The 60,948-nt window shown below is 40.2% G+C and overlaps 1 protein-coding gene across 2 annotated transcripts; it reads left to right on the top strand.

Moving 5' to 3' along the window:
* The first annotated feature begins 2,865 nt into the window (after positions 1 to 2,865).
* Positions 2,866 to 26,554, top strand: IDS (iduronate 2-sulfatase). Of its 2 annotated transcripts, XM_072626636.1 has the most exons (9): positions 2,869 to 3,112; positions 3,547 to 3,683; positions 5,433 to 5,610; positions 9,126 to 9,214; positions 12,336 to 12,536; positions 13,795 to 13,965; positions 19,606 to 19,732; positions 21,336 to 21,509; positions 24,673 to 26,554. In XM_072626636.1, the coding sequence occupies exons 1-9, from the start codon at positions 2,962 to 2,964 to the stop codon at positions 25,125 to 25,127; spliced, it is 1,683 nt and encodes a 560-aa protein (XP_072482737.1). In that variant the 5' UTR covers positions 2,869 to 2,961; the 3' UTR covers positions 25,128 to 26,554. The 2 variants fall into 2 exon arrangements, with proteins under 2 accessions (XP_072482738.1, XP_072482737.1); XM_072626637.1 differs by lacking the exon at positions 13,795 to 13,965 and having other exon boundaries at positions 2,866 to 3,112.
* The last annotated feature ends 34,394 nt before the right edge of the window (positions 26,555 to 60,948 follow it).

Below are 60,948 nucleotides of genomic sequence, written 5' to 3'. Positions count from 1 at the left end.
GTGCTGGGGATACACAGATGAGAAATGATAGTCCCTGCCCTCACAGTGCTTACAATCCAACAGAGGTGAAACAACATGTATATAGATGTATTCATTTATGCAATAAATAGTTATGAAGGGCTTCCTTTGTTCCCAGCACTGATAGGTGCTGAGGTTATAGAGACAAAAAAATTAAAAATAGTCCCTTCCCTTAAGGATCTTACAGTTGGGGAAACTGCACATAGATAAGTATAACAGGCAGAATGTTGTAAGAGAAAAGAGAGATCCAGATTAAGTGGCTTATGAAAATGTGAGGAGCCAGAAATTCTTTTCAGCTGGGTGAGATCAGGATATGCTGTTGAGGGCATGGTCTCTATTTTCTTTAACCTCTGTGTCTCCTCCAGGGCCAAGTTGGCATAAAGGAAGCAATGAAGGAATTGGACCTATAATTTCTTTGGTATAGGAAACTCCCAGGTGATGAAATTCCTTTTACCAAAGCAGGTTAAGCATCCTCTCTGCCACTTAAAGTCTTAGAGAGTTTCCTGGAGCACTGAGAAGTTAAGTGACCTGTCCAGGGTGACTGAGCTAGCATGTGTTAGAGGTGGGCCTTAAACACAGGTCCTCCTGGTTTTGAGTCCAGCTATCTCCCCACTAAATTCATTAAATCAAATTAATAAATGTATTTATTAAATTTAAATTATTTGTATTGAATTCAGTTTGCTTTTAGAATTTCAAGTCAGCCATTAACTTTTAAACTGAGGTGAGTAAATAACATTAATTGCAACTTCCACATGTCCAGCTGACCAGATGGCAAAGTTCTGTTTCAAAAGGAATTGGTAAGAAAAGCTCTAACTGGAGCTATAGGCTAGTAAGGCTATCAGACACATGTACAGAAAAAGGCCAGAATGATATAAAGTGTAGAATGAAAGCCCCTTCCCAGAAGGGAACGACAATACCTTCCTTTTTCACCTGAAACCAGCCCCCCACAGGCCTAACCAATAGGCTCTTCCTCCTTCTCTCACTCCCAGTCCCCTCCCCAAGGTCCTTCCAAGAGGTCTGACCTATATCCTTTAGGCAATTGCCTAAACCACTAGTTTTCTATTTTAAAAAATTCATGTGCCTAAACATATAGCTTCCTAAGTAAAGATAGCATGGTGCTGTGGAAATAGCCAGATTTGGAGGCAGGAACCTTGGGATTTTATCTCTGCTCTGCTATTCAGTACCATATGTGACCTTATGTGAGTCACTTCATGACTAAGCCTGATCTGTGAAATGAGGTGCTGAACAGGATGAGTCTCCAAGGTTCCTTCCAACTCTAAATCCTGTTCTGTCCTGTGACCTCATTCTTTCTCCAATGGAAACATGTTACTAAGTCTCCTGTGGATGGTCCTTCCAAGAATGTTTGAGTTAAGCATCTTTCAAATGGTAATAGTGCAACTTGGCAGGCCTTACCCAACAACTCATACAGATTCTTCTTGGAAATCAGAGACATGGATTTGTTATGCAGAACTGCTTAAAACATAGATGGATTTTTTAGGGGAAATTTTAGCTAAAAGATAAATATGCAAATCATTGTTTATCAATGAGGGGAAAATGGCTCACTCAGAACTGTTTTTCCTGAGGAGTTCATTTTCTTTGATAACTCAAAGTTCACTCTGAAGGGTGAGTTCCCTATCACTTTACTGTAGGTGAAATGTCAGGAATTCTATAGATCAGTGGTTCTCAAAGTGTGGTTCCTGAGGCCCTTTTAGGAAACTGGAGAATTCAAAACTATTTTCATAGGAATACTACATTTCAGTTTCTAATAGACACAAAAGCTCTTTGTGGGGTGTGGAGTCTTTAATAATTGTTAAATAAAGGGGGTATATGATTGTGATGGAATACTACTGTGTGGCAAGAAATGAGGAGCAAGTTGATTTTGGAAAAACATGGAAGGACTTGCATAATGAAGAGTGAAATAAACAAAACCAAGGGAACCTTGCACGAAGTAACAGCAATGTTGTTTGAAAAATAACTGTGAACAACTAAGCTATTCTGAGTATTATAAATATTCAAATCAACTACAAAAGACCTATCAAGGAAGATGCTATCCACCTCCAGAGAAAGAACTGATAAACACAAGTATGTATAGTATAGTTTTTTACTTCTCCTTCTCTTTCTCTGTCAAATGGTGGCCTTTCCTAGTGCAGGGTGGGTAGGAAGGGAGACAGTTTGGAACTACAAATGTAACCAAAAAATATTTAATTTAATTTTAAAAGTGTGTAAAGGGGTCCTGAGAACAAAAAGTTTGAGAACCTCTGCAGAGAGAAGGATTGAGGAATGCCAGCAGAGGAGATGTTCTCTGATGTCCCTTTTAGCTCTGAGAATCTCCCAGTCTGACGACTGAAGGAAACCACAAAGCCCAAACTAAATCTGCCCTGTAACCATTTTGCTGTGATAACAACAACTGGTATGTGTCCTGTGCGTTAGTTTATTTATTTTGCTCGCGTTTCCCACAGCCAAGCTGCATTTATTTCTCAGTGTGTCAGATGCCTGGGGTGTGTGCAGCCTACAGTGGATCATGGAAGTGTTCCTTTGCTCTTTCTCACGGATTGGCCAGCCCGCCTGCCTACTTCTGGCTCTTGGGTCCTGGTGCCCAAGTTCTGCCTGCCCTGACTCCTGGTTTGTTTGGGGGCAGAATCGGAGGCCTCCTTTTCTTCCTCCAGCCTCTTCTACAACGCTACAAACCCCTTCCGTTCCGCATATTGTAGATCAGTAAAGACACACCCAACAGGATCCTGAACTGCTCCAGGGGCGATACATTTCCCTAAGGCCATGGGGGCACAGGGCGCAGGCGCAGCTCGGGTGGGCGGAGCCAAGCAAGGTGACTATAAAAGGGGCGTGCTCGGCACCGCCTCTAGAGTATACCCTCGAGATTGGGAAAAAGTTCCTTTTTGGGGGTAACGCGGGGAGACCCAGACCGGGACGAAAGGCAAGAGAAAGATGACGAGGCCAACCCCGGGCCTGTTGTGGCTGAGGCTCGCGGTTTCGCTTGCCTTCGCGCCCCTCCTGCTGACCGCTCCTCCGCCAGAAGGCCCAGGGTACGCGGCCCCCGAGGAGCCCGTGGATTCGGTCGGGGTCGGTTCGCTGAAAGGTGCTGCGGCCGAGCCCGGGCCCAAGGGGCGGGGGGCGAGGTGGGGGGGTGGGGCGCAGCCGTGCCGAGGCCTTTGGCCTGTCACCGAGGAAACAGGGCCTCGAGGCTCCGCCCCTGCCCGGGCTGGGCTGTCCCTCTCCCCTCCCCCCTCCTTTCTCCCCCTTTCCCTTCGCCTCTTCTTCCCGGATCAGGGGAAGGGCTGCCTCCCTGCTCGCCGCATCTCTGGGCTCAGCTCCTCCACCTTCATTCCCCCTTTCCCTTCTGCCTCTCTAGTCTAGCTCCCTCCTCTCCTTGGGATTAAGAATTTATTAAAGAGTTCCAGAGATTCAAGACTTTTGTTGTTGGGCCATTCAATCTGACCTCCAGGGAATAAAACTTGTTACAAGTTAGGGCTAAGGAAATAATGGATGTCATCCTTTCTTCCCTCCACTTAGATGGCCTGAATGTTCTGTTGATCATCGTGGATGACCTACGGCCTGCCCTAGGCTGCTATGGAGAGGCTCTTGTGAAATCTCCAAACATTGATCAGCTCGCCTCTCATAGCGTGGTGTTCCAAAACGCCTTTGCCCAAGTATGTTAATAGAACTGTCAGTCATTCGTGCACTTCTGTACATTGGCCACCCTGCAGACTTGTGGTCATTTCAGTCTTCTAGCTCAAACTATAAGGTGGTGCTGAAATCAAAATGTAAAAGGGACGGGTTCAGTTGGGTTTGAAGGAATTTCTAAAGAATATTAATTCTGGCTTCTGAAGGTAGTCAGATCTTTATGAACTTTTTCCAGAAACTGAAACTGGGACCATTTACATAGGGGAATATCTGCTGTAGTAGAAATTTCTGTATGTGTATATATATATATTATATATACATATATATTATATATATATGTGTGTGTGTGTATTACAACATGAGAATGTCATTATGGTATTATTCCAGTTATCTCCTAAATGAAAGTACAGTTTTGCAATGAGAATGGGGTCTGGTGGAAAGAGCCCTGAATTCATTGTCAGAGGATCTAGATTAAAATCTCCACTCTGCTGCTTAATATTTGAGACCTGAGACAAATGACTTAATCTCTCTGGGACTCAGTTTCTACATCGGTTAAAGGACGGGGATTAGACAAAATGAATTTTGTGGTCTCTCCTTGCTTTAAATCCATGACCCCAAGTAAATCTACTGAATCACTTGTTTTTGGTTTAGATGAGTTGTTAGATAGGTGGAGAGACCTTAAGGTGAAGATAAGGGTCAACCCTTCTGTAACTTAGTTTTGCAGTATTACCTGTATATTTACACACCTGATCTATGTTATAAATGATTCTTCAGTACAGGTCTGAGGACATCTGTCTGTCTGGCAGCTAGATGGTGCAGTAGATAGAGCACTGGTTCTAGAGTCAGGAAAATTCTTGAGTTCAAATCTAGCCTTGGAGACTTACTAGCCAGGTGACCCTGGACAAGTCATTTAAGGGCTGACTGCCTCAGTTTCTTCAACTGTAAAACGGGGACAATAGTACCTACCTCCCAGGGTTGTTGTAAGCATCAAATAAGATAACATTTGTAAACAGTGCTTACCACAGTTCTTGGTACATAGTAGGTGCTTATTAAATGTTTATCTCCTTCCTTCTTTCTATTCTATTACACTACAATATCTCTCAAATAATTTTGCCCATTCCTAAACATTTGAACTACTCTCTGACTTCATTTGAATACTTGTTGTAGTAATCCTAATGACCTTTCATTTCTGAACTAAACTAAGGTTCTCTAGTTTAAGAAGCGTTGCTCTAAAGGCTGAGCAAGAAGGCAGGGCTACTCACAGAGAAGCAGTAACTGGCACATAGTAGGAGCTTCATAAATGTTTCTTGAATGAATAATGAATGAATGTTGCTGGATACTCTGTAAGTCAACTGACTTACTCCTGAGTCTTTGGGGAGCTTAGCTAGTTTCACCTAACAGGCAGTATCCTACAATGCTATCAAATCACAGAACCAGTTTTTGATTGACTGTAGCAGAGTCATTTCTTTCTGACATAATTTAATGCCATTGAGAAGTAACCAAGCCACTTAAGATGTCACACATATAAATGTGTGACATCTGTTCGTGTGCTGCCCTTAGACTATCAAGTGATGATAAATAGTATTTTGGCTTGAGTTACTAAATTCTGAACATTTGTATAGTTAGACCAGACACTTTTATTTCAGGTAAGGGATCTGTAAGCCCTAAATGCTATTTATTTCACCTTAGCAAACTGCATAACAAAGCTTCACTTGTGGTCCAGGAAATTATTTACTCCTTCATCACTCTTGTGTCATTTTGTTTCCTCTTCACAGCAAGCTGTTTGTGCCCCGAGTAGGGTGTCTTTCTTAACTGGTCGGAGACCCGACACTACCAGAGTGTATGACTTCAATTCCTACTGGAGAGTACATTCAGGAAATTATTCTACCATCCCTCAGTATTTCAAGGAGAATGGCTACATGACTTTGTCAGTTGGAAAAGTGTTTCACCCTGGTACTGTATGTTTTCAATGCCCATAAAGTCAAGGCTTTTCTTTGAACTCATCTGGTTTCATAAGGACTGGTTATGATTTCTTTGTAGTCACTTTTTAATATAAATCATACAGGTAAGTCAGGCAACCTGGGTTCTACTCCTAACTTGGCCACTCATTAGCAATATGACATCATTCCACCTCTATTGGACTCAGTTTCCTCATATGTAAATGAGAAGTTTTAGACTGGAGTTTTCAAAGCTGATTGGAATGTAATATTTGGGGACTTGAATTGATGAAACCCATAAATTCTGGTCTGGGGATAGAGACTATTCTCAGTATAAATAGGGTAAGGGTATCTGGGAAATTTTGAAGCAAAACAGAGATCTGAGCTTCATATCTAAAAAGTGCCCCTACATAAAAAATTTGAGATATATGTATTTGGATAGTTCACAAGTAAGAGGAAAAAAATATTGATAGTGTTAAAATTCTCCAGGAATTCCTAATCATACTGTGTGGAATGGCAGGGTTTTGCAAAATGCAGTTTCTGAAAGATTACTAAAGATCCTTCCAGTTCTGCTGTTGGCTAGTTTTATGAAATGTCAAAGTCTGTGGAGGCCTTAGTTTTATTTAATTTTAGTTTTGGTCTCTTGGCATTAAAGAAGCACTGTATTTGTGAAGGGGCCAATGCTATACACTTGATAGTATCCTGGTTCTAAATTTTATGTAATTGAATCATTAATGGAATTGCTTTTGACTTTGGTGGAATGTGGGGCAGCAGGGTGGCAAAATGGATAGAATGCCAGGCCTGGAATCAGGCAGATTCATCTTCCTGAGTTCAAATCTGGCCTCAGACACTTCCCAGCTGTGTGATCCTGGCCAAGTCACTGCACCCTGTTTCCTTCAGTTTCCTCATATATATAATGAGCTGGAGAAGGAAATGGCAAACCACTCTGTATCTTTGCCAAGAAAATCTCAAATGGGGTGGTCATGAAGAATTGGACACAACTGAATTGACTGAGCAGCAACTGGTGTAATGTGGATTTTGAGGTTCTGAGAGGGGTACTTTATTAAATATAAGGAGGTCTTGGGATCTTAGAAAAGGGATCTCAGACACAGTATAATGTTGTCTTATCTGTTTTTGAAAAAGAATACACTCTGTGAGCAGCATCCTTGACAAGTGGGCCTCAGCCTTGACTTGATTCCCTCTATTCTAGTTACTGAACCTGAGCCCATTCTATTTTTATGACAGTAAAGGGGCTCTGTCTCTTCCCTTTGGAGTTTGTTTAAGAAGAGAATCTGATATAGATGCGTAGAGTTGGACATGATGCTGGTATCACTAATGAGTCAGAATACTTTTTCCACAAAACAGGAAATTGAAGCTTTGGAACTGCTTAGCCACCAAGTAGAAAATCTGGAGCATAGCAGACTCTTTAAAAACTGTTTTAACCATAACATTGATTATCAGTATAGCTAATTAAACTTATGCTTACATTAATTAATTTCAGTACATAAAATGTAAGTTTTTTTAGTCATTTCCTCTCAGACTTCACTGGAATTCTTTGGTCCATTAACTTTTCCTCTTCCATTGGTCATAGTGTATACGCTATTCTTGCTTTATTTGCATTATTTTTGGGGTTGTTTGTGATCAAAATGTATTTATATTCCTCATGCTTATTGTACCTAATTATATTTCAGGAATCCATAACATCAATAAGCCATAATTTAACTATTCCCCTATTTTTAAAATATTTTAGTTCCTCCCAAGTTTTTGTTGCTATTGAATATTGTCTTTGAATAGGTAGCTTTCTTTGTTTTTGATAACTTTCAGGATATGTTTCCAATGACGGAGGCAAAAAGTATGATTGTTTTTGTAATGTTACTGTGTACTGCCAGTTTTATTTTTTGTTTGTGAATATTTCCTTCCCCAATGCTACTCTCTTTGAAGTGCTCTTTTTTCTGCACCCATCTGGTTTCCTTTTGAACTTAATGTATTTCTGTACAAAACTTGGGTGTGTTGTGTTTTATTCAAGCTTTGTTTACCTGGTTCCGGTGAGTCCCATTTCCCTCACCTCTCTGGATGGAAACTCTTCTTTTGGCACATTCCAATTGTGAAAAATAGTCAATTCCTCCCTCTTCCTCATTTCCTCATTAGTGTATTTCTTTTCTCCTTTTTTTTTGTTCTGTCTTCAAACCAGTCCTACATTTGTCTTTATTTATTTTGTGAACCTTGAAGGGAATGGGAATCTGACAGGACTATTGACCTTTCTACCATTATTAGAATGTAAGTGCTTGCCCCTCATTTAATACCTTTCTGTTGTTCAAATGTATTTACTTTTGTAGGTTTCTCTTATCTCTTGTGTTTGAATTTTATAGATTTTACCCAGCTCTATTGGTTTTTTTTTTCCTTTGGGGATGCTTGAAAGTTTTCCCTTGCTTTCAAGATCCATTTTTTTCTCTCTTTTGGATTATTCATAGTTTGACAGGAAACAGTTATTTTCGATAGTAAGTTGTTTTCTTTTGCCTTTTGGTATATTGTATTCCAAGATTTTCTTTTTTTAAATGTAGTTGTTATGTAATCATGCAATTCTAACTGAAGTTCCTTGGCCCTTGAACTGTTTGCTCTGTCATTTCTGGATGTTTCAATCCTATATTTCTTTAAGAAAGTGACAAGTGGGATTCTTTCCATTTTTACTTTGTCCTCTGGTTCTAATAAATTTGAGCAGTTTTTATGATTTCTTGAAAAGATATGCAAGTTTTCTGTTTGGTTATGGTTTGAAGGACATTGGAGGATGTTTAAATGATCTCTCCTTGACCTGTTTCCCAAGTCAGTTTTTTAAAAAATAATAGATACCTCATGTTATTTTAATTTTTCAGTCTTTTAACTTGGTTCTAATATTTTTTGTCATCTTATTGAATCCTTGAGTTTGCACTATTCTGCATTGTGATTTGCATTTTTTCATAGCTCTTTAGGGGCATCTACTATGACCCTCATGTTTTCAGATGCCCTCTTATTTCTTCTTTGGCGCACTCTGGCTGTTTCCTTTAAATGTGGCTCGTGGTTTACTTACTCCAGGAAGCTCTGACTAACCTCAGTCTGCACTGATAATTCCTTTCCATCAAGTTTTTCATTTGTGCAGAGCCTATTCTGTATTTTTACTAGTTTATTGGCAGGACATTTATCTTGTCTCTGCACCTAGATTGTAAATTATGTGTGGTTAGGGACTTTTTTGATTTCTTCTCTTTTTAAAATACCACATAGTATTTTCATAGGGCTGAGCATCTAATAGATGGTTAACAAAAGTTTGGTTGATTTGGATGTAGGTATGAGGAAGTGAATCTCTACATAGAATTTAGAACTGGAAAGAGACATTAGGGATCATATAGTCCAATCTCTACCCTGCTCCATTGTCATTCTTAAGGATGAGGAAATAGACCCAGAGAGAAGGAAGGGCTTGTCCATTTGTATACAAAGTCTTACTTGTTCTGGACCTTGGTAAAATTCTGTTTAACATTTTTTTTTAAATTTTTATTCAAGGAATTTCTTCTAATCACAGTGATGATTTTCCATACAGCTGGTCAATTCCACCTTTTCATCCCTCCTCCGAACAGTATGAAAATAGCAAGGTAAAGATATCAACAAATCAACATCTTGAAGAGTACCAGCTTTCCTTCTTGTCTAGAAACTGAGTGCTTGGGCTAAGTCCAATGTATATTTTATTTTATACATCTTTTAAAGTTTATGATACATATACTTGCACACACTATACACACATGTATGTACACATATATGTATGTATAAATCTGTATATAGGCAGCCTTGCTTTAAAAGCAAAAACGTAGTACCTCTCTAGCCTCTTTATTTTTTAGCGTTTCCTAAAGTGCAGGTTCAACCCTGTCGTACACTTCCTCCCCCTCCCAAAAAAGCAGACTCTGGTAGTTCCTTATCGCCTCCAGGATCAAATATAAAATCTTTTTGGGGTTCAAAGCACTTTATAACCTAGCCCCTCCTAGCATTCCCTTCCCCCCACCTCCTTGCTATTTCTTGAATAAGACATTCCATTTTTTGGGCATTTTCACTGACTACCTTTCATGCCTGGAATGCTGTCCCTCCTCATCTCCACCTCTTGGCTTTCCTGGCTTCCTTTGAATCCCATCTAAAAATCCCACCTCCTACAGGAAACCTTTCTCAATCCCTCTTAATTCTAATATCTTTCTTTTATTAATTATTTCCTATTCTATAGATAGCTTATTTACACCTTGTCTCCCCCGTTAGATTTTGAGCCCTTCGAGGGCAAGGGCTGTCTTTTGCCTTTTTTGTCTATCCCCAGCACTTAGGCCAATGTCTAGTACATAGTAAGTACTTAATAAGTGCTTGTTGATTGACTGGCCATCAGATGACACCCAAAGGTAGCTGCATTCTAAAGGATGCTAGGCATGCTGTACAATCCCGGTGTGACAGTCCAGTCTACAGTAAAGTCCTGTGACTGGAACTGTGGGGGTTATAGAAATGGATTAGCTATAGTCCTTATCTCAAGGTACTTACAACCTAAAAGGGAAGATGATGTTTTTTACAGATCACTAGATTTATTTATAATCAACAGTTTATAATTATGTTGTGAGAGGTAAGTAGAGAGGTCCTTATGTTAACATATTAAAGTGTTGTTACATAGATATGTTAACATATCTTAACATATTAAAAGTCCTATTGCCAGATAGGTTACACACATTTAGATAGTTGGATGGGGAAAAAAGCTGATATTTGTGAAGAAATAGAGCCCTTCAATGGGTCTTTCTCCCCTTAGTTAATGTGAGGGAGTTCATCCTTAAGGCCACTTGTGGCTCTAGTGTATTGGGAGAAAAATAAGGCATTGAAGTTAATATTTTTAGTTTAGAGGAACAACAAATCTATACTAAGGCCCAACCCTGAAGGATCATAATTAGAAAGTAAATTAGAAAATCAAATGGAGTTCCCTTTTCCCCTCCCCACTTCCCTCCTCCCTCCCTTCCCCCTTTCCTCTTTCCCTTTCCCTTGAAGTATGACATAATAATGCCATCCCACTTCCCTTTTTGGAGGGTTTCATTAGTATCTCACTGCTCTCTAGGCCTTACCTAAAGACACTGGGTCTGAAGACAAGAAAACAAAGAGTTTTGTAGAAGCAGTGGCCTCATCAGTGTGACTGACATAGGGTGTGTACACACTGAACATTATTGTTGATGCAGCCAGATTGTGAAACTGATTTCTTGGACTCAGGAGAAAAGTTGTCTATGTCAATCAACAAGCCTCATTCAGCTTTTACTGTCTGCCAGGCACTGTGCTCAGCACTGGTGACACACAGAAAAGGCAAAAACATTGTTCCTTCCCTCAGACAGCTTCCACTGGGGGCAGACTACATGCAAATAATGATGTACTACAAGATATATACAGTGCAAATGGGAGATCATCTCAACAGGAAGGAACTAGAGGGGAGGGGGGAGGGAAGTTTCTGACAGAAAGAGAGACTGGAGATAAATCTTGAAGGAAGCCCGGAAAATCAGCAGGCAGAGGTAAGGAGAGAGAATATTCCAGGCATAGAGGACAACCAGAGGAAAGACCTGGAATCAGCAGATGGAGCGTGAGGAGCATCAGATAGACCAGTTTCACTGGACCATAGAGTTCATGGATTTGAGGGGCAGGTTGTGAAGGGAGGGCTTTAAATGTCCAATAAAGCATTTGCTATTTGATCCTGGAGACGATAGGGAACCACTGCAGCGTACTGAGTATGGAGGCGTATGGTATAGTCACACCTGTGCTTTAAGAAAATCAGTATGGCAGCTGAGTGGAAGATAGATGGAGTGAGGAGAGATGAGAGCTGGCATTGGAAAACAAGCTTATGCCTTGTGGCTGATTTAGCCTACGGTGGGGGTTGGGAGGGGGGGCGGACGTGAGGCAGCAGTACTTGATAAGACAGTCTAGTAAATGAAAACAGTAGGTTTTCCCTTATCCTTTCTATTTGGTTGAAAATCCAGAAGTCCCATGAATGGGGAACGTGACCGATCCTAGAAACTCTGTCCTTGTTGCTTCTTCTGTCGTAATTCTTGAGTCACCATTTTTGCCATCTGCACAGATTGTCCAGTTGCATTTTGCTTGGGCTTTTTTTCATTTTAGACCAGAACATCTGCAAGAAGATGAGCAATGCAAGGTTTATAAATTAGAACCTTGTTCAAGGGCCTTTGATTTTGTTAGTGAGGGTGTTCCCTTTGCTGATAGAATGCTACTTCTGACTCAGTAGAGTGCCTTAAGGAGTTGCTATGACTGATACATTCCTCACCTGGTAGCCAAACTAGTTATGGGCCTCTCCCTGCTTAGCTAGGGGGATCATTAGCAGATACAGAGCTCATCCCAAGAGTCAGACTTGAAGCTTTTTTAGCTTGCTATGGGACCAACTGGGTTTTATATTGATGGCCTACCTGTGGAGAGAGCCCAGAGAAACCTCTACAATTTGGACTGCCTGGAAGTGAAAGAAATAACTCCTGATTGAAATTTGGTTTCTCATTTGCTTAGCAAATCCCACCATTTGAACACAGTGATTTGCTGGTAGATGTTCTTTAAGAGTACTAATAATAATAGGTGACATTTATAAAGTGCTTTTAGGTTTGTAAAGTCCTAGATGTACATTATCTCATGTGATTCTGTAAACCTTAAGTGATTTTGTTTAACCTGTCACTTCATATTTAAAAAAAAATCTCAAATATTTTGTTCTGACAGACCTGTAAAGGTCAGGATGAAGAACTTCATGCCAATTTGATTTGCCCTGTGAATGTTGCTGATGTGCCCGAAGGAACCTTGCCTGATAAACAGAGCACTGAAGAAGCCATACGATTGCTGGAAAAGATGAAAAAAATGAATGGTCTTTTCTTTCTGGCTGTTGGCTATCATAAACCTCACATCCCATTCAGATACCCCAAGGTAAAGAAGTAGATGAGAATTGGCCCTCAACTCATAAGTATTGGGGCTTTTGTCTTTTTCTTCCAAAATATACTTCTCTCAATGAATTTCTCGGATTACTTTTTCTAAAACATTTGGTTACGTTCAGTTAGAAGGCAAGTAACAGAGGACAGGATTAGGCTGGATTGGAACGTGATTCGGGGGAGAAGAGAATAACTGATTTGCTGGGGTCACAATTAATTTTAGATATAGAGAAGTAAGAGGAACACATTGTCTGTGGGAAACACTGATTTCTTCCGTGGCAAGTCTGTTTGATATTTACTAACTTGTTAAATATTGGAAGAGATGGCTGAGAGGGCAAGTCCAAAAAATAGGTTGCAAAGTCAAAAAAACCTCTCAAAATCAGTTCATTTTCTTTTCTTCCCCTGAAGGATTTTATTTTCTTTCTTTGTGCTTAGTGAAAAAATGTTGGGTTTTGACAGTGAGAGAGCCTTGGAGAAGGGTGCCAGAAGCAAAGGCAAGACACAGGAGATAAATGATAGGCCTTGGGAAGCAATTCTAAGGAAACTAGACTATTCTCAACAATTGAAGTATTTCTCTGACCTTGTCAGCCCAGATAACTTGAGCTAAAGGAAGTATTGGAACCTTGGACAAACATCATAGCATATGTGTGTGTGTGTGTATGTATGTATATATATTTTTAATAATAGCATATTGTGCCAGAGTGTATTCATTCTAAAACATGACATTTCTCCTATCCCCATTCTTTCCAGGTGACTGAATACTCTGTCATTTTTAACTTTCTGGAGAGCATTTCTTATTTGGAGAATCGTGATCAGAAAGCATGGTCTTAAAGTTCTCTAAAATTATCTTGTTTTCATTGGTCCAGGAGGTTTTGCCTCCATAGCAAGAAGTTTTCTTGACTATATTATTATTCCTTCCCTAATGCTTGTCACCTTCCCTTTTTAGCTTTCTTTTTTTGCACAATGAGATGTGGGACATTGCTTATATGGGGTTTGTTTTTTTCTGAAGGTCCCTGACTTTGGGAGGCCCTTTCTGCTTTTCCCAGTCTGGGAAGGATATAGAAAATGGTCACTGTTTAATTTGGCCAGTGGTATTTGAAAGAATGCATGATGAAGGTACTACTGGCCTGGTTTGGGGGTTAAAGGCCTAGTCTGAGGAACAGACTCTCTGATTAAAGGGTTAGGCATGGGGTTGTCAGAAAAGAAAAAAGCATAGAGAAAGCCTGACAACCCTGTGTGGCTGTCTTTCCCCCAAGGAATTTCAGAAGCTGTATCCCTTGGAAAATATTACTCTGGCTCCTGATCCTCAGATCCCTGCTGGACTACCTCCTGTGGCATATAACCCCTGGATGGATATCAGGGAGAGGGAAGATGTCCAGGCCTTAAACATCAGTGTTCCCTATGGCCCAATTCCTACAGAGTTTCAGGTATCAAATACTTGAAAATGGGTTTTGTTGTTTTTGTATTATTTTTTATTGCATAGTCTTTTCCTCCCTACTCATTTCTGCCATGCAGCCCTTCATTGTGACAAAGAAAAATGTGTAAGCAAGACCAGTCACAGTGATGGTGACTGACAACAAGTGATAACGATAAGATTAATAGCTATTAGCATTTCTACAGTGCTGTAAGGTTTGCAAAGCACTTTACAATTATTATCTCATTTTATTCTCAGAACGACCCTGGGAGGTAGGTCCTATTTTGATCTCCATTTTATAGAGAAGGAAACTGAGGCAGACGGGAGTCAAGTGACTTGTCACACAGCTAGGATGTATCTGAGGCTGGATTTGAACTCATGTTACCCTGACTCCAGACCTGGCATTCTATCCTCTGTGGTGCCACTTAGCTATAGTATAGCATATACTCAAATTGCTCTCACCTCCCTCTCATTGAAAGGAGGCAGGTATATGTTTTATTATCAGTTGTTCAGGCCCCAAATTGGTCATTAGTTACTCCAAGTTTGACAGCCGTTCAGTGTTGCTTTTTATTTTAAACATTAAGAGTATCTTCCTTCAGTTCTGTTTGTGTCACTGTTCATACAGGTCTTCCAGTGTTTCTCCAAGTTCCTCATATTCTTTCTTTCTTATAGCACAATGATTTTCTATTATAGTCATGTATCAAGAAACATTCATACCAATAGAGTGCCTCATGCAATTCTTGTGGAAAAGTTGAGGACATGTGGATGCGATAATATAATTCGATAGCTTCAGAAGTCATTGGATGGCTCACTGTTTCTTTGGTAGGAGCTCTCCAGAGGAATGCCTCCAGGGATCTGTCCTGTTAAGCGTTTTCATTGGTTATTCAGATCACGGTGTAATGGCATGATTATATAGTGTGTAGGCAACACAATGTGGGGAAGGACAGCTAACATGCTGGTTAAGTCAGGAGCCAGAAAGATGTAGACACCTTTGAGTGCTGGGTTGAATCTAATGAGATGGTATTTAATAGAGATCACTGTTAAGTCTTACTCTTGGTTTAAAAAAATGAGCTGCACAAATGCAAAGTATGGGAGAGACAATTTGTCTAAAAAAGATCTGGACATTTCCATGCACAGAAAGCTCAGTATGAGTCAGTAGTGTGATGGGGCAGCCCCCAAAGTTGGTGTGATTCTGAACTTCATTGAGAGAAGTATAGCTGTTATATTCTGCCTTGGTCACTCCATCTCTGGAGTGGCATTATGGTCATCTGGTGGCCACAGCTGAGGAATGGAAACACATTGGTGAGTTAGCCAGTCAGGAGGCATCTATTATTCATTTTATTATTTTTCAAACCTTAGGAAAGCCATATATAAATGCTAGCGTACCATAGTATCATAGCATAACTTAGTATCAGGCAATGTGCTAAGTGCTAGGGATACAAAGAAGTGTAATTAACATGGTCCCTGCCCTCAAGACCTTACATGCTAATGGAGGAGACAATAATAGTTAGCAGTAATAATAGCTAGCATTTTTATATAGCAATTCAGATTTTGAAAAGCACTTTAAAAATATCTCATTTTATCTTCCTAACAACCCTGGGAGGTGGATGCTACTATCTCCATTTTTACAGATGAGGAAACTGGGGCAGACAGATTAAATGACTTGCTCAGGGTCACACAGCTAATAAGTAAAGCTAGATTTGAACTCAGATCTTCCTGACTCTAGACTCACCTCTGTATCCACTGTGCCAGCTGATTGGGATATGGATGGGAAAGCCTCCCATAGATGGTGGAATTTGAACTGTTCTAAAGGAATCTGGGACACAGAGGTGAGGAGGGGTAGCATTTCAGGTATGGGGGACAGCCAGTAAAAAGGCCTGCAGTTGGAAGAGATGGAGTACTGCATACAAAGAACATCAAATAGACCTGTATAGCATGGTTGTTGAGTACATGGAAAGGCAGAAAGTTTAAGAAGACTGGAAAGATAGGAAGAGATCAGGTTGTCAAAAAGAGACTAGATTTGATCCTGGAGGTAATAGGGAGCTATTGGAGATTATGGGTGGAGGCGTGCATGGGTGCCTTTGGATAATCATTTTAGCATCTAAAGGGAGGATGGATTGGAAGAGGGAGACAGACACTTTTGTCAGGGATACCAGTTAGAGGGTTATTGCAATACTCTGTGAGGCATGAGGTGATGAGAACCCTTACTGGGAGGGTGGCAGTGTGAGTGGCATATTGCGAAGGTAGGAACCGTGAGACTGGGCAACAGATTGGACGTGTGGAGGAGTCAAGGATGACATTGAGATTTCAAGCTGGGTAACTGGGAGGACGATGGTGCCCTTGACACTAATGGGGATATTTGGAAGAGGGGAGGGTTTGGGGAAAAGATAAAGATTTCTGTTTTGGACATGTCAAGTTTGAGGCCCCTGTGGGACCTATAGTTTCAGATGTCTAAGAGGCAGATGGAGATGTGTGACTGGAGCAGAAAGATGAAGGCTGGATATAGAGATCTAGGAATCATCTGCATACAGATGATAACCAAACTCATGGGAGCTGATGTGATCACCCATCAAGACAGACTAGAGGGTCCAAGTCAGAGCCTTTGGGGCTTTGTGGCCCATTTTTATAGTGGGTGTGTCCTAGATGAAGGAGAGCAAAGGAGACCAAGAAGGAACAGGCCTGCAGGAAGAGAACATGGAGAGAGCAGTGTCACAAGTCAAGGAAGGAGAGAGTAGTCAGCAGGAGGTGATCAGTGCTGTCAAAGGCTACTTTGTGGTCCGGAAAGCAGCCATTAAGAGATCATTAGTAATTCTGGAGAGAACAGTTGCATTTGAATGGTAATAATATCAGAAACCAGATTGAAGACAGTTTGGAAGAGGTTCAGAGAGGCACCAGCAGTAAATGACTTTCTTAGGGGGGTTTAGCCAAGAAGAGAAGAAAAGTTCTATATACATATGGGCTCCACTCTGTCCCTTCATGACTCATCTCTACCCATCAGGCTGTGGTGCTTGTCCATCACCACCAGAAGGATGGTCTCCTTTGCTTCCTGAAAATTTCACCCTCTGCCTAGTTGATTCTGGAAAAAAATGTTGAGAATAACAGAAACACAGGCCATGCAGCATGTTATAAAGCTCTTCCTCTGCCCCATTCTTAATCCAATATTCTCCTCATAGTTGGGTTGCTATCAGAATGGGGAAAAGAATCTGGAGGACAAAAACTATGGAACAGCTTGGAGTTGGACCTTCTTGGCCCCTAGGACTAACTCTGCCCAGGGATTAAAGGTCAGGGTTGGATGTGTTTACACTGGCCTAGGCAGCTTTTGGTTTTGTGAAAGGGAGCTTTGGAGTTCCGGCCCCCATCTCCGCGCCCGCCCCCCTCGCCCGGGGGTGTGGAGTCTCCTTACACTTTCTCACTGAGCTTGGCAAAGGAGAATGGGAGACTGAAGCCTGCTTTGATGTTATTCTCATATGTTCACTTAGGTTCGAGTTCCCTATTAACTATTTTTGTTCAGTCCTTTGCAGTATAGACATCATTCTCCTTGGCAGAGAAAACAAGCATCATGAGGCTAGTGTATCCCTTCTCTTGTCCGTGATCATGGTCTCATCCCCCTGGAGTAGTGGGTCCTGCCCTGCTTGTGATCATGTTCCCTTTTTTTCTCTCAGAAATAGCATGAAGGCCCTCTGAATTGTCCTTAGCACTCCTTCTCAACATTACCTCATTTATTATAGTATTCCTGGGGCTTCTGGGGATGACCTTCATCTGTGTTTCTAGGTCCCACACCAGATAATAAACCTTAGAGGTGAAGAGGCCCTCCGACCATCACTTCATAAAGAAGGAAGCTAGCCTCGAGAAAGGAAGTGCTGTGGCTCAGCTGACGTAGCCAGTTAGTGGCAGAACCATAGCTAGAACCAATTCCCCTAACTGTCCCAGAATTGTTTCTCACTTCACCAAAAGTTTTATTCATTTGGCTAGCTTTTGGGAACTGAAAAAATACTCAGGGTTGCTAGACAACAGCAGAAAGAGACAAGTCTACTTGAGCAAAATGGCTTTAAAGAATTAAAGGTAAATAGGAATCTTGTTTAGACACCCTGATTTAGCCACGGCTACAGGGTAAACCACCAACATAAATGTGCTATGAGCCTTCTTTGGTCCATTTGCACTGAGCAGAGGCCAACGAAGGCAGTCCTTGTTCTCAGTGGTGGAAGTGGGAGAGGGCAGCAAGGTATGGGCACATAGATGAGCATATACAAGATACATACAGTATAGTTAGTGGGGTTGGGGAGGGCACTAACAGTTGAGAAGGGGATAAGGAGGTTGGTGCTTGAGCTGAGTTGTGAAAAAACCAAAGCCAAAACCAAAGAAGGAATTCTGGGAGGCAGAAGTGAGGAAGGAGAGCGTTTGGGGCACGGCTGAGGATGTCCAAAGGCAGGCAGATGAGAGATGGTGAGTCGTGTGTGATGAATAAGAAGAAATCCAGTTTGGCTAAACTGTATCATGTGTGAAGGGGAGTAATGCAATAAATCATGATGTGTTGGGGCTAGCAAGAGTGAGGAGTCCAGCTGTTCTCAACATAAATGCTGAGCTTGTGAAACTTCTAGGTGACTAGAAGGATATCAGTTCCCTCCACAGAAATGAGGAAGTTTATTTGAGGAGGGAAGAAGGTTCTGAGATTTCTTTTGCGCATGTGAATTTGAGATGTCTATAGAAAAACCACCTTGAAAGGTCCAAAAGGCAGTTGGAACTCAGGAGATAACCTGGGATTGGATGTATAGACATGGAAGTTATCTGCATTGAGATAATAATTATATCTATGTGAGCTGATGAGGTCACCAAGTGAGAAAGTATAAAGAGAGAGAAGAGGGCCCAGGATGGAGTCTTCAGGAACTCCCACAGTTGAGGGGCAGGGATATAGCAGAAAGGACAATAAGAAGGAGTGGGCAGACAGGTAGAAGGAGAACCAGGAGAGTGTGCAGAAGGGGATAGTGGTCAACAATTGTGTCTAATGTTTCAGAGAATTAAAGAAGGATGAGGGCTGAGAAAAAGCGATCAGGTTTGATCATTGAATCATGACTGGAAACTTTGGAGAGAGCATTGTTCAATTGAGTTATGAAGTTAGAAGCGGATTGCAAAAGGCTTACAAGAGATTGATGAGAGAAGTACCAGTAAGGAGTGTAGATGGTTTTTTTCATAAGAGTTGGTTTGAGAAAGGACAGAGAGAGATAGGGAACTGCAGCATGAAGGTATGGTAGCATAGTCATGGTTTTTCCAGGATGAGACAGATTTTGGCATGTTTGGAGGCAGCTTGTAAAGAAGCAGAAAATACAGAGAGATTAGAGAGAATGGGGAGGAGGCAGTCATCAAAGTAAAAGTCTGCTAGAAAAGACAGGATAGGATGGGCGGAAAAGCCACCTCTCTGTGAGAGACTACAGAGAGGGAGTTGGGAGTGCAGGCTGACAGCAGAGGCAAGTGAGATGAAGGGGGAGCTTAGGGTGAATGGCTCGTATTTTCTCAGTAAATTCAAGGTAAAAAGATAATGGGGGCCAAGGAAGCTTCTACCATGTTATAGCGGAGAAAAATAAAGAGCCCAAATTGGAGGGAGGGATATAACTGAAGTTTGAATTGAGGGATTTTCGCTTCTTTTTAAAATTTGCAGCGGAAAATCCGTCAGAGTTATTTTGCATCTGTTTCTTATTTGGATTCACAAGTTGGTCACCTGTTAAATGCTTTGGATGAACTTCAGCTCTCTAACAACACAATTATTGCCTTTGTGTCTGATCATGGTAAGCATTTTGAAGTGTTCTGGGAAGTGATTCGAACTTCGAGAATTGTTCTTGAAATGTTTCCTGGTGTTGGAAACCTCACCTGTTCTCTTGGGTGAGTCGGCTCCTCCTTCAGGTTTGTGCCTTGTGCAGCAGAGCACTCCCCCCACTTTGCCAGCCTGTAATCACATCTCCTTTTAAGCCAACTTCTGCCCTTAAAGGGAATTGTTCACAGCTTTTTTTCTTTTTTCTCACTGAGTTGCTATTGATGAGAAATAGCCCTTCCCTAAAGCACTGGCCTATAGTCTTTCTAAGCCAGAGAATAGAGGAGGAATCAGACTTACAGTATCCCTTTGAAATTGCCCCCAAAGCAAAATGGGCCCATTCCAAGTGGTGAGAACCCCACAGTGCTCCTGCATGCCCCACTGTGGGGAGCTACCGTTCCCTCTCATGGTACTACCTGGCTCTTTAGCAATTCCAGGATCAAGCTTCAGATTTCAGTGAAACAATAATAGTCTGATCCATTATTGTACTTGTCTGTTAAATTTGTGCCACCTGAGGAAGATTAGCTTTTGTCCCTGAGGCTATTAAAAGACCAGGTGGAGTTGATAAGTTAGTAAAGAGTAGCGAAGGCACTCATTTGCTTAGTGTAGGACTCTGAGTCAGGTCCAGGGATCCTTGGCAAGCATTATGCTCTGAGAGAGGAGGAATTAATAGATGAGGCATAACAGTCGATACACACATGTAGACACATACTACATATATACACACATCTACAATCTACACACATATACATCCACACATACAATTTACATATATACACATGCGTATGTACATATATACATACAATATATACATATCTGTACACATTCATCAATTTCCATTTCCTATATAACATGCATACACACACACACACATATATATATACATGCATGTGTATCTGGAGTTATACACACATATACATATACAAATGCATGTGTGTGTGTCTATATGTACACACACACATACACGCATAATTTCTTAGGCAAGTTTGGGAACCACAGATAGCATAATGCTTTATTCAGCGAGGCTTTTTTAATGGCATAGTCCTCTTGTTTAGTTGTGTGACTAAGTACAATTTCCTCTTATTTTAGCATTTTTTTTGCCAAATAGATGAACAACTTAGAGTATTTTAACCATTTTTAAAAGGTTTTGTAGTTAGGCTGAGTAAAACAGCTGGAAGCAGAATTTGCATTTTGTCATTAAGCTATGACCCAGTAGAAAAAAAGAAACCTTTAGTTGATAATTTCCCGTTTTTCTTCTTTGGAAGCTTAAACTCTCCTCTGGCCATTCCTTCAGTACCTGCCTTCACTGAAGTCCCCCCCTCCCCAGTGCTTCTTCATGGCATTGGAGGTGACCCTCTGTCAATGGTGCATCAATTTTGGCATTGCCTGGCAAGCCAGAAAGGCCGAATGCCTTGGAGAACTGTGATGATGCTTTGGAGGGGGACTTCAGTGGAGACGTAACAGGAAACAGTGTTGAAATTGAGCCTACCATGATGTGATTCTACTTGTGTGTGTAAGTTTGTTGTTTGGTTTTTTTTTGTCTCTTTGTGTCTGTGTGACTTGTGCTTCTCCTTGTCCAGGATGGGCTCTAGGTGAACATGGAGAATGGGCCAAGTACAGCAATTTTGATGTAGCCACTCAAGTGCCCCTGATGTTTTATGTCCCTGGAAAGACTGCTCCATTTATTTCTCCTGGAGAGAAGCTTTTTCCTTACATCGATCCCTTTGACTCAACGTCAGAAGTAATGGTTCCAGGTACAAAAGATGAGTCTTGTAAAGTGCCACTTAACTACTCTATTATTACAATTCTGCCTTTTTGTTTATATAGCACCTTATAGGATTATTCCAGCCTGTTGAGACATCTATGAATCCTGATTTTATTTTCTATGATATTAGCCATTTCTCCCTACCTTTGCATCATCTGCAGATTTAGTAATTGCGCCTTTCATGTCATCATTCAAATCATTGGTTAAAAGTTGAACATCACAGGGCCTGGAAGAGACCCTGGGACATACTTCTAGATACTATGTCTCCTCTCCTTTTCTCCACCATCTCATTAAACAATAGTTGTTCAGCCAGTTGCAAATCCATGTTAACAGTACGGCTACTTGGCCAACATTTTTCTTATATTCCCATCTGTGAAATGACTCATGGAATCCTATAGTTAGAAGGGACCTCAGAGGTGATCTAGCTAAATCCCATCTCGATCCTGACTCAGCGTTTGATGAGTAGCTATTCTGCCTCTGTATTAAGAGTTTTAATATCATTCATCTGTGCTTGGAGCCTTGAACTCACTTAACATGAAAGACAGTGTGGCACAGTAGACAGAGTGCTTGACTTGGAGTCAAAGAAGACCTTGGATCAAACCCTAAATACCAACTTTCTGTGTGACCCTGAGCTCATCTGTAAAGTGAGGGGGTTGAGCTCATTCTTCTCCAAGACTCCTTCCCTGAACGCTGTCCTGTGATCCTCAGAAGCTGGTTAAGTTTTCTCTCACAATCTTCTCCCATATATTGAGCTTCATTTTCTTTCTACCTTTTGTAGTTTGCAGTTCATTCCTCCTTTTATGGAGCAGTCAGAGCAAATGTGAAGTTTGACCTGTTCTCACCTGTCCTTTTGCTTCCAACGTGCAGCATCTTGCTATCCAGTTCAGGTTCCTATCCTTTTTGTCTTAAATATTTTTCCAGAGTGTGAGCTCATTCTTGGCCTACCCTAAAACTCTCTACCACTCTATTGCAGTCATTCTTGGTTGTGTAACCTCACTTGCATGTTAAATATAGTCTAACTCTGGGTGGGCACATGTGGCCTTCTAGATCCTTAAGTAAGGCCTTTTAACTGAATCAAAATTTTACAGAACAAATCCTTTTATTAAAAGGATTATTATTATTTATTAATATTACTTGTAATATTAATATTATTAATCTTAATTATTTACTATTAATACTAATATTAATATTATTTATTAAAATTTGGATTCAGTCAAAAGACTGCACTTAAGGGTCTAGAAAGCCACATGTTGGCCTCAAGGTCACGGGTTTCCCACCCCTGATCCAGATGATTTTATTGTACTTTCCTCACTAAGATTATTCGCCATTGTATAACTCTTTGAAAGAGTTCAGACTCTTCTTAAAACCCAGGGAAGCAAAGGATGAGATTATTAGACTCTGGGAATCAGGAGACTTCTTGAATTCTAGTCTTGAGTCTACTGTTAAGTTGCTCTGTGACCTTGGACAAGTCATGACCTCAGAGCCTCAGTTGCTTCATCTAAAATGAAGGAGTTCATCTATTTGATTCTTTTTTTTTTTTTTACCTCTGTGATACCTTTTTGAAACCTTGGTAAAAATCTCTGCAGTAAATCACATTTCTGTAGTTCTTTAAAGTTTTCAAAGTACTTTACCACAACGGTAACTTAAGTGTTCAACCCATTTAACACATCTTGAAACTGAGGCTCTTAGCATTGGAGTGATTTTCCTCAAGCCTGGATTTGAACCCAGTTTGTCTCAGTTCAAGGTCTCAGAACTGTGCTAAGTAGTTGAAGGAGAGCGGGATGCTGAAAAATTACAATATATAATTCCTATCCTTAAAGTGCCCTACAGTCTAAATCAAGAGTGAAGACTGATAAGATAGTGATAAATGTATTTAGGTGCAAAATTGTGTTAAGAAGGAAATTAGTAGATATTCTTAGAACTTCAGAGACAAGGAATGGAAGTCCGGCAGACTGCTATCAGAGGTTCAGATGAAACTAGACTCTGATCTCCTAAAGGCCAGAGGCCAGGAATGTCCGTGGTGATAAATTTGAAGCCAGCTGTCTAATCTTGAGCATCACCACTCTTGAAGCTTCAGACTCCAAGTAGGTGCTAAAAACACTTACTTCCATAAATGTTTGTTTATTGATTGCCATTGAGAAACCAGCTTCCGAATCTAAAGGAAGAAAGTCAAGCCAAATGGAAAGGTTTTTAACCTTTATTTGAGTTATTAGTTTAACTATATCAGGTGTCCCAAAAGTCTTAATGCAGGTTTAAGCTTTTTAAATACACTAAGACTTTTAGGACACCCTGTTTATGCACAAAGTGTACTGTAACCTATTAATAAGAAATTCTGATTCAGTATTTCACTTGGATTTGTAACTTCATCAATATAGATCACAACTCTTCTCACTTAGCACATGATCTTAGAGAGTCGTGCTCCCAAAATTCATTACCCCAAGACTAGTCTGATGAGGAGCAAGAATTGAGCCATTCTGAATTGCTGAATTGAGCAAGGTTGGTTCTTAGACCCCAGACATTCGGTCTACCCCTGGGCCCATATGTGAAGACTTTCTAGCTTGGTATAGTTTTAGCCATGAACCTAAGGCCACCTTCTTGCTGCAGTGAGGTATCAGAAGACGACTTGGGTGGATGTCACTTTCACAGAGCTAAGTTTATTCTCCAGATTTCTGTCATCCAGAAGATGAACATCCTGGTTGGCCAGTTTACAGAGAATGCTTCTCTGTGGGTCAGGGCCTAAGTGAAAGTTGACTATTCTGTTCTCTTTTCAGCTGGGAGGCTTTGAAAGGGTATTAGGTAGCCTTTTAATCCTCACAGATTTAAATCCTCACACAATTACATTTCAAAGTTTTTATGTAGTTGCAGTGTCTTCACTGTAACTTAACAGTTTTTTTCTCTATTACACAATTACATCATTTGTTATCAATCAGCGTTTACAGAATCCCCTCTCTAATATCTTGCTGATCTTTTTGCATTGCTGGAAGAGCAATTGGGAGGGAGTGAGAGGCTGAGATGCCTTTCTTCTAAATAAAATAAAAGGAACAAGATGAAATAAATGTGTGGCACTGAGCTGTGTTTGATTTAGTGTTTTTGCCTCCGTTTTGTTCGCTCTGATATCACACTTTCTACCTTATTACTTTTCGTTTCCCTAGGAGGTCGAGCCACAGAGCTTGTTGAACTGGTGTCTCTTTTTCCGACTCTCTCAGAACTTGCCGGACTGAATGTACCCCGACGCTGCCCATTTGATTCATTTAACATTGAGCTGTGCAGAGAAGGACCAAGCCTTGTTAGGTATTTAAACTTCACCAAATGGGAAAGAGACCCTTATGACAGCACCAGGAAACCCATTGACCTTGTGGCATACAGCCAGTATCCACGGCCTGCAGATACCCCTCAGTGGAATTCTGATAAGCCACATTTAAAAGATATAAAAATTATGGGCTATTCCATACGTACAGTAGACTACAGGTTTACCGTATGGGTCAGCTTTAACCCTGAGAATTTCACTGCCGATTTTACTGACATCCATGCAGGTGAACTATATTTTGTAGACAGTGACCCCCTGCAGGATCATAATGTTTATAACCAGACCATGGGCATATATTAAAACTCCCCAGGTCATTGGGCCATATGTTTTATATAGCTAAATGACTTTTTGTTTACAGTTGTTTGTTTGCTTGTTTATTTTTTACATTTTCCTCCTCCCTACTGTATGTGGTAGATGTAAGAATGAATTGGAGATTTTGTGACATTTTGGTGCTAACAGAGAGCAGATAGTTGAAAAGGAGGATAGATTTCAAGGGTCAGGAGTTTATTACAGCAAGACCTTATTAATTTAGGTTTCTTTAATTTGGAATTTGTAATAATTTGGACTGAAGGCTAAGTGGGTACATTATTGATATCGAGAGGTTTGCTAGAAAATGGACAGCCTAAAGGGAAGGGAGAAATATATAACTATTAAAGAAAATAAAATGTTTTCAGACCTCCATTGATAGACAAACATCCTGCTACCATGTGAGTAACATTTCTGTGAGTGACATTAGGATTCAGTGTTTATAAAAATTCATTTGTCTCCCTTATCAATTTAATATTTTTGAGGTCATTCATGTTTATAAAGTTGTGAGGCTGGCCATGAAATTTAGTGGCTGGTGTAATGGATGACTGTTTTCTTACCTCCAGCCTGTGAAAATATTCATGCAGTTTCATCCATCAGGGAACATGCCATTTAGAGGTATTCGTCTGATCCTCCAGCAAGGCTCTGCACAGATAGGGAGCTTCCATTATAATCACAGTTGCTTGGGGGTGTTAATATAGCACATCTTCCTCTTAACCCCTACCAGTTACCATTCAGTTCCTTCCAACTCCAAAAAGCTGTGATCTGGGATTCTAGGATGCTATTCACCGAATGATGAAAAGGCACCCATGTTTAAATGACTTCTCCCCTGATTGTGTGTCTCTCTTGCTTCAAAGCAGCCCAAGGTGTTAGTTCTGGAATGTGTGTGATGGGCCTGGGTCTCAGACATGCTGCCCTGCCCCGGAGACAACAAATGGATCTTGCAGTTGCTCTGGGTGAATTTTTGGGAGCCCAGCTCAGGGTATTGTTCCAGCCAAGCAGCAGACTGAAAAAGAATAGCGGAGTCAATGCAGAGAACAAAGAATTGAGATCTAGGCTAGTGCTTCTGGATAGAACAGGAAGAAAGACTTAGGATGTAGACAAAGTAAAGAGCAAAGAACAAAAGTTAACCGGTTTTTCTTCTGCTGTCTCTTAAGTCAGGGACTATTATTTATGAGGGTAAGAGGGGTTCCCAGCTGTAATGAGACTGACATTTATGAAACCCTTGCTCTAATTTATTGTTGCCATTTTGCTAGTATATTTTCTAACACCATTGCTGGTGATTTATAGGCAAAACTCATTATTTACTTAACAGGTTTTCGGAATTCATCTCTTGCCCACTATTGAAAAATGTACCCTGGTATTTGTGTTAAGTGTGTCGGGATTTAACATATGAATAAATCATATTAAATTTGCTATTATTATCGTGTGCAATTCTTGCTGGTGTTTTTAGTACTGTTTGATGCTATATTAAAATAAATAAAGCTGTTAACTCCTGTGGCTAGCATGCCATGTGTTTTTACCCTATCTTCCCCAAAGTATCCAGTTTTCTCATTATTGTAGATTTTATGAAGGATTTAGCAAAGACTAACTTGGAACACCTTCATTTTATAGATGAGGGGATTAAAGCTTAGAGAGGGGAAGTGACTTGTCCAAGGTCATACAGTTGAATTCTCCATTCTGGGTGATGGATAATATATGTACTTGCTGATGCATCCTTGATATGCTGGAAAACCTCTCCAAATGTCATCTGGAAATTGGCCCTACGGGTGGGTCTTGCTTTAAGAAATTCCTCCATACAAACATCTGAATGGGTAATTTGGGAGATGATTATTCATCCTCCATGAAAGCATTCCGCCCAAGTTTTCTTTTAGCAGACCTCAGTGCATTGGAAACATGATTTGACTTGTAAAAGTTCAATTTGCATTTCACATTTTGCAGGAAACTGGAAAGTGAAGTGTGCATACATACAGTTTTGAAAATATCTTCTAAAAAGAACAATAATAACTGATAATTATATAGCACTTATAGGTTTGCAAAGCACTTTACATATATTATCTCATCTGATCTTTACAACAACCTTGTGAGCTAATTACCTTAGGGATTATCCTCCTTACAGATGAGGAAGCAGGAAAGGTACAGAAAGCAACATGAAAGATAAAAGTAGATGTTAAAACATACTATGTTGGAAAAGAGGCCTTTTTTTGTGGCACTCATGAGCTATCAAAGTTCCTCCTTTGAACCCAGTCCAGAAAGATCCCATCCCTCCCCACCTCTCTGAGCTTCCCTTTCCCCAGCTTTGAAGTACTAGGACTAGACTAGATGGTCCCTCAGGTCTCTTTCAGGTCTTCTGCTAGACAAGGCATTAAATGCTAGGACCTCATCAATGCCATTTGATTGGTCCACCTACTTCTGAAAGAGAGACTGGGAATTTTGGTGTGTTCTCTCTCCCGGCTGCTCCTCCTCCGATGGCCATAGCAACTGATTATGGTGAACATGAATTGCCTCCTTTGCAAATTTTTTCACAATCTATCCTCTTCCAGTGTGCTTCTTACTGGCAACAGGACTTTGATGTCCCAGCAACACAATGTTATGTACATTCACATGGCATTCTCTTTCGTATATAACCCAATTAAAACTTCCATCTGCAAAAAGTAATACCTAAAAATAAGGATCTTGCTCATATCCTCTCTGAGATTGACTCTTTCTTAGACACCTTATAGGATTTACAGATACCCTGTGAATTTATCTACAGGAAGAGATTAAACCTCTTAACAAGGATGCACCTCTCAGTGCTTCTTTTGCATTTGGTACACATAAGTACAAAAGAGAGTTTGATCTTTACCCACATGAAGTGGTTTCCCTTTGTTCAGATGCTCTTTAGTCAGGGGTGGGAACCTTCAGGCTTCAGGGCCACATGTGGCTTCAAAGCCAAAGGTTCCCCACCCCTGTCTTAAGTTCTGGAAGATGGGGTCTGCACTTTTTTCTTTCAAGAGATCAGGTTCTAGTCTAGGTTAGTTCTAGAAATATATAACTATTAAAGAAAATAAAATGTTTTCAGACCTCCATTGATAGACAAATATCCTGCTACCATTATGATGCCTTTCTGTGAGTAACATTAGGATTCAATGTTTATAAAAGTTCATTCGCCTCCCTTATCAATTTAACATTTTTGAGTTCATTCATGTTTATAAAGTTGTGAGGCTGGCCATGAAATTTAGTGGCTGGTGTAATGGATGACTGTTTCTTACCTCCAGCCTGTGAAAATATTCTTCATTTGCCTTGCTGGAAATTTCTGATACTTGGTTGGGTGAAACAATTGAGGTCAGGGATGTGATCGAACAAGAGAGTTTCCTCATTCTCTAGTAGAGAGTCTATATTGGTCGTATACCACTAAGACTTGAGCTGCCCAAAGCGATGGAACAGTCCATTTACCTTGCATTGTTAAGTGTCCACAAGGTCATGGTATATTGCATAAAAAATACAGTATTCTCAGGAAGCTTACCATCAAGTAATGGGATAAGTAGGGAAATGCCAAATATGCATCAACATATGATGTGAATGAACCATGAGGGGAGAGATCACTCCTAGTTAGTTGGGAAATTGAGATGAGTTCATGAAAGGAATATTTTAATTTGGACTGAGAAATACAGAAGTTCAACAGGTGGAGAATTGGAGGTGGGGGGGAGGGGAAGATATTCCACAAAGGGGGCTGACTGCATGAACAAAGACAGAGGTGAGAGAAAGTGGAAACAGTAATAGACTTGACGGGTAAGACCTGTACAGGGGAAGTAACTGCAGAAATTCAGTTCAGTTTCACAAGCGTTAAGTAAGTGCTTACTGTATGCCAGGTGTTACAAAGGTAGATTAGAGGCAGATAACAGAGGGCCTTGAATACCAGGCTAAAGGAGTTGGGACTTAATTTGTATGGGGAGCTATCAGAGGTTCAGGGATGGGGAACCTGTGGCCTCTAGGTCACATGTGGCCGTCTAGGTCCTTGGGTGCTGCCTTTTGACTGAGTCCAAGTTTTACTGAACAAATCCTTTTATTAAGGGAATTTATTCTGTGAAGTTTGGATTCAGTCAAAGGGTCAAACCCAAGGATCTACCCAGACAGCCATATGTGGCTTCGAGACCGCAGTTTTCTCACCCCTGTAACAGTGTGGTGAGATGGTCAAAGCCACGCATTGGAAAGGTGAATCCAGCAGGGGGGCAGGACTGATTGAAAGGAGATATTGGAGGCAGGCAGATCAGTTAGGGGGCTAGTGACAGTGCAGATGTGAAGTAATTATGCCCCAAACTGGGGGGGGGGGGTTAGTAAGTGAGAATATAAAAGTGGGGGTGGTTGAGATAATTATAGAGGAAACATTTGGCAGGACTTAGCAACTGATTGGATGTGGGTGGTAAAGGGAAGAAACAAAGGTGACTTGAAGGATTCTTGCTCATGCTTTTTACTCTTTGCAGGGTATCTCAAGTGTTCACTCAGAACTTATTTATTCTTACTTTACGTATCATTTAACAATTTAGAAGCAACAAATAGACAAGTGAAGAGTAGATACTAGAGGAAAGCCCACTGCCAATGGCAAGATTTGACAGCAGGCAACTTTACAAGTAAGAAAAACAATTAAAAGCCTGTAAGTTAATTTTAAGGACATAGCTGTTTGAGACTATTTAGTATAGGATTAAATGCTGCCCTCCCCTCTGTGGCTGGTCCTAACCCAGCTGCAAAGCCCACTACCACCTTGGAGGACCCCTGCTCCTGTTTCTCTGCTGCACTTCCTCTCACCCTAAGTGAGAGAGGACTTGGTTATTTCAGTAGTTTCTGGGGGCAGGTGGGTTCTAGGGATGCCAGGGTTTGGACCATGATTCCTTTAGTATGAGGCAGTGCCCTCTACTAAAGATAATCAACACCTTCCCTGTAACTTCAAATCTTGGAGGGTTTCCTACAGCATGGAGAGGTTCAGAGACTGGTGCATGATTGCACAGCCTGTTTATGTCAAGTTTTCCCAGTCAGCTTTCTCTCCATTGTGCTATTACTCCACTGCCTTTTTCTGTTAGGTGATCTAGGAAAAGCATGTTTGCAGTGTTTCCCCCAGTCACCCAGAAAAGGCTGGATTATATTCAATATCTCCTCTTCAGAAGGGCAGGGAAAAATATTTTCATCTAGAATGGCTAAAAGAAAAGATCTAGAATTCAGTGGGATATTCACTTAGGCAAAGAAATCCATTTCCTGGCAATAGCAGGTCAATTTATGTGTTGTAAGTGGGAGTTATAAGATGAAACTCAATTTTTAGCATGGCTTGCCCTAGGGGCTGGCAATTAGTGGCTCATGAGCCACATATGCTCTCTACTTATGTTAGTGTGGCACTCAGCCAAAATGAATGAATGAAAGAAAAACAATTATTAAGCCCTTACCATGGGCCAGGCACCTGGCTACATGTTCAGGATACAATTACAAGCAAGCAGGATGACTCATGCCCTCAAGGAGCTTATATTCTAATAGGGGAAATGATGCTTATAGCAGAGTGATGATCAGGGACAGTGTTGGGGATGCCAGAGAGAATTAACTGACATGTACTTACTTGTTGATTTGGCTACTGTTCTCAGAAGAGACAAGAGTTGAGGGGGAGAGGCATGCATGTGACCAAGTGGCATGGAGCTGGTGGACCTGAGACCAGGCAAGAAAAAGTGAAAGCTTACCAGTCATATATTGCAACCTCCTCGCTCCTCGTGCAGAAAAAGAAATTGGGGCCAGAGATATTATATAACATGTCCAATGTCTCACTCAGCTAACCAGGGCAGAGCTGGAGGGAGGATTCTGTTGCTTTCTCCTGTCCAGAGTATGGGGGAGGCGGTTGATCTTTTGCAAAGCAACAATTCATGTTTTACATTAGCAGCATTCTGGGAAGCAAGGCAGTATCATTCATAGAGCAATGGACTTGGAATAAACAAGTCCTGTGTTCAGATTTTGCCTCTGCCTCCAGCTCTGTGAACCCAGGCAAGGGTTTTCTCTGAGCTGTGGTTTCCTCATCTATAAAGTGAGGATCATGCTTGGAGTATCCATTTCATAGGCTGTTATGAGCATCACAGGAGGTGATGTCTTAAAGCGTCCTATACCAATATCATCTCATGATTAATGCACCTGAAGGGACCCTCCCTAAGAGGGAGGTTTCAACTGAAATAATGCTAATGGAACAATCTAGAACCTGTAAGGTTTTGGGAAAAAAAATCATCTTTGTCCATGAATGAGGCTAAAGAAAGAGTAGGTCTTTGTTCTGTAAATAAGAAGGACCCTCTCCCAGCCCTTTTGGCACCCTCTGCTATTATTCCACAATGAAAGTTATGGCGGGAACCATCTTGTTCTTCTTCCCTCTCTCCCCATCTCTGAGGACACTGACAACTACTTGAGCTCACCTGAACCCAGGGAATCTTTGAGCTCCTCAGTCTTCAACAACAGATAGGATTTCTTCTCTACTTCTGACATCACCATCAAGGAGGTGTACACGGAAACAAAGGGATGCTTTTGGGGGAGCTCAAACTCCAGGGAGTTGGTTTTGGTCATGCCATGCATGGAAGCTCCTCCATCTGCTAGCCAAAGAAATGGTTTTGACAGGTACAGGCTCCTGGTCTATTTTAAGTCTTTTGTAATGTATGTGTTACCACAGCTTGAGAGTTAGAGAAAACATTTAAAAAAGCGGAGGCTCTTTTAAGCAGGGGATCTGAAAAATTGGGTCACCAGTTATGATCCACATTGGCATGTAAGAGAAAATGCCACTTTTGTCTTGTCCAGGCTTTACAGCAACAGGAAAGGCTTTGTTTCCCCATTACTTGCCTGAAACTACACCTTGGAGCTTTGATCCACTTTCACAAGGGGAAGCCAAAGAGGTTCCCTGAGCCTCTAACCTTTCTGTTAGGAACTGTCTTAATCCCACATTATGGGGATGACTGACTGTGTGTAGTTCTCATGCTCTGCCACTAGAGAGCGCTAAGACATAAAGATAAACTGGAATGGGGGAGGAACTATGGAAGGAATATATGTCACATTTATTCACACTATAAATCTGAATTGTAAGGCAGGATTTTAAAGAAACTATCTGTTTTTAATAAAACCGATGGAGTTATGGCCTCGGGTGGGGAGGGGGCAGGTGGAAGGAAGAACCAGAGAAAGGAAGGTGGAGAGAGATTGAAGGTAAAGAGGGAAAGGTCAAAGAATTTCAGAGATTTTAAAAAAGGTAGAGGGAGGGAGAGATAGATATGGAGAGTGAAAGAAATCCAAGATATTCTGATATGAATTAGTGAGGTAAACTGCTTTTTATTACACCCTTGTGTCCACTTGAATTGTGCGAAAATCCTGTCTTCAAACTAGCCACCAAGTAGAATTTTCTATCATCTTTTTGGTTTCTGGTGGCAATTGTAACTGACTCACACCTGTGCTAAGCTCCTAGGTAACAAAAACACTTATTTACTTTCGGGGGGGTGGGGGTCCAAGGCTAGGGAATTAATTTATAAACTTGTGAACAAATCATGTATTTATCAAGATCTGCTCCTGTGAGGTGTGTGAATAGCATCACGCTGCAGCTACTTCCTGCGCTGTGTCACATGTTGTTACTCTCATCAGCATCCCTCCAATGACAAAAGTCAACTTTTTATAGCATTTTGAAAGTTTGTAAAGCATTTAATAATAATAACAACTGATATTCATATAGCACGTTGGGGGTTGTAAGACACTTTTATATACATTATCTCATTCTATCCTCGTGATAACCTAGTGCTCATTTTACAGGTGAAGAAGCAGAACCTCGTCCTTGTAAGTTTCTGAGGCAGCATTTGGCCTCGGGTCTGCCTGACAACAGGGCAGCATTCTGCTATACTCTGCCACCTTCTTGTAAGGCACAGGACACGCCAATAACCATGTGCTTAATAAACCCATTTGTTGAATGACTGACAAGGCCTGAAATGGTTTAGCAATAAGAGGACATTTTAAAAATTTAATACGTTATTAAATTATTTTCTTGCACAGATATTGGAACTGAATAATAACAGCTTACACATAGAGTTTTAAGATTTTTCCCGGGAGGAGCCAAGATGGCGGAGTAGAAAGACACACATATGCTAGCTCTGAACCCACAGCCCATAAAATATCTGTAAAAAAGAACTCCCAACAAATTCTGGAGCAGCAGAAGCCACAGAACAATAGAGCAGAGGAGATTTCTGTTCCAGAGAGCCCTGAAAACCTCTCACAAAAGGTCCATCGCACCCTGGACCCTGAGCAGAGCCCAGCCCTGCCTTGGCCGCATGGCACCGAGAGGAGCGGATCCGAGCAGGCTTCAGGGATGGAATCTCCGGAGGCTACGTGGGTCCCTCCACCCACAGGTGGCGGGGGTCGGTGAGAGAGTCTTTTTGGGTGGCTGACAGGGGAGTGGGGTGTCCCTGTGGCTCGGGCCCCCTCTGGAGGCAGCAGCGGGGGCGGCAGCAGACAGGGGCTCCCCAAGCAGGCAGGACCTCGGATCCATTGTTGAAGATCTCTGCAGAAAACCCCTGAGGGAACTGAGCCTCATCAGGTGGCCCTGCCCCTACCTGAGCAGCTGAACTTGATCTCACACTGAATAGCCACCCAAAAGCCCTGAGGCTGGGGAGCCGCATTTGAATCTCAGACCCCAAGTACTGGCTGGGTGGATCTGGAGGCGAGGTGGGGGTGGAAAGAAAACTCAGAAGTCAAGTCACTGGCTGGGAAAATGCCCAGAAAAGGGAAAAAAATAAGACTATAGAAGGTTACTTTCTTGGTGAACAGATATTTCCTCCTTTCCTTTCTGATGAGGAAGAACAATGCTTACCATCAGGGAAAGATACAGAAGTCAAGGCTTCTGTATCCCAGCCCACCCAATGGGCTCAGGCCATGGAAGAGCTCAAAAAGGATTTTGAAGATCAAGTTAGAGAGGTGGAGGAAAAACTGGGAAGAGAAATGAGAGAGATGAAAGAAAAGCATGAAAAACAAGTAAACACCCTGCTAAAGGAGACCCCAAAAAATGCTGAAGAAAATAACACCTTGAAAAATAGGCTAACTCAATTGGCAAAAGAGGTTCAAAAAGCCAATGAGGAGAAGAATGCTTTCAGAAGCAGAATTAGCCAAATGGAAGAGGAGGTTCACAAGCTCACTGAAGAAAATAGTTCTTTCAAAATTAGAATGGAACAGATGGAGGCTAATGACTTTATGAGAAACCCAGAAATCACAAAACAAAACCAAAAGAATGAAAAAATGGAAGATAATGTGAAATATCTCATTGGAAAAACAACTGACCTGGAAAATAGATCCAGGAGAGACAATTTAAAAATTATGGGATTACCTGAAAGCCATGATCAAAAAAAGAGCCTAGACATCATCTTTCATGAAATTATCAAGGAAAATTGCCCTGAGATTCTAGAACCAGAGGGCAAAATAAATATTCAAGATTTTTCCCATAATTATTGGTTTCTGGAAGCTGGTAGTGTTATCTCCATTTTACAGATGAGAGAATGGAGACTCATGGAGCTAAAATGACTTGCCTAGAGTCACACAGAAAGTGATTTAAACTCAGGTCTGCTGATGCCAAACCCAACTTTATACCAAATTCCACTTTTTTGCCATGGAACAAAATTCATTATAAGGTAGACCTCTCTTGGACTCTGTTCAACATTTCTGATATGTCAAAATACCTTTCTACAGTATCACCTTCTGGGAACCCTATGGCCTGACTCAGAGGATAACAATCATAGCAAAATTTATGTGATAGTAAGAGTGGACCATGGAGAGATGAAGAAGCATAGAGAGAGTAAAAAGAGAGAGGGTTGGGCATTCAAGACTACAGGTAAATAGCTTGTTTCAAAGCAGATTTTTGTGTTATTTGATAAAATAGAATGTTTTACTCTCTCACTTTGATTTATCTTTTTCTTAATATAACTTTTATTTTTTTAATTAAGAACAATTATTTTCTCTTCTTCCCACCTCATTCGCCCACTGGAAAAAGAAAAACAGACCCCATGTAAGAAATATGCATAGTTAAGAAAGATAGACCCCCACATGGCCCATGTACCAAAAAATTTGTCTCATTCTGTATCTTGAGTCCATTCCCTCTCTGTGAGGAGGAGGGAGGAAATCGTACTTCATTATTAGTCTTCTAGAATCCTGGTTGGTCACTGCATTGATCAAAGTTCTTAAATCTTTCCAAGTTGTTTGTCTTTTCTATGTGGCTGTTAGATAAATTGTTCTTCTGGTTCTGCTCACTGAACTCTGCATCAGCTCATACGGGTCTTTCCAGGTTTCTCTGAAATTGTTCTTTTCATGATTTTTCTATGGCACAACCATATTTCATCACATTCATATGCCATCATTGGTTCAGACATTCCCTAACTGATGGGCAGCCCTTAGTTTCCAATTCTTTACCACAACAAAAAGAGCTGCTATAAATATTTTTGTATATTTGGTTCCTTTATCTCTATATTTGAACTCTTTGGAATATAGACCTGGTTGTGGTATCCCTGGGTAAAAGGCTTTGCACAATTTAGTGACTTTTTGAGGATACGAACTTCAAAATTATTTTCCAGAATCACTAGGCCAATTCAAAACTGCACCAACAGTGCATTACTGTGCCTGTTTTCTTGCATTCTTTCTAATATTAGTCATTGTCCTTTTGGGGGTCCTATTTGCCAATCTGATGGATGGGAGGTAGAATGTCAAAGCTGGTTTAATTTTTATTTCTTCATTAGTGATTTGGAGCAATTTTTGATATGGTTATTGATAACTTCGATTCCTTCCCCTGAAATTTCTTTGACCACTCCTTAATTGGAGGATGGCTATTTTCATTTGAATTTGAAGGATTTCATATACATAAACATACACACGTGTGCATATGTGTGTTTGTGTGTGTGTGTGTGTGTGTGTGTGTGAAAAAGAGAGACCTTTATCAGAGAATCTTGCTACAAAGATTTTTCCCAGTTACCCCTTTTGCTTTTGATTTTAGCTCCATTGGTTTTGTTTGTGCAAACCCTTTTTGATTTTCTGTAATCAAAATTGTTCATCTTCTGTAGTATTCTCTATCCCTTGTTTGGTCCTGAACTCTTTCTGTATACTTAGGGGTTTTGATATATAATCAGACTTTTATATGAAACCAGACAGAATTAGTAGAAGTTTGTACTATAGAATTGTAATGGGGCTCTTTCCTCACTGGTATTTCTATTCCCTTTTCAAGACTTTCCCAAGCTTTAGAGTATGATCCAATCTAGTCCAAATCTCTAGGGAGTATGGAAATGCTCGGAAATGGAAAGGAGCTTAAGGATTGTCCCTGACACCAAGAAGACTCAGTGGGATCCAGATGTACTGACCCCATGGAGGGACTGGGTTAGGGAATAGGCGAATGGAAGCAAATTATACTGACTTTACACAAGGAGTTTTAATCATTATATGGATTTTCCTATGAGCCTCTTCTATTTGCTGTTATGTAAATAAAACTTTTTATATTTGCAATACTATCATTAGCCTGAGTACTTTCAGGAGAAGTGATGAATATTTTTGAGAAACAAAACTAGTCAGATACAAATGAAGTTCCTAGAATTTTCCTGGGGTTGGGGTCATGATTCAGGGAGATTTTTGTGACAGACACATCCAAAATCACATCTATGGCCTTGTATCTGTAGGGGTACTCCAACAGTAGAGTTTCAGAATATTTGAAAAGAAGTTTTATCACTCAAGTACATGCAGCAAATCAAATGAACAAATTTTTAGAAAGGAGTCACTGAACACATGATTTAATGAATATATTGGTATATTGTGGTTATTTGTAATTAATCAATAAGCATTTATTAAGTGCTTACCATTTATCAGGTACTATGTTAAGTACTGGGGATATAAAGAAGTAAAAAATAGTACCTCGCTCAAGGACCTTACATTCTAATTGGAGAGATAACATGAAGATAAATGAGGACATACAGAATGGATACCAAATAGAAGGCAGGGAGCCTCAGAGGGGAAGTTGAATAAACTGGGAAAAGCTTTCTGCAGGAGATAGCATTTTGTGGAAACTTTAAGGAAGCGAGGGATAGATATTAAGTGGAAGAAGGAAGGAGGAGGAGCATTCAAGGCTTGGGGGAACAGTCAATGAAAAAGCACAAGCATTTGAAAAAAAAACCTTGGTTTTAAGCAGGTTATTTGCAGTTTTGTTTCCATAATTATTTCTTCTCTGAAAGCATAAAGGTAAACCTTAACTCAGCCCATGTCTGAAGGATAACATTCTCTCAGTTTACTGGTGCTAACATTAAGTGAGACTTTGCTTAAATTAGTGTCTGAAGCAAGTGCCTCTTAGGACAGTGTCCAAAGGAACATAAGTATTTCATATTAAGAGAGCTTTTTGCCAGAGACACACCCAGATCACATCCATGGCCTTGTATAGGAGCTCTACAGGGCACTCCAACACTAGGGCCGGCAGCCATGCCCAAGGAGCCCCCTGGTTTCTAAACTCTCTCACATGTGCTGTTCTTTCTTTTGTAATTCTGTTATTTGAGAGTTGAACTCAATGATAACAGGCCCTTGGGATTCACCATCAGCTTTACAAATAGGAGGTATTCACTTTTTTGGAGACCCAACAGGTCTTTTGTGCATTCCTACATGACTTCCTATGAGTTGTTCCCTCACCTAATCTCATCATGTAAGGATGTCTCTTTTACTGGGTCTCTGGGCTGCAATGACCACCAAGAAAACACAACTGGTTTTCCTTGGAGAGAGGAATTAGGAGACTGTGGAAAGAATACTCGATAAGCCAGGAGACCAGAGTTTGTGTTCACTCACCACTATTTACTAACTGTGACATCTTCGGCACGTTTTTTAACCCCTTTGGCCATCATCACCATCCCAGGGTGTCTCTTGGCACTTGCACCAACTCCCTCTCTTTCTTCACTTCTTGCCAACACCTCATTAATGTTCAGTATGTATTGTTTTCACAATTTATTCACAAGGGAAGAGAGTGATAGAACTTCAGATTTACTACAAAGGAAAAGCCTCTTGGAGACTCCTAGGCTATCTTATGTAAACAGAGTCCTCTGAATGGAGTTTTTGACCCACCATGTTTTGATCTGTCCCACAGCTACATCCAAGTATTTAGCAAAACAAGAATGACCTTGTCTTATGCCATCCTTTTTATTTTGAAAACTTCTCAGAAAGTCCTGAATTAGAAGCTGCAGTTCACTAAACTGAGTGTGAATATGTGTATACGTGTGTGTATGTGTGTGTATGGGGGTTGTGATTGAATGCCATTTAGTAGTTCAAAGGGCTGTTGAGGTGGCCAGAAGCTGAGAAAAATAAAACAGCAAAGGTGCTGAAATCTGTAACTGCTGCCCTTTGATCTGATCTCTTCCTGTGGCTGAGTATAACTTTGTGCTTGGACTTGGATTTAGCTTCGCTTAGTCTCAGCCATTGTTTCCGTGCCTTGTGAAAGGACATACTTCATCCTCTCAATAAGCAACTATTGTGTGCAAGCCACTGTGCAAGTCATTTATCCTTGGCCATTTTTGACCCTTGCCTCCATATGTTTTTAAGTCTTCTTATTTCTCTCCCTCTGGTACTGTCAACAGACTCTGTTAGTTACTTATACCAACAAGCTGATTTATACCGTGGAGGGCAGCCCAATTTCACCCAGCTCCCTTTTCTACCTACCTCTCTTAAGCTAGCCTACATTCCTCTAAATTCAAGAAGTCATCTTTGCTTCTCCAGAGATTCTTAAAGTCTAAAAGCATCCACAGATACAATACTATTTATAACATACTAACATAATATATATAATATATTATAATATGATTACAATAATATAGAACATACTATATATATAATGACATATAAATATATGTGTTATACATATATACATACATATACATACTCCAATCAAAAAAAAAAGAGGGGACCTTTTATCTATAAAGAGGGAATACTGGTTTTTCTAAAACCTCCAAAACACATGACATACCAGGAGTAGGGAAAGATAAGCCAATTGTAGGTATTGTGGAAAACATGGATTTTGGGTGTTGGAAGGGATATGAGAGCTAATTTAATCCAATCCATACCAGACCAAGTATCCCTTCTATGTATTTCCCAAAGAGTAGGTATTCATCCTCTACTTGAAGAGCTTTAGTGAGGGAGAACCCCCACTAATTCCCAGGGTAGCCCATATTGTTAGGAAGATTTTCCTGACACTGAGCTATAATCTTCTGCGACTTTTCAGCCCTCACTCTTTGTTCAGGTGCCAAGCAGAGCAAGTTTAATTTCTTTTCCATATGATAACCCTTTAAATACTTGAAGATGGCTATTCTGATTACCTTGTTATATTCGCCTAAAATACCATTAGCCGACCGTCATATAAAATGAAAGCCGATTTTCTCACTATCTGGACTGCCCTCCTTTGGATTTGCTCCATTTTGACAAAATATATAATATCTGTCCTTATATCACCAACTGTCCATTAGGTATAGGATCACAGGATCATAGAACTAGAGCTGGGAGGGACTTCAGAAGCCTTCTGATCAAATCTACCCACTTTCCAGATGAGGAAAATGAGGCCCTAGGAAGGTTAAGTAACTTGCCTCAGGTCACACAGGTAATAATTGTCAGAAGTAGGATTTGAAACCAGGTCCTCTAAATGCAGAGCCAGTGCTCTTTTCCACTGCACCATTTTCAAGTCAAAAGGGGAACTCATCCTCCTCCCTCTCCTGCCAAGGCAAGGGTTCAGAATTTCTCCATTTGATGTAATCAATGGTTCCATGTATGGATGGTATGGTGTTGGCTGGCAGCATACTTTCCAGGGATATCCACATAGATAATGAAGTTGATGCATACATTGGCAGAGTTAGCTCAGTTTTTGGGAGTCTCTGAAGAAAGTGTGGGAGAGAAGAAGTAGTAGGCCATCTACCAAACTTAAGGTCTGCAGAACTGTTGTGCTATGAAACCTAATTAGCGTACCAGTGCCATGCCAAGAAACTGAATGGCTTTGATTTGAATTGTTTTAGAATTAATTTTTATTATTAATTAGAATTTTTATATAGGACTTCAATGTTTGTACTTAGAGGTAGGGAATCCAAGTATTATCATTCCCATTTCACAGATGAGAAAACCAAGCTGCAGAGGTGAAGAAACTTGCCCATGGGCACACAGCTAGTAAATATTTAAGATGGAATTAGGAGGTAGATTTCTTGACTTCCACAATGTTTTTTTTTTTACTGTGTCATAAATCCTTTCATATAATATTGGTTTGACTCTTGAATATTGTAGCTTGAGGTTTTCTTAGTTATGAAATTGGGTGGAAAATAGACTATGGGTAATCTCCAGAGATTTCTCCTTAGGGGTATGGGGGGATGAGATGGGGACCAAAATATATTTTCTTTCACTTTCATACCATATGGAAATGGTGACTTTCAAAACAACAGCATAGACAGATTCCAACAAATAGATCTGAATTGTTTTATTTAAAAACAAAAAATTAGCCAGTACCATGGATGAAGGGATGCAAAAGGGGGAGGACTGACATTAATACCTGGGATACTCAAGTTCCTTCTTCAAACCATAGCTCTGGAGGCCATCTCAGGAACTCATCAGTTCAGTTTCTTGACATAAAAACAGGTGAATACTCAAGACAGATGGTTATCTCTTTCTAGCCTTAAGGCCATGGCATAATAATGGTACAGATAGCCAAGTAGAATTTAATTCAGCAAGCATCTTTTGAGTGCCCAATATGTGTCAGCTACTATCTCAGGTACTAGAGAGACAAAAACAGGAGCTTATATTCTATTGTGGGGAAATTACATGGATTTAGATTAGTTTATACAAAGTTTGCAGAATAAATATGATGTAATTTTGGGGGGAGGGATCCGGGAGAACACTAATATTAGAGAGTGGATAGAGTACCAGTGCAGGAGTCAGACACTTGACACTCACTAGCTGTGTGACCTTGGCCAAGTCACTTAACTCCAATTACCTCATCCTGGGTCATCTCCAGTCATCCTGATGAATGTCTGGTCACTGGATTCAGATGGCTCTGGAGGAAAAGTGAGGCTGGTGACCTGCACAGCCCTCCCTCACTCAAAACAAAGTCAAGTGCAAGTCATGTCATCATTTCTCTGATGGCATGGTCTTCTTTGGCAACAAAGGATAAACACACACGATATTAGAGGGTTCAGGAAAAGTCTATAGGAGGCACAGATTCCCAGGTCTACTGGCACTGCACCTGTGTGCCTACATTTTCACAACTTCTTCAATATTGATTTCCCATCTTTTATCAGCCTTGCCAATTTGCTGGGTATATGATGAAACCTCAAGGTTATTTTAATTTACATTTCTTTTATTAGTAGTAATTTGAAGTATTTTTTCGTGCAGTAATTAATAGTTTGCAATTCTTTTGAGAACTATTTGTTTTCAAGTGTCCTTTGACACTAATCTGTTGGGGAATGGATTTTGGTTATATATGTACTTGTATCTGTGTCAATATCTATTTCCCTAGTTCTAATTTTAGCCCCTATTCTGACTCTATCATATTTATGTGTTTGTGTGTGTGTGTGTGTGTGTGTGTGTGTGTGTGTGTGTGTGTATCTTGGATGCAAAAGTTATCTGGGACATTTGTTAAAAAAGTTCTTTTTTTCCCATTCACCTACTTACCTTCTTATGTAGATGTATTGATTTTATTTGTGCAAAAGCTTTTCAATTTCATATCAAGTCAAGTCAACAAGCATTTATTAAGCATCTACTACATAACAAGGAGGCAACTAAGTGGCACTGTAGTGGATAGAGTGCTGTGCCTACAGTCAGGAAGACCTGAGTTCAAATCCAGCCTCAGATACTTACTGTCTGTATGACCCTAGGCAAGTCACTTCATCTCTGTTTGCCTTAAACTACTGGAGAAGGAAATGGCAAACCACTCCAGTATTTTTGCCAAGAAAACCCTATGGGCAGTGTTGGCGTGCTAGGGTTCACAGGGTCCTGAAGAGTCAGGCATGACTGAACAATAACTATGTGCCAAGCACTGTATTAAAATCTGGAGATGACAAAGAAAGGCAAAAAGGATCCTTGCCCTAATGTAATCAAAAGAAATTTTTATTTTTTGCAGTTGCTTCTATCTCTGTTTTGGTTAAGAATACATTTCCTCCCCATAGCTGTGAAAGGTATGTGATTGTCCTCTCATTGTTTTATGGTATGCTCTTTTGGGAATTTGTTGGGGAATATGGTGCAAGGTTCGTTCTAAGCCTGATTTTTCCCAGACTACTTTGCAATTCTCTCAGCCCTTGTTATCCAGCAGGGAATTCGTTCCTAAGTAATGTCTGTTTTTTTTTCAGCTTCTTAAAAGCAGCAAGTGCTCTCCTATAGCTCCCCTCACCTTATACCATCTTAGACTCTCTTAATGCTCTTATTTATTTCTGTTCTTTGCCCATCATCCCTTTATGAATGGAATCTGATTTAAGCAGATACCCTTAGAATCTGTTCAATATGCAGTAACTTATACATAAAGCTGGTCATATCACTCCTCTGTTTAAAAATCTTAAGAAGCTTCCAGTTACCTCTCACCCCCCAGGGCACTAGGTGCTGTCATTCCTACTATTCTTTACACCTGGCAAGCTCTCTATCCCCTTAGTCATCCTTGAAAGTCCGTCTCAAGAAAGGCAGCATGGCACAATGGACAGTGAGCTAGACAGGAAGATCTGTGTTCAAATTCCGTCTTGGACACAATCGAGCTTTGTGACCTTGGGCAAACCACTTCAGTTCTCTATGCCCCAGATATCTCTCTAAGACTGTTGGGTTGCAGAGATGGTGCCAATCTATTATTAGTTTAGAAAGTTCCTTGCCTAGAATGACCTATATTTATTAAAATGATACATCTGGTCCCAAAACGAAAAGCCCAACTCAGAAGCCACGTCCTTCATGAAGTATCTCCTTATTTTCCTGTTGGCAAGATCCTTCCCCCCAGACCTCATATACCATGTTGACTCATACCTCTCTAATGTACATGTGTCACATAGTTGGAGGCAGGGTGACCAAGTGGAAAGAGCCTTGGATTTGTTTTGAGAGGACCTTGTTTCAAATCCCTGCTCTGCTACTTATCAAAACCTACGTGAAAACAATCGCAAGTGAACATCATAGAATTCACAAAGGACAAGCAAGGGCCCAGAGAAGGGAGATGAAAAGATGCCCATACCCTACCCCTTTGCAAAGGTGAGAGGTTCATGGAGGTAAGGAACACTGCAGATATTTTCAGATGTTTTCAGTGTATTGATTGGTTTTATTGATTTCTTCTCTTTTTTTTTTCTTTAGAAATTCTATGTTATATGGCATGGCTCTCTGACAAGGGTAAAGGAGAGAGATACTGGGAGAAATTTAAACAATGTAAAAACAAAAGATACCAATAATTTCTTTAAAAAACATATTTGACTTTGGGCAAGTCATTTTATCTCTCTGGGTCTTAGTTTCCTTCTATGTAAAATGAGAGGTTAGACAGTTGACCTCTAGGGTCCCTTCCATTTCTAAATCCGTGAGGGCCATATGATGTATTCTAGTTGAGTTTGTTTCTTATTCTTCTACTAAAGAGTGTGAGTGCAGAGACTGAATCTTATCTACATCTTGTCCTTTCCCCTAGGTTCCAGCTAGAGAAGTAGGTGTTTAAAGCGGCTTTGTTGTTTTCAGAATAATGGATCTCTTTGCATATTGGTGTAATGGAGAGGGCCCTAGAGTGAGAGTCAGTTGACACGAGTGGTTTGGCCACTGTGTGATCATATGACCTTTCTGAAAGTCAGGAAAACTTCCATTTGAATCCTGTCTCAGATACATGCTAGCCGTGTGACCCTGAGCAGCTCACTGCACCTCTGTCTGCCTCAGTTTCTTCTTATATAACATAGGGATAACAATAGCACCAAGCTCCCAGGATAGTTGTGAGGATCAAATAAGATAATGTCTAAATCACTTTGCAAACCTCAGAGGTCTCCATAAAGGCCAGTTTTTAGTATTCTCTTTGAATTTCAGTTTATTCCACTGTAAAATGGAAGTGTTACATCTGATGCATTCTAATGGTTTCTCTGAGCTCTGATAGTATAATTTTAGATATCCCAGAATACAACTTTTGTGATCCCCACTTTCCTGACAGCAGTTAAGTTTTGTTTGCATGAGGAATGGGTGATGAGGGAAGGCCTCATAAAGGATGTGGCATTTCAGTTAGGCTTTGAAGGATGAGTCAGAGGAGAGAGGACATTGATTGCAATGGGAATTTGTAGTGGATTTCAATATGTTCATAATCCCCTGACCTGCCCCCGCCCTGCAAACTTCTTCCTGGTTCTTGGTGCAACAGGCTGGCAAAGCCATAAAACACAGGGATCCAGGCCAGCAGGCCAGCTCTAGGTGGAGCCAACTTAGAAGTATCATGATTTGCTCTATAGAAAGCCTACCACTTGCAGGCTGAAATGTTTTGCAACTCATGTGTAAAGCACCATGAATTGCTTTCTAAATTATCAAATTACCCACAGAGCTCTGATGCTTCAACTCACAAAGCATGAAGGGAGAAATAAAGTTAGCCAGGCTTGGGCAATCTTCGATCTGGGGTGTTGCAAACTGGAATCATGAAATTCAGAGCTGAAAGGGGCCTTAGATTATAATAGCTGTCATTTGTATGGCGCTTTAAGGCTGGCAAAGCCCTTCATATATGTGATCTCATATATCAAGCTTGTAAGGTAAGTACTGTTATGATCCTATCCAATCTACAGGAACCAGTGTCTGAGGCTGGATTTGAACTGAGGTTTTTGACTCCATCACTTTATTCATTTTGCCACCTGGCTGCTGAGATCACCTAACCCAACCCCCTCATTTTACGGAAGAGGAAAATGAAGCTCAGTTCAGTTAAATGACTTACTCAAGGTTACACAACTAGGAGGTAGTAGGCCCAGGATTCAAACCAAAGACTTCCAAATCTGATACTCTTTCTAACATAATGAATATTTAAATACGGAGCACCATGAAAGTCACACAGCACTTTAAAACCTTTTCTCAAAGTGTATTCCTATCCGTTAACATACCTAATCTCCAAGATATTCCCATGAGATAAGTAGGGTAGTTATCATCTTCATTCTCTAGATGAGAAAAATGAGGCAGCTAAGGTGGTGCTGCAGTGGATAGAATGCTGGGCCTGGAGTCAAAAAAACCAGAGTTCAAATCTAGCCTGAGGCTCGACACTTACTGGCTGGGCAAGTCACTCAATCGCTGTCTGCCTCAGTTTCCTGAACTGTAAGATGAGGATAATAATAGCACCTCCCTCACAGGGTTATTGTGAGGATCAAATGACATATTTGCAAAGCACTTAGCACAGTTCCTGGCACACAGCATCTGTTTAATAAAGGAGTGTTTCCTTTCTCTAAGAGCTGGAGTCTGTATCCCTGTGCCTGACTCATAGTAAGTGCTTGATGTGTCTTTTTAGAGCTCTAACCCCCCACCTGTTGTTGCTAGTTCTTTGTTCTTGAAGAGGACCATGACATGGGGAGATGATGCCACGACATGCAAGTGAATTGCATTGAAGAGAGCCTTACTAGGAATTCTCTCTCCCATTTTCCTTTGACTCTAAGTCTGGAAGATCTTTGGGTAGTATCACAACCTGACCCTCCACTTGAAATCATGGAATTGGGGTTAGAAATGGGATCCTACTTTGGGATTGTTCCTAAGGTTGTCCCCATGGTGGTGGGGGCTCTGTCCTTTCTCCCATGAAAAGCCCATAGGCATGAAATAGCTGAGAGACTAAAATGAAGGCTTTTAAGTCTCTTTAATGTTTAGAGACAATAGGATTCAACTGAACCTGGGCATCCCAGTAAGATATTATTACTTGGCTGGAATTTGCTTTAATCCCAATCACTTCTGCTGCTGCCAATCCTAAGAGGCCTCCCTCCCCTCTGCTCACAACCACCTGAAACCTGGAAATTTACAAATTAAGCTTCAGTAACGAGTCTTGCTCTCCATCCACTTGAGGTTGGATTCAAACCAGTGACCTCAAGGGGAAAAAATGTTTTTAATGACTTTTGCTGCCTTCTCCAGAGTTTCAAAAAGGAGCCTGGAACTATACTTTTCAATTCATTTCACACATCACAAATTTACATCTTCAGAAGCTGGAAAATGTCAACACCTCAGAAAAATCAAGTGTAGAATATGTTTGGACATCTGCTCACCTGGAACAGCAGTGATCACAGAGAAAATATTAGTCTCATGGGAGACAGTGAGGCCCTGAACTTGTCATCACTTAGGGCTACCTTAAATGTGCTTAGTTTCAAGCAACATAAAAGCTTCAAGTGAAGATTTCTCTGAATTACACTGCTTTGAAAACTAAACAAGAGGCCAACCCAACAATCAACAATGGTACGCTTATTTCTCACTGGAGAGAGTTTTTGAAAAGGTCCATTTCCCACAATGACAAAAAGCCTTGAATTAGACTTCTCCAACCCTAGAATCGTAGAGTTAGAGCTAAAAGGGATAGATATTAAGTATCATCTTGTCCAGCCCCCTCATTTTGCCAGTGAACAGACTCTAGCCTGGATCCATAACTGGGGTGGAGTAACCAGTCTGCCAACATTCTGGGCCATCACTTCAAGGTCATCTCAGGGCCCTGCATCACACTCCTCTCTCGCCCCACCACCAGATGCCCATTTTAACCTCTTTTATTCCTTCTTACTTCTACCAATGCAGATCAGCAACCCCTCTGTAAATTAGCGTTTTATAAAGTTGCCTGAGAGGTTAGATGACCTGTTTAGGGTCACACAGCCAGTATGTGCCAGAGGTAAATCCTGAATTTAAGTCTTGCTGACAGCAAGCCTGGGGCTTTCTATGCTGTCTGTCTTGATAACAGAGTTTTAGAAAACCATAGACTTCAATTGTAACATAAGGAATTGAAGGTATCTGTAAAGTGCACCTGAGTGTTAAACAACTGAATTGAGAGCAGGGGAAATCTCCTTTTCTGAAAATCTTCCTGGTTTAGGTGGGATTCTGTCTGTCAGCACTGGGATAGACCACATAAGTGGTGCTCCCGAGTTTTCACCGAACAAGGTTCTGGCAAGACTTCTCTAAAGGGCTCCTGGAAAGAAACTGTGGTCAAGGCAACAGTGTTTAATTTATATCTACTCACCATCTGCTTCCTCCAGTGCTACTCATAGACTGCTGAATGGAACTGAAAGGAGTTTCTCTGAATGCCTGGAACTGACTGGGCCTACACAAATTTGTTATCTAATATCAACTGGGGTCTCAGAAAAGCAGTTTTCTTCTCCTCGAATTGATTCTCTGTCCCACTCCCACCTTAGTTCAGACCCTTATCACCTGTTCTAATAGCCTCCTAATTGATCTCCTTGACTGAAGTCTTCCCCCTTTCCAATCCAACTTCCAAAGAGCTGCCAAAGTGATTTTCCTTCAGCTCAGCTCTGATCATGAACCTCTCTTGCTCACTTATGCCCAGTAGTTACCACTTGTTAATCTGTCCTTGCTACTCAAAGATAGTCACAACCTAACTCCAATCTCCCTTTCCAGTCTCCATATAAAATATTTACCTTTATGATCTCCATAGTCCAGGCAAATCAATATTCTTGCTGCTCCTAACATATGACTCTCCATGTCTCATCTCCCTGCCTTTGCACAGGCTGGCTGTCCCCCGGAGTTGAGATTCACCCTTTCCTTGTGCATACTTCCTGGAACTCCCAGTTCAAGGACTACCTTCTACATGAAACCTTTCCTGATCTCTGCTCCCCACACTTGTTAGGCGTTTGTTCTCTTTCTAGACTATCTTATACTCATTTTGTATTCATTCTATATATGCTTATATAGCATGTCCTAAAAGTCTTAGTGCAATTTTCAGCTCTCCTAGCATTACTAGTAAAGACTTTTGGGATACCCTGTATATGTATATATTGTATGCCTTGATAGAACATGAGTTTCTCAAGAGGAAAAATGTTTTTATATCCCTAACATGTAGCATAGTATATGGCACATAGTAGTCCTTAATAAACATTTGTTGATGGACCACTAAAAAGCGATTTCTTCCTTCTTCCCCGGTATGTATATATAAATATATGTGCATATATGGTATATTTACTAAATAGCTACATAAAATTAGTATGTAAAATATATTGGTTTTTTTCATGTCTTTTGATTCCATTTTTTGGTACTATCATTGTTCTCTGTTACATTGTTATTGTCTTATTAAGAGCATAATTATAGGACATACTCAAATGTTATATGAGCCAGATTTAGGGGGAAAATGTAGCAATATGGTATAAACTGTGAATCAGTTTATCTCAACTAATTTACTCAAAACCTATCTGTAAAATGTGTAACACTCAGTTAAGTAGGAGGATATAAAATAAACCCTCAAATCATTAGCACTTCTATAGAACAATAACAAAATCTAGGAGGAAATAATTAGGAAATGCTATTCAAAATGTGTCAGCTATCTGGTAAGTAATCTACCAAGGCACTCTCAGGACTTATATAAATATAATGAGAAAACACTCTTTAAAGAAATAAAGAATTATGTAAATAATTGGATGGGGGTTTCGTTGCTCATGTTTGGGTTGAATATCAGTGACAATACCACCTAAATTAATTTACAGATTTAGTATTATGCCAGGCAAGCTGACAAGGGATTACATAAAGAGAATTGTGAGAAACATTTCCCTCTGTTCATTGTAGAGGTGAAGAACTATGAGTGTGGGATGTTATAGCTACTAGCAGACTTGGGGGATGTGTTATCCGTTTTACAGAACTGTTGTTTTTTAGAACTGTTTTTTTAAAGTTTTATTACAAGGGAAGACTCACTAGATGTGAGGAGGGATATATTCTGATGTGAACATGATAAAAAAAGTCAACAATAAGAAAAATATGATGGCTTGCTTGTTTGTGGTGAATGCCTCTGGTACTGAGAGGAAAGCCCCAGGGTGCCCCTGATTAAGCACACATTGTGTTAGCCACACTGATGGCCACTTGTCTTCATAAGTTGTCTCATCGGTGACCTTAGAGGGCTCGGTTGGGTCTTGGCCTTTACTCCCATCTTGCTTAAAAAGACTAATAGAAGCCTATCCAGGCAATCCTTTTGCCCTGGAACACAAACAGATGGGGAAAACCCTCTGGGTCCCCGAGGAATGGGGACCTCTGGATGTCATAACAACTTAAATATGAGTAAAAGAAAGTTTGGAAGTGTGAGATTATCAGGAATTCAGGCGTTCTCTCAATTTCATAATGCTGTCTGACTGTGTGCTAAGTCATTCTCACTCAGTGGTGCTTCCTCTGTTTTCTTCGGAACCAAGAGTGATCCTGACTGTCAGAAGGGCTTTGGCACTTGCCTTTTCTGCCTGAAACCAGGAAAGGTATTACTTTTTCCCTTGAAACTGCTTTGCCAGAGGAGCACATTCATGACTTTTCATTTTGCAAATCCAAAGTAGCCCTCAGAAATGTTGAATTGTGTTGTATTATATGGTCTTACTTTATAATGCTCATCGCTTCTGGCCCACTGATATCTTAAACCTTTCTATCGTGGTCAGAGTATACCCCTTTAACTCCCTAAAGTCCTCCTCTGATGCCTTTTAATTATATAAAGGCAATTCTGGGTTCTCAGAAGCTATGTCAGTGGGATACATGCACTGATGGGTCCTTTCAAGCTGGAAAGGAATGTGGGATCCTACATCTAAAGCTGGAAGGGACCCTAGAGGCCACCTAGTTCAACCCTTCATTGTACAAATGCAGAAGCAGAGCTGGAGTCATTAAGTGACTTGTCCAAGGTCACACAAGTACTAAGTGGCAGAGTCAAGATTTAAACACAGGTCTTCTGACTTCAAGTCTAATGCTTTTTCCTCAAGTATGAACTATATGTCTACTAAGTCAGATAAAGCTCATGATCTTCATTGATGGAGGGAGTACTCCCCCCCAAATCCCTGAACTATTGAAGTAACTTTTTATTTTATTTTACTAAATATAACTTTTTCTTTTGACGAGAAGAATCTATATTTGATTCTGAGCCCTCTCTCTACCCTTTGTGCATACCAGTGAACCATGGATGTGTTTGGCATACAGACCTGCTGATTGGACTTGATTTGGTAGAGATCTCTGCAAAGAGATCATAAGATCATAAGATCACCAACTAGTGAATGGGTCAGCTGGAAAGATGAAAAGGATCTTAGTTGGAATGGTCTTTTATCCCCCTGTTAAAAGTTTGACAGTTAGACCTAGTCCTAATATTTCTAATACTAATGGCAAAATTCTACACCATAACAGTTAGTTCCTGGAAGAAAGGAGTGTCCACAGAGTGCTAGTCCCTTGGTCAACTGTCTTATATTTTCATTATTCACCACACACCTTGTAAATCTGCTAGTCATTCCAAATCAACTGGTTTGCCTTGGGCCATTATCATTTCCTGCATTTAAAAAATTAAATATTTGGCAAGCTGTGAGACAATGTAGGCAGAATCAAGCCCTTAAATCAGGACCGAAAATAATTCTTTTTACTCTTAACAGATCATTTCTTTGCTACCTTCATGTTGTACACCCATTACAAAGATAGTGTCACATTTCTTTCAGTTTGGAGAATTCCAGTTGAATTTTCTCATTTGGATTTGCCATCTGGTCTGCTGCTAACAGTCTCAGAGAGTAAGAGGCCATCTGTTAATACTTTTCCAGGAAGCTTTTTATAGAGCAGTGAAGTGGCAAATCTCAAAAACACATTGTAATGACTTACAAGATCTTGGCTGTGTGTACAAAGACTGGTATTCGATTTCTACCAACAGTATTTTCTTCCAATGAGGAGGTATATGGAGATAGATAGAAAGACAGACAGACAGACAGACAGATAGATAGATAGATAGATAGATAGAGAAAGAGAGAGAGGAAGAGAGAGAGAAGAAAAGAAAAGGAAATACAGTTTATTCATATGCAAACATACTTCTAAGTATGGCGGACTGGAGGGTTAACAAGTGAATTGGCTTTATGGTTTCTTAAATACTGTAAACCTTAGCTGTCTTTCTTTTTTATGACTATTGAGGACACCAGTAAAGTGGGTTTTCAAGTATTTGAAGGGATGTCCCACCCAGAGGCCACAATGAAAACCCAGTGGATGGAAGTAACAGGAAGGCAGATCTTCCCACCAGTTAAATCTGTTAAACAATAAAGGTAGTGAGTTCCGCATCACTGAAACAGTGTAAACTGAGACTAGATGATTAATCAGCAGGGCTGTTAGAGAAGAGATTTATGTTTCATGAGTAGTGGATAGAGTACTGGATTTGGATTCAGGAAGATGTTGTTTAAATCTGGTCTCAGATACTTGTTTAAATAGCAGCTAGATGGTACAGTGGATAAAGAGCTGGGTCTGGAGTAAAGGAAGACCTAAGTTTAAATTCAGCCTCATCCACTTCCTGGTTGTGTGATTCTGGGCAAGTCCCTCAATTGCTGCCTGCCTCAGTTTTCTTACCTGTAAAATGGGGGAAATAATAATAGCACCTTATCTCACAGGGTTATTGTGAGGGCCAAATAAGATGATGGATATAAAGTTATTTTTTTTTGTTACAAATCTTAAAATACTACATAGTGCCTGATACATTATAAGCACTTGATAAATGCTTTTTGGTAGATTATTATTATTCTAATGATTAAACTATAAAGAATTACTCAACCTTGAAAAAAAAAGCAGAAATTCATCAGGTAGAGATGATAGGCTCAGCGATTTAAAACTGGAAGGGACCTTAAAGGTTATTTAATGATGTTTTTATTTTATTTTTTCTCAATTACATGTGACAACAAATTTAAACATTCATTCTTTTTATAATTTTTGAGTTCCAAATTCCTTTCTTCCCTCCTCTTCCCTCTCCTTGACATGGCAAGCATTTTGATATAGATTATACAGGTTCAGTGATGCAAAACACATTTCCATATTAGCTATGTTGTAAAAGAAAACACAGACTAAAAAAAAGAAAGTAAAAAACATGCTTCAATCTGCATTCAGATTACATCAGTTCTTTCAGTGGAGGTGGATTGTGTTTTTCATCATAAGTTCTTTGGAATTGTCTTGTGTCATTGTACTACTGAGACTAGCTATGTCATTCACAGTTGATCACCATATAATATTGCTGTTACTATGCACAATGTTCTCCTGGTTCTGCTTGCTCCACTTTGCCTCACTTCACGTAAGCCTTTCCAGGTTTTTCTGAAAGCATCCTGCTCATCATTTCTTATAGCACAATAGGATTCCATTACATTCATATACCACAACTTGTTCAGCCATTCCCCAATGGATGGGCATCCCCTCGATTTCCAGTTCTTTTGTCACCACAAAAAGAGCTGCTAGAAATACTTTTGAACGTTTAGGGCCTTTTCCTTTTTCTTTGATCTCTTTGGGCTACAGACCTAGTAGTGGTATTGCCGGATCAAAGGGTTTGCACAGTTTTATAACCTTTTGGGCATAATCCCAGGTGGCTCTCCAAAATAACTGGATCAGTTCACAACTCCACCAATAGTGCACTGATATCCCTATTTTTCCACATGCTCTCCAGCATTTGTCACATTTTCTTTTCTGTCAAATCAATCAAGCTTATGTGTGTGAGGTGGTACATCAGAGTTGCTTTAATTTGAATTTCTCTAATCAGTAGTGAGTTAGGGTATTTTTATGTGGCTATACATAGCTTTGATTTATTCATCTGAACACTGCTTATTCATATCATTTGAACATTTATCATTTACTTATAGAATCATAAATTTGACTCAGTTCTCTATATATTTGAGAAATGAGGTCTGTATCAGAGAAACTTGCTGTAAAAAATTTCCCCCCAGTTTTATGCTTCCCTTCTAATCTTTGCTGCATTGGTTTGGCCAGTGCAAAACCTTTTTAATGTAATGTAACCAAAACCATCCATTTTACATCCTGTAATGCTCTCTACTTTTTGTTTGGTCACAAATTCTTCCCTTATCTATAAATCTGACAGGTAAAGTATTCCATGTTCCCCTAATTTGCTTAAGATATCACTCTCTAATTTTAATTCAGGTACCCATTTTGGCCTTACTTTGGTATACAGTGTGAGATATTGGTGTTTGTTTCTCCCAAATTGCTTTCCAGTTTTCCCAGTAATTTTTGTCACATAATGAAATCTTTTCCCCAAAGCATTGATCTTTGTGTTTATTAAACATTGGATTACTGTGGTTATTTACTAGTTTTTATTGTGTACCTAATCTATTCCAGTGATCCGTGGTTCTATTTCGTAGCTAGTACTAGACTGTTTAGATGATTATCACTTTGTAAAACAATTTGAGATCTGGTATTACTAGGTCTCCTTCCTTCACATTTTTTTTCATTGATTCTGTTGAGATTCTTGGTCTTTTGTTTTTCCATATGAATTTTGTTATGATTTTTTCTAGCTTTATAAAATAATTTTTGGTACTTTTATTGGTATGGCACTGAATGAATAAATTAACATAGGGACAATTGTTATTTTCATTATATTGGCTCAGCCTATCCATGAACAATTAGTATTTCTACAGTTGTTTGTATCTGACTTTATTTGTGTGAAAAGTGTTTTATAACAATACTCATACAGTCCCTGGGTTTGTGTTGGCAGGTAAACTGTTTTATATTGTCTGCAGTTATTTTAAATAGAATTTCTTTTTCTATCTCTTTCTACTGGAATTTGTTGGTAATATATTGAAATGGTGATGATTTGTGTGGGTTTATTTTAGTTGTTAATTATTTCTACTTGTTTTTTAATTGATTTTCTAGAATTTTCTAAGCATACCATCATATCATCTGCAAAGAGGGATAGTTGTGTTTCCTTATTGCCTATTCAAATAATTTCAATTTCTTTTTCTTTTCTTATTGCTATAGCCAGCATTTCTGGTAAAATATTGAATAGTAATGGTGATAATAGTCATCCTTGCTTCACCCCTGATGTTATTGTTACAGATAATGCTTGCTGATGATTTTAGATGGATACTACTCTGCTTTTTAAGGTGTTCTTCTCTTCAGTGGATTTTTGTGCCTCTTTTCCCATTTCATTTATTCTTTTTTTAAGTTATTTTCTTCAATGCTTTTTGTGACGTCTTTACCAAGCTCTTGACTCTTTTTCTTGATTTTTATTGCATCAGTGTCATTTCTTTTCCTGCCTTTTTCCTCTACCTCTCTTATTTGATATTTAAAACCCCTTTTGAGCCATCCCTGGAATTCTTTTGGGCCCTGAGACCAATTCAAATTTTTCTTTGAGGTTTTGCATGTAGATTTTTTTTTGAGACATCATAGTCTCCTTTTGAGTTTGTGTTTCCATCTTCCATTCGTTGGTTAGGTTCTTTTCTTTTCCTGTTTGTTCATTTTCCCAGACTATTTCATGACTTTTAATTTCATGTTAAAGTTTGTTCTACTCTTGCAGTGGAGGGAGCACTGTCCCAAGCTTCAGGTTTTTTGTCCTGCTGTTTTCAGAGCTAGTTCTGGGGGTCTGAAAGTTTTTAGTTCTTCTGAGGCAGTATGGTCTACGGACACATGTGATCACTGTTTTCTTAGCCTGTGTTCTGGCCCAGGAGTCTCCACAAGCACCCCTCTGTGCCCCTGGGAACTGGAATGATGGCCCCTGCTCACCTGTCACTGTAAGCAGTCTAGTTTCCTCTGTCCTTGAAACCAAGTGATAGTGTTCCTCTCCACCCTGGACTTGAGACCAAGCTCTCCACTCTCCCATGAGTGACTACTAACACTTCTCTCCATTCTGGAACTATGACCAGGGCTCTTGCTCCCCTGCAACAGGAAGTACCAGTATGCTAGTGTTCTTTCACATTGGAACTGTGACCCAGAACTGTGTATGTGTAATGCAACAGGGTCCTGAACCCAGTGTCAGCCAAGGATGCTCTGTGATTTCCTTCTGACCATTTGTCTGACTCCCTGCTGTCTATGTGATGAGAACTCTGAGAGCTCCCTGATCTGCTACCCTGCTGAAGCAGTCTCCCCTAAGGCTTGGCCTGTGTAGCCTAAGCTATGCTTCCAAGGTAGCCCTCACCCCGACCCTGGCCCAATGAGATAGACATTTCCTGCCAACCTCTTAAGTTGCCTTCGGCTGGAAAATTGTTTTACCCCATCCTTTTGTTGGTTTTGCTGCTCCAGAATTTAATTCAAGGCAATATTTTAAAGTTGTTTGGAGAGGAATTTGGGAGAATTCAAGTGAATTCCTGTTACTCTGTCATGTTGGCTCTTCAAAGTTACCCAGACAAGCTTCCTCATTTTGTAGATGAGGTAACTGATAGTCGGAAAAGTTAAGCAATTTGCTCAAGTTCACACACATAATAAATGGTGGAGCTGGGTTTTGAGCCCAGGTCCTCTGACTCCAAATCCAGTGCTGAATTCACCATCTCTCACATTCTATTAATGTTTTCTGCTCCCTTTCTGCTTTGAACCCTTTGTTATTATACTGTAATAATCTCTATAAGCCAGAGGGACTGTGTCTTATCTAAACTTTGCATCTCCCTCAGCTCCTTATGTAGGCCTCTGGACATTGTAGGCAGGTATTTATAAGTGTTTATTGAGTTGAATTTGTTTCTCAAACATTTTCTAGTTTATATTTAGATGAACTGCCCTAAAACATGCTGTTGTATTGACTGGTCTATAACATATTTACATCGATTTTTTTTCTGAAGTCATTATTTTTTCAAGTGATCAGACCATCTCTGAATAGCCCTGGACCAATTTTCCTTTGAATCTGCATCCAGTATATGTGATGAGTCACTTGGGAGACTATCTGAAAATCAACTCAATATCACTTCCCTCAAAAGGAGTCTACCATAAGATAGTTTCAAATCATATAAATTATATTTTCTTTTTATATCATATCATTCCAACATCTATTACTTTTTTCAAATTTTTGCTCCTAGCAGGTCCCCAATACATTCTAAAAATAATTTCTTGTTGAATTTGTGCTGTAAGCCAATAGCTACTTTATTGATGTTTCAACATAATGTTTAAAATAGTACTTGATGAGCAATTTTGACAAGATCTTCACTAAGATTCCCCTTAGGAGCAGTGGCGGGGCTCCCAGCTCTTGCTAATAATAAGTGTCAATCACTGATTGCTTTAGTCATCAGGCAAAAATGATTTGATATGCACAGGAACTGAAAAGTCATTTTGCCCTTGTAAAGCAGTATAGTCTTTGTGAGACTGTTCAACTTTGGAATAGACCATTTTCTAATGGTTTTATTTTAAAGTAGCTTGGGAACAACCCTTAAGAAGTTTACAGAGAGATTTCTAAGTAGACATTGGAACACATTTTTGGATGACTGTCTCTGAAAAGTGGGCTGTCAACATGGTGAATGGAATTAGACTTCTTCAAATCTCTTAAATAACATTTATTGAATTGAATTTGTTTCTTAAGCATTTTCTAATTTGAGATTTGGCTGAATTGCACTAAACCATACCTCCCCATTGACAGTAGGTCTTTAACAATGGAATTGAGCTACAGTCCCCATCAGACTTAGCAACAAATAAGAGTTAATGATAAAGATGCAAAGACAGGACATGAATGCAGAAATAGAAATAATGTGATAAGGTAATATATACCAAGTGTCAAGGAATGGTATGGACATTTAGCAAGAGGAATTACTGAAGGCTGTGGCAAAATGAGACTTGGGTTGGGCTTTCAACAAAGCAAAAAACTTCTGATTAATAACCTGTTTGTATTTGTTAATGAATAAATATCAGTTGGTAAATGCCCTCAGACTCCCTGTGGAGAACTTAGAGGAAGATGAACTGGTACATTTTCTTCTAGTCAGTAAGGCCGCAGGTAATTTAAACCTTTGCCTTGCCTCTAAATGGGCCCATTCTTCAACTGTCACAGGCATGGTTGTTGACACCACTCTTAGGACTTCCCAGTGAATAGCATTCCCTGTTTGCAACTAATAATTTTCCCACTTTTCTTCTGAACATCATGTCAATACCTTTTTGGTTGTTACTTAAGTCTATTTCTTCTCATTCTATCTTTAGAGAATGTGGAGTAGTATTTGGTTATCTGTTCATTAAAATACCGGTTCAAGTACTTAATTATAAAAAATATCACTTTCTGTTCTCTTGCAAATGTACTCCTTTTTCTATTTGCTTTGGGTGTTCCTTTTAAAAGGTGGAGTTGGGACTCCATTGGATATAAAGTTTGGATTGGACAGGGCCCTTTTCTGGAAAGAGGTTACTCCACAAGTCTCATAGCTTCCTTGTGTACAATTTTGAGAGAAATCTCAAGTCTCCCAGAAAATCATAGGCCTGGCAGGTACTTCTGGAGATCAGCTGATCGACCCACACTTAATCCTATGCAGAAGGGAAATAGAAGCATGGAGCCCCTTACCTCCTTTGTGTCCTCAGCTCCTCTGACAATGTTATGCATGTATTAGGCACTCAATAAATATTAAGTGAACACTTTTTTGTATCTTCCATAATGCTGATCGCGGAGTGGCCAATGAGAGGCAGCGTGACACCGAGAAAATTTCTGGAGCTAAAATGTTGCTGGTGGCTCAGGCTGTTTATAGTGGGAGCTTAGTCAGAGAAGGAGAGTCAAAGAGAGTAGCACCACAGAGGCAGTCACTGGTCAGGGCTTCAGAGGATGCCAACATTCTCACCCTGTTGAACAAGGCAGGACCCTATCTATAATCACTAACTGCAAAGAACTCTGAAAGGACAAGGTAAGGCTCAGAAGGTTTTGTCAACCTGTTGTTTGTTACGCAGAATCGTTGTCATTCAGCCCTTTGTCATGTTCTTTGCCTTTTCAGCCTTAAGCAGCTAGAACAGAGCTGTACTGGCCCATATGGCTTGGCCCATGCTCCGGGATAGGATTGGGATCAGGTGAGGACCATGCCTGGGTAGATGCTATGGCGTAGATTGAAATGTTCCTCTGACTGAATGCATAAAAATAATGGGAAGCTCCAATGCAAATGGAAGTCAAATGTTCTGTGCAAACATTCTGCATTCAGGGGCAGAAGATAGAATTCAAGAAAGAAACAAAGTCAAAACCAGAAATTCACAAGATTGAGGCAAGCTCTGGCTTTCAAGGTACAGGAGTTTAATGTTGGGATATCCATGAAAGGCCAAGTTAGAGAAGATATATCACTATAATTTGTTACCCCAAAGCTGCATGGATATGGGAGTTTTAAGCTTCTGAGCCTGCTGTCCTAGTTTTCCTGATTTGCCCAATCCCTGTCTTTGTGCCCACATTGCCCTTAGTTACCTTCATGAAATCTCTGGGGCATTGGTTCCGTCACATCACTTTCAGGTAGTGAACCCTCTGCCCCATTCCTACCTTCATCAGCTTTCATGGAATTAATGGGGCAGGGAACAGCAACCCAACACCCTCAGAGATGCATCCACCACCAAGAGAGATAAACACTGATACACAAGGAAAGTCATCCAGGCAAAAACCAAACTCTCCAGAGTTCTGCCACAACTAGATTCCATGGGATTCTTTTGTTTTTCCTCTTTCCTTCATAATGAGTTTTACATTCACTAAATAAGGAATAGGTTAAGGAACACGAACTGAAAGCCCTAAGAGTGGAAAAGAATCTTTTAGGATATTTTCTTCTTCACTTGGCGCCACATTTTGAATCCCAATGCCACCACATTGCTCGAGTTGTTAAGGAAAATTTCCTAATGGAAAAGTTCAAAAGTAGACTGGGGAGTATGTCGCAGAGGTCATGGACTCCTTCTCACTGGAGATCTTAATATAGAGGCTGGTTGAGCACTTGTTGGGGGATGTTGGAGAGGGAATTCTGGCTCAGGTACCAGTTGAATATGACTATGTCTGGGGTCCCTTCTAGCTTGGAGATTCTATTATTCTGTGACTGTTGACCTGTTTCTCCAGATTCCCAGGAGACCTTCTTTCTCTGGTCCCTATTCCATTAATGACTTGTGATAATGGACCATTTTGTCAGATCTTGTATTCCTCCAGGGCCCCAACACAGAGGCCATTCAAAAGAGGGAAGGATAAAGCAATAAGCATTTCTACAGTGTCTACTATATGCCAGGTGCTATGCCAAGAGCTTTACAAATTTTATCTCATTGCATTATCCTAAGAACTCTGGGAGAAAGGGACTGTTATTATCTCCAATTTACAACTGAAGAAACTAAGGCAAATAGCAGTTCAGTGACTTGCCCAGGATCACATAGTTAGCATTTGAGTTCAGGCTTCCTGACTTCTGACTCAGCACTGTGTACTGCGCCAACTAGGTAGCTGCCACTAAAAAATAAGGTATTTCTGAAGCCTATGTCATGGGATCGTATATCTAGAGCTAGAAGGGACCTCAGAGATGATCTAGCCCAACTCTCTTATTTTACATATAAGGAAATGGGCTCAGCAAAGCAAAGTGACTTGTCCAAGGCCATACAGGCAAGTAAATGTCAATGGTAGAATCAGAACCCAGGCCTTCTAACACCAGTGCCTATGTTCTTTACTCTGTACTGTGTCTATATGAATAAATTCCTTAAATGGTATCTCCTATCACATCTATGATTTGGAAATAATATTCTATAAATTGTGTTATGTACCTGCTTTTGCTCAAGAAAAAGGAGTGTCATCAAATTCTATGCTTTTCAAATGGAAAATTTTGTATAAATGATATGAACATGATGGGTGCACACAGAAAGAGAACGAGAGGGTGGAGCCTCTAAATTTGTATCACTCAGCTGTTATTCCCATTTGACATTTCAGTTTCTTCTGTCAGGGCAGCCTGGCATGTCCAACTAGGCAGTTTTCAGCTGCTTGGAAAAAGTATGCAAAAGCATTTGTTCAGCAGGGAAGAATTTTTCCCTTTCCACAGACAGTAATAGCCAAGGACTGGGCCAGTGACACATTCCAAGGACTGATTGTATTTCCTTGTGACCAACCTGCCACATGGTGGGACTCTGCTCTGCTCTAGGGAATCTCTGTGCCCTCTGTAGAAGGTCTGCCCTAAAGCTGGAGAAAGGGTCATAACCACTAACAATAAGCCGATAGTTAATTCTTATTATCATTATTCATGATGGCAACTGACTCCAAGGTAGAAAAAGAAGTAGATTTCTTCTCATCAAGATAGCTGCCTCGTTCATTTTCCATGAAAGGGCAAAGCCCAGAATATTATGCAGTGGTTTGAATTGAGAGTATGGAGTGCCAGGGCAATAAATGCCAGAGAGGAGCTATTAAAATATTATCAATATCTTATATTTTTATTTTACCTATATTTCCCATTATAGCCCTCTCCTTTTCACCTCTTTCAGAGCCCTTTAACACCCAAAAAAGAGAGGAAAAAACCACCTCAGCAAAAGTTACAAACATTTCCAATAAGTCAGACATTGCATTCAGTATTCAATATCCATAGTCCCCCACCTTTGCAAAGAAAGAGGAAGGTTCCTTCTTGTATCTCTTCTTTAGGGTCAATTTTCCTCATTCTAATTTCACAGAATTTAGTCTGGATTGTTTTGTTGTTGTTTTTCCATCTGTACTACTACAGTCATCAGATACATTGTTTTCTCAGTTCTTTTTCACTTTGCCCCATTTCATGCCTCCTCTTCCTTCTCTGTATTCTTCATAGTTAATGTATTTTACAGCACAGTCATATTTCATTCAATTCATGTAGCATCATTTGTTTCCAAGAGTTCTTAATGATTTTATGTGTCTATGACAGTCTGGTGAAACCTATGGATTCCTTAGAATCATGTTTTTGAATATACAAAATAAAATACATAGGATTACAAAGCAAAGAAACTATGCTGAAATACAGTTATCAAAATGTGTTATAATAAGGAAGTTTGTGGACCTCAGGTTAAGAAGTCTTGGAATTTACCTATTTTC

The sequence above is a fragment of the Notamacropus eugenii genome, chromosome X (assembly GCF_028372415.1).
Source record: "Notamacropus eugenii isolate mMacEug1 chromosome X, mMacEug1.pri_v2, whole genome shotgun sequence".
NCBI classification, from domain to species: Eukaryota; Metazoa; Chordata; class Mammalia; order Diprotodontia; family Macropodidae; genus Notamacropus; species Notamacropus eugenii.
Note: the sequence above shows the minus strand (reverse complement) of the source record. Positions and strands in the feature narration are given on the sequence as shown.

Excerpts from the sequence above, each read along its gene's own strand:
- IDS (XM_072626636.1), top strand. The coding sequence starts at position 2,962 with ATGACGAGGCCAACCCCGGGCCTGTTGTGGCTGAGGCTCGCGGTTTCG. Across the intron at positions 3,113-3,546 it reads CGGGGTCGGTTCGCTGAAAG|ATGGCCTGAATGTTCTGTTG; the intron begins GTGCTGCGGCCG and ends CCCTCCACTTAG. Across the intron at positions 5,611-9,125 it reads TGGAAAAGTGTTTCACCCTG|GAATTTCTTCTAATCACAGT; the intron begins GTACTGTATGTT and ends TTTTTATTCAAG.